The sequence below is a fragment of the Ricinus communis genome, chromosome 10, assembly GCF_019578655.1.
Source record: "Ricinus communis isolate WT05 ecotype wild-type chromosome 10, ASM1957865v1, whole genome shotgun sequence".
Taxonomy (NCBI): Eukaryota; Viridiplantae; Streptophyta; class Magnoliopsida; order Malpighiales; family Euphorbiaceae; genus Ricinus; species Ricinus communis.
Window position 1 is genome coordinate 1,538,666 of NC_063265.1, and position 72,089 is coordinate 1,610,754.

The window sequence follows — 72,089 nt, forward strand, 5'->3', positions numbered from 1 at the left end:
ATTGATTTGTTCTTCATATCTTGTTGAATGATTTTTGAAATTTGAATGATCTTGAGAAAGACGTTTAGGTTTGGATTGTCCTTTACAACCTAGAATTGAATTCACTAGAGATAGGTTTAGTTCTCTGGGATTGAGAGAATTATGACTGATAGTGTTAAATGGTACATAATGCTAATTTGGGTAGTTAGAGTTAGGAAGAGATTTCAACCTAATTAATCTAAGTTAAGATGTTAGTGTCCTTGAGAAAGGCATTAATTGTGTAGAGACTTTCCCATGGAAATTGGATTCAATCAATCAATTCCACCCTTAGTTTCCATTCCTTAGAGACAAGAATTCCCAAAGGGTTATTCTTTTACTTAAATTAATCATTCCCTAGTATACGTAGTTCGATAACAATTAGAGTAACTATTATTTAATTTAGAAATTATTCATCAACACCATTTATGTTCTGTGATTAGATAACAGAGAAGATTGAGTAGATTTAGGTTCACACGTTCTTTAGGGAATACGACACTTGGTACTCGCCGTTAGCTATACTCCACTGATAGGTACACTGCCTTAGGTCATAGTCTTGCTTGACTTAGCACACATCAAGTTTTTGGCGCCGTTGCCGGGGAATGATTTCTGTGAACTAAATTGAAATTTTAATATTTGTTAGTCTAGTCATTTCTTTTTTTGTTCATAATTTATTTTCTGTGTATAGTTTTGTTCTTATCCTGTTTGTTGGTGTTGTTGTTCTTTATTATGCTCAGGTAGTTTATGACCAGGAGCTCTAATCCTAATCTTACAGAGCCTTTATTTGAACCCGAGCGCTCTCTTAGATTGCTAAGGAGGCGTATGCAGGCAGTAGAGGAGGAGATTGAAGCAGAGATTCATGTTCGTGAAACTAGTGAGATGGAGAACCATAATGCAAATGGAGGTAATGATGAAAGGACCATGTCTGAGGTTTGCTAGGCCTCAGCGGGATGCAAGGCGGGATAGTGAGGAGCCTCGTGGCGACCAATAATTTTGAAATAAAGCCGAATGTAATCTAGATGATCCGAATACGGTGCAATTTGGAGGATTGGCGAGCGAAGATCCGAACGAGCATATCGCCAACTTTTTGGAAATATGTGATACCTTTAAGATTAATGGAACAACTGATGATGCCATACGGTTGAGGCTGTTTCCTTTTCCTTGAGGGATAGAGCTGAAAAGATGGCTGCGATCCTTGCCACCGAAAGCGATCACTACGGACTTCTTTGGCTGAAAAGTTTTTGAATAAGTATGTTCCTCCTGCTAAGACCGCTCGAATGCGAAATAACATATCTTCTTTTGTGCGGGGTGAAGGAGAATCGATGTCTGGCTTTGGGGCGCTTGAGGACTTGTTAAGGTGTTGCCCACACCATGGTCTTCCTCTTTGGATGCAAGTGCGGACGTTATAGTGGCATGAATACAACCACTAGACAAATGGTAGATCGGTCTTGGGAGGAGCTATTAGTAAAACACACGAGCAAGCCCAGATTTGATAGAAGAGATGGCCACCAACACTTATCGTTGGCAAATTCCACGGGCTGAGGTCGAGGCAGTTGTATATCGGGCGGCCTGAGTAGAGCTACTTTCCAAAAAGATAGAATAACTTCAGATGTCGGTCCAAGCAGTTTAGCCCGGATGTGAATTCTGTGGTGGACCGCATTACAGTGCCAATTATAATGCGGGAGGTATGTTTGCATTTTCTATGCCTACTAATGTTTCTAACATTGAGCATGTTGATTATGTAGGTAGGCAGCAAAATGATCCCTACAGCAATACATACAACCCAGGGTGGAGGAATCATCCTAATTTTGGATGGAGGAACTCCAATAACCAAGGTCCACCAGGATACCAGAGGTTGCATCAGCAACAACCTATGCAATCTATTCTCCATCAACCAGGAGGTAGTCAAGAGAAGAAACCTAACTTGGAAGAGTTGATGATGAAGTTCATTACAACTTGGAGAGCGATTTATTAAGCGGACCTTTGCCGTTGAATCAACAAGCTTCAATTCAAAACTTAGAAACTCAAATTGGGCAGTTGTCTAGGATGATGGCTGAGAGGCAGCCAGGCACGCTTCCAAGTAACACAGAGTCTAATCTAAGGGAGCATGCCAAAGCAATTACTTTGAGATAAGGTAAGGAACTTATTAGTTCATCTAAGCCTTTCGCTAATAATGATTCTAATGTGCAGGTGGATGAGTCGGAAAAGAAAGACAAGCCTAAAGAGAAAGAAAATGGAGCAGTTGAAGAGAAGGAGGATTCGAAGAAGATTCCCTTGAGGCCATACCAACCTCCCATTCCATATCCTGCAAAACTCAAGCAGGATAAAGTTGATCAGCAATTTGGTAAATTTTTAGATCTTTTTAAACAATTACGGATTAACTTGCCGTTTGTTGAAGCTATTTCGCAGATGCCAAAGTATTCGAAGTTTTTAAAAGAAATCCTAAGCAATAAGAGGAAGTTAGAGGATTTGGGATTGGTGACCTTGAATGCGAGAATGCTCGCAGTTGTTTGAGCAAGATTCGGTCGAGTCAAGAGCCCATGGAGTTTACTATACCTTGTTTGATTGGAGATAAATTGAAATTGCTAGCATTAGCTGATTTGGGAGCTAGCAAATTTGATGCCTAGTTCATTGTTTGAGGAGTTAGGACTAAGCACTTCTAAGCTAACTCCTACCAGGATGAGTATACAACTAGAGGCAGGCGTAATAAGTACAGAAGGGATTGTAGAAAATGTGCTAGTTAAAGTTAACAAATTTATATTTCCTGTGGATTTTATTGTCATGGATATGAATGGTGAGAGTGATGTCCCATTGATCCTAGGTAGACCATTTTTAGCTACATCTAAAGCTTTGATAAATGTTAGTAGCGGAAAATTTGGAACTTAGGGTAGATGATGAGAGCATTACATTTGATTTGACTAAATCCTTGAGATACCCATATGAGCATGATGGTATTGTCTATTCGATTGATTTTATCAATGATATTGTGGAATCTCAATTGCAGGAAATAATGATTGATGATCCTTTACAAGTGGCAATGCAAGAAAATGAGGACAATTTATCTAATGAACAAGTGTTGGAGCGGTAGAGCACTTATTAGGCTGGCGATGTTGATGATGAAAAGACTGATGGTTTTGTTGATCTTGACAGTCGGGGAGTAAAGAAGCCGAAGCCTTCTTTGGAGGAGCCTTTGTTCTTAAATTGAAAGAGTTGCTAGCGCACTTAATATATGCCTACCTAGATGAAGCAAAGCACTTACCGATTATTATTTCCGCTCATCTCACACCCTGAGGAGAGGAGATGGTCTTGTGTATTTAAGAAGGTATGCAAAGGCATTTGTGTATAAGACGGTGACATACCGGGAATAAACCCGAGTTACTGCCTTCATAAGATTTTGATAGAGGATGAGTTCAAGCCGGGTGGTGCAAAAGACCTGGCGGTTGAACCCTCATATGAAAGGTGGTTAAAAAGAGGTAATTAAAGCGCGGTCGAGGTTTAATTTACCTATTTTGCAGCCGATTGGTGAGTCCTGCGAGTGGTTCTAAGAAAGGGGCATGGCGGTGGTGAAAAATGAAAATGAGGAGCGATCCACACGGCGGTAGCAGGCTTTTGGTTTGCATAGACTCACAGCGCTTGATAGCCTTGACAGAAAGGACCACTTTCCCTTCCTTTTATCGATCAAATGCTTGAGAGGCTTTGGGGCCTTAAGTATTCTCGTTTCCTTGACGGTTTTGGTTATTTTTAGATTCCCATAGCACCGGAAGACCAGAGAGAAGACATTCACTTTTCCTTATGGCACATTTGCCTATAGGAGGATGCCGTTTGGCTTGTGTAATGTCGCTGCGACCTTTCAGTGTATGATGGCCATTTTCATGACATGATAGAGGGAGTCGATGGAGGTCTTCATGGATGACTTCTCCGGTAACTCTTTTCCTATTGTTTGCAAAATTTGGAAAGGATGTTAGCTAGGAGTATTGAAGCTAACCTGGTGTTGAATTGGGAAAAATGTCATTTTATGGTCCAAGAGGGTATAGTCTTAGGACATAAAGTGTCACATGCAGGGTTAGAAGTAGATAGAGCTAAAGTGGAAGTTATAAGTAAACTACCTCCCCTACTTGGTTAGGGTACATTTAGAAGTTTCTTAGGGCATGCAGGGTTTTATAGAAGGTTCATTAAGGACTTTTCTAAGATCGCTAGGCCTTTAACTCAATTGCTAGTAAAAGATATACCTTTTGAATTTGATGATGATTGTTTAAGAGCTTTTGAGTTATTAAAGGAAAAACTAACCACGGCTCCCATCATGGTTTCTCCTGATTGGGAGGCTGCCGCCTGAAACTTATGTGCGATGCTAGTGATTTTGCAGTTGGAGCTGTTTTAGGCCAGTGCAAGGAGAAGAAATTTCAACCTATTTACTACGCTAGCAAGACACTTACGGACGCCTAAGAACACTATACAACCATAGAGAAGGAGCTCCTAGCTGTCGTGTCCGCTTTTGACAAATTATGTTCCTACCTTGTGCTGTCAAAGACAATTGTTTACACGGATCATTCTGCTTTAAGGTATTTATTTTTAAAGCATGATTCTAAGCCAAGATTGATTCGTTGGGTTCTTCTATTACAGGAATTTGACTTGGAAATTAAGGACAAACGAGGAGCTGAAAATCTTACAGCAGACCATCTTTCTCGATTAGAGAACCCGCACTTGGAGGAGGTTAATGAGTAAGAGATCGATGACTTCTTTTCGGATGAGCACTTATGCTCAATAGAGGTGGCAAATGATATTCCTTGGTTTTCTGATTATGCAAATTATTTGGCTGCAAGGGTACTCCCAAAGGGTATTACGGGCCAGCAAAAGAAGAAATTCTTTGCTAACTTGAAGTATTACATTTGGGACGACCCCTTCTTGTTTAGAATTTGTGCAGATCAAATTATCAGGAGGTGTGTATATGGGGAGGAGATCATTCAAATTCTCAAGCATTGTTATGAGGGACCGGTTGGTGGACACCAAGCCACAAATCATACGGCTAGGAAGGTTATGGATGCTGGTTTTTATTGGACGACTATCTTCCAGGATGCACGAGCTTATGTCCAGGTTTGTGATGCATGCCAACGGTCAGGTAATATTTCTGCCCGAGATGAAATGCCCCAACATAGTATACAAGTATTGGAAATTTTTTATGTTTGGGGCATTGATTTTATGGGTCCTTTTCCTTCTTCGTATGGATGTAAGTATATAATGGTGGCTGTTGAATATTTTCTAAATGGCCTAAGGCACAAGCCTTGCCTACTAATGATGCTAGGGTAGTTGTGAGGTTCCTTAAGAGATTATTCTCTAGGTTTGGAACACCTCGAGCATTAATTAGTGATAGGGGAACCCATTTCTGTAATTCTCAACTTGAGAAAGTCTTTGAAAAGATATGGAGTATCTCGTGATTCTCACACTTATCACTCCTACAAACGGTGGGCAAGTAGAGGTTACTAATAGGGGACTCAAGCGCATTTTAGAGAGAGCTAGACCGAGCCAAAGAAGAAATATTGGACTACAAAGCTAGATGATGCTTTATGGGCATTTAGAACTGCCTATAGGACTTCTACAGGGTTCACTCCCTTTAGGCTTGTGTATGAAAAATATTGTCATTTACCTGTGGAGCTAGAACATAAAGCATTATGGGCACTTAAATCATGTAACTTTGATTTGGATACATGGTAGACAAAGCGATTGTGAGATAAATGAGCTAGAGTAGTGGCGTCAACAAGCCTATGAAAATTCAACAATCTACAAGGCGAAGACCAAATAATGGCATGACAAGCGATTGGAAAATTGGAAGGAGTTTAACGTAGGAGATAGTGTGCTATTATTTAACTCTCGTCTCCGTTTATTTCCAGAAAAGCTGAAGAGTTGTTGGTCGGGGCCATTTACAGTGACACAAGTCTTCCCTAATGGTGCGGTTGAAGTGCATCATCAAGAAAAGGGAAATTTCAAGGTTAATGGGCAGAGGTTGAAGCATTACCTTGGAGGGTCACTGGATGTGGAGGAGCGGGTGAATTTGGTGCTCCATTTCTGATTCAAAGAAAAGAATAAAGTCCAGCTTATGACTTTAAAGAAGCTTGTTTCTTTTAATTTCGTTTTAATTCTTTAGTTTTCGTTGTGAACTTAGTTTGATTAGATTTTACAGTTTGTTTTTGGTAAGTTTTATTTATGTTGAGTGTATGAGTTGAGGACTTATTGGTTATGCAGGTGAGAAAGAGTGAGAAAGTGCTGGGAATCTCAACTTTTGCATTTTCTGGAGTTCAACACGGGCGTGTTAGAGGGCAGTGTTCGTGCTGATCCGTGTTCTAATTGAAGAAAATCAAATTAAGATGAACACATTTATAGTAGGAAACACGGGCATTTATGCCCGACCGTGTCCATAACACGTTCCCGTGTCCAAGACCGTTTCCGAAACATGGGCGTGTTCTCAGAAGTGGTAAGTCGAGCGTTTTATTAACAACCGAGATATCGCAGTGTTCCTTAACACGTCCACATTGTTAGTGAACACAGCGTGTTTGTACACTGCTGCCTATATATACCACTTCATCTCAAAATCTCCGAAAATTTTATTCTCCCCTTAGTTTTAGCAATTCTCTCATCTCTTACTCTCTTATTTCTTATTTCTCATCTCGAAGGTTTTGGATATTACGTTTTTCAAGTAAGTATCCTCCAACTTTATTTTCCATTATTTTATTTTGATATTAGTTCAAATTTATATTTTCTTTGTGTTCGAATTTGTGTTTCAATTTTTTCTATCTTTTTTAATTTATTTCCTTATTTTATTATATGGTGGATGTATTTACATTCATGTTTGTGCTTGATTTTCTTTTATTTTCTGTAATGTAGTTTATATACTTAACTTGCTCATATTTTCCATTTTTATTTTCCACCATTATTTATGATTGTGATTAATTCCTTATTTTTCTCTTTATTATTATTGTCGGCCATTAGCATGTTGGTTTGCCTTGTGATGGATTATGGCGAAGTAAACTCCATATGGATGAATTGCAAATTTAATTGGTTAGCATTGCTTGGCAGTGTTGTGGATTAAATTTTCTTTGTAGGACATTGAGCAGTTTAATTTTATCGAGTTAAATCGTTTGGTTTGTTCATTTTATGCCATTATGCTGCCAGAATTTTGTTGATCCTTAGTACTAAAAGTTTTCTTTTCAGGTACCATGTCCACCAGACGAGGATCAAGAGTTTACAAGAGGAGGCGGACCGATGGTTCCTCTTCCTCACGATCGTCGAGCCATTGCACTTGAGCTAGTTCAGCCAAATTAGACCACTGCAGTCACCATCGATTCCTACTTTTCCAAGGGCGGCCCACCTTTGAGCGTGAGATATCAATCGATGAGGCACAAAGATTTGGGAAAGGCGTAAGATAGACTAGCCGACCTTGGAGACTATCGGACTTGCAGTGCGATCGCCGATATCTTGAGACGCCCCCATTTCAACATTTTTTTAATATTGTTGAACCAACATATAGGGAGTTGGTTGAGTTTGCAAAGACTTTCTTTCGCAAAGCGGTTCGGGACTTCCAACAACAGGATGCGATCAGTTTTAGACTAGCAAAGCGGACTTTCACGATGAGTGTACAACAATTTGGGGTACAGGCTTATGGTGAGGAGGATCATTTGGAGAGGTTTACGATTGTATACACGCTGGTGTGTCATATTCGCGAGATGTGGGTCGAGATTTCGATGACCTTGAGGGATCTGTGCCGGCCGATCAAGCGTCTAACTTGCTCGAGGCGGTACTTGCATGCATTGTTGGCTAGGACCATCACTGGTAGAGGAGATAGCGGTGGTGTAGTTACCCAGCCAGACCTGTTTATACTTTACAGCATGCACCAGCACCAGTCTGTCGATATAGGGTACTTATTGGCCAGACAGATCAGTGCCTTCTGCAACAACTCAAAGAAGATATTTTTTTATTTTGGGACTTACATTACTCGATTAGCTAGGAGTTTAGGAGTTTTAGAGGAAGCGATACCACATTTGACAGAGCTAGGGGTGATGGAAACGTTGGGACTTCCCCAGATGGTTAGTATGGGGATGGTGACTCGTAGGCAGGGTCTGCTAGGACCGGAGTATAGGCGAGGAATGCTCTTTGGCGGCCTTCGAGAGGAGGCGACTTGAGCCAGCATGGTACCGCAGGATGTCCCACCTTCTTTTGATATTCCGGAGTCTTCCTCCAAACCGTCTACTTCAGCTCCTTCTGGGTCTTCTTCAGCTGTTTTAGGAGTTTCCCCAATTGAGTTTAGAGAGCTGCAACTTAGAGTGGGAGGTTGAAAAGAGAGCGGCAAAGGCGACATTTCATTCGACAAGAGGCTTTTCAACAGGGATCTTTTACAGTCGGGGCTGAGTTTCAGAGCCGGGATGATGGCTCAATTTGAGAGGCAGAGGACTATACTTGAGGCCCACGATTGAAGCGGGGAGGTAGGTTAGAGGCCTCTATGGCCAATGACATGTTTGATGATATTTTGCTACAAACTTTGCACACATCCTGTTGGGTTCGAAACGAGCCATTTTGACATCCTACAGCGGATGATCTGGTGCCTTCTTGTTGAGCACCCTAACCGCAATGACAGGCTGGGACCTCCTATTGGCAGCACTCCTGCTGATCCACGGCTCACCTACTTCCGATCCTTAAAGCAACCACTCCTCCACCACGACCGGCCACGACATACAGTATACCCTTGATGCACCTCTTTTCACTCCTGGAGCCATAATCAGGCGATATTAGTCCTTTTCCTTTTTCTTTTCATATATTTTGTACATTGAGATGATGTGTCCTTCAAGGTGTGGTGGTGATATCAATATATATTTGCTTTCATGTTCTATTATTTTTTTTATATGAAATTCATATCCTTTTCTAGTGTATATATCGCATTTCATTTATTCCATCTCAGTTATTTGTTTATTCTTTATGCAATTTTTTGTAAAATTTTGAAAATTTTTCACTTTGTTTCGATGCTCTTACTGTTGACTTGCTTTTGAAATCCTGTTTATGTCTATGTGATCGGGTAAAACCGATAGTGTTGAGTCTTGTGGAAGAATGTAAGATAATTAGTTTGAGTTTTGCACTAAGTTGCTTTGGTTTATTTAATTCTGTTTTGATGATATTTGTTTGGAACCTACTCAAAAAGCACACTTGTGAGAAATTGAGCCTCAATTGTAAGCATACACTTTATATGCTTGTATTTATTTCTTGTTGAGAGTGTCGATTACTGTCTTTACCTTTAGAACTTGCTCGGTAATGCTTATGAGGGCCACAAGGAGAGTTTAATACTTTGGTATGATAGAGGCACTTAGGTTTTTCATTCTAGCCAAATAGCATTCATTTGTTTATTGATTCTGTAGATAACCCCTTCTTTCACCATTTCTTGTATCATATTCCATTACCACTTAGTTTTATTCTGCTTTGGGTTATGATTTTGCACATGAGTTGTTTTTATTGGGAATTTTTATCTTGGAAATAGTTTTGGAATCTTGTAGCAGCTTACTTCAATCCAAAAAGAAATTCACTCTATTATGTGAATGTTCTTCCCTTATGAAAAAAAAGAAAAAAAAAAGAAAGAAGAAAAATATAGAAATAGAAGAATAAGAGGGAAAGGTGATGAAAAGAAAGAAAGTAAGTGAGCTAAACATTTTAACTTGATTCTTATTTCCCACCTTGGACTACTGTTCATTGTTTATCCCTTATAATTTTTGTGGCTTGTGTGCATGTCATGTATTTCATTGCAGAACACCATAGGTTCAACTCTGACTAAATTTAACTACCCCTACCTAATCCCCATTATAACCCTTATAAAGACCTCTTGACATGGTTGTTGACTCTCCATAAGTGGTAGAAGTAGGATTTAAGAGCAAGCATATAGTAAGTAAGGCAGTAGTTGATGCATTGAGCGATTAAACACTACCCCTTTAAACACTTTGAGTGATTTAGAGTGAATCTGGTGAGGAGTTGGTTCTAAATAATTTTATTGAGATAGTATTTTGTGAATCAATAGCATCTTGGTTGTGATACTTGAATTGATTGCTTCGTTTCTTTCTATTTGACTTACACTTGTTAAGGATATGTGCAGGAGCTTTCTAGTTTGTCTGTCAGTTTAAGTGTTGTCTCTTAATGGTTTATTTTCCTTATTTTACTTTTGATTGCTTGAGGACAAGCAATGAGCTAAGTGTGGGGTTATTTGATGTGCGTAAAATACACACATCTAAATGGGGTTTTTAAGATCAATTTTATGGATATTTGGATGTGAATTGGTACCAACACTCACCCTATGCGTATGTTTGTGTGCATTAGGTCCAAAAGAAGTCAAAGAATGAAAAAGGAAAGAATTGGAGCATAATTGGACGTCAAAGCTGCTGAAACGAGCTAAGTACAAGCATGAGAAAGCTGAACATGGCCGTGTTGGTCTCAAGCCATGTGTTCTCAACTTCCCTGAAACACAGCCGTGTTACCAACACGGGACCAAACACTACCGTGTTGGACATCAAAGAAGAAGTAGATCTTATAGAGCACGGCCGCGAGAGTAACACGGCCAGGGAACACCGAAAATTGTGTCCTTAACACGGACACGGCCGTGTTTGAAGCGATAGGGGTATTAATTAAAAGAACAAAGAGAGGAAAAAAAGGAAGGCGGTAGGGTTAGAACGTCCAAAACTCATCTTTTTCCCTGTCTAAGGGTTTTCTGAGTTGAAACTAAGAGAAAAGGAGACTTGGATCAAGGTTTCACTTGGATTCTCTTCGAAGATCAAAGATTGGCGAGGATTGTCGATTGGTTTCAATCCGAGTAAGAGGAATAAGAATCGATCCAAAATTGGGCACGAGGAATTGGAGCTGTTCACTCTCATCCAAGGGTGTATTCGGGTTCCTCTACCTTTACTCATTTTTTATAATTGAATTCTTATTGGTTGTGATTATGAACATGATTAGCTAAGCTTATTAACCCATTGGGGTTCTTTATCTAGGGATTTTTGTACTTCAATTTTGAATTGAATGTATTGATTGTCAATATTGGTTTGCAATGGAAGTATTTATTGATTTGTTCTTCATATCTTGTTGAATGATTTTTGAAATTTGAATGATCTTGAGAAAGACGTTTAGGTTTGGATTGTCCTTTGCAACCTAGAATTGAATTCACCTAGAGATAGGGTTTTCGTTCTACCGGATTGAGAATTAACAACTCTCAATAGTGTTAAATGGTACATAATGCTAATTTGGGTAATTAGAGTTAGGAAGAGATTTCAACCTAATTAATCTAAGTTAAGATGTTAGTGTCCTTGAGAAAGGCATTAATTGTGTAGAGACTTTCCCATGGAAATTGGATTCAATCAATCAATTCCACCCTTAGTTTCCATTCCTTAGAGACAAGAATTCCCAAAGGGTTATTCTTTTACTTAAATTAATCATTCCCTAGTATACGTAGTTCGACAACAATTAGAGTAGCTATTATTTAATTTAGAAATTATTCATCAACACCATTTATGTTATGTGATTAGATAACAGAGAAGATTGAGTAGATTTAGGTTCACACGTTCTTTAGGGAATACGACACTTGGTACTCGCCGTTAGCTATACTCCACTGATAGGTACACTGCCTTAGGTCATAGTCTTGCTTGACTTAGCACACATCAAAAAGGGTATTTAATTAGCTATTGGTATTAAATTTTAATTGGAGAATATTTAGCAAATTGATTAATTAAATTAATTGTGTATTAGGACTAAATCGAAAATTTATTTTGAAATAAGGACTAAAAGTATAATTTTATTAATATGGGATTTTAATAAAAATTTATATGTTTGGTATTTTTGTAATTAAATATGTCGGCAAGGGCTTTTTGGTAATTTTATATTTGAAAGCAAGGGTATATATGTAATTGTATATTTTCAATAATTCTAATTTGGCCCAAATTAAATAGTTAGGGGCTTAATTGAAAAGCTAAATAAAAGTTTAAGGGTTAACTTGAAATTTTTGCTGGACGAAATTGTTGTAATTAAAAGAGTTGAGGGACTAAATGGTAAGGATGTAAAGTTCAGGGACTAAATGTCGATATGGAGAAGAAGAAAAGAGGAAAGAGATCGGGGAGAGAGAGAAGGTGGGGGGGAGAAGGAAAACGGAGCTGCGATCGTTGGCGGCCGACCACCGGGGCGGGGTGGCTGGCTGAAGCCGGTTGGCGTCGAGAGGTGTAGTGGCGTGACAGCGGCGATGCAGGGCGGGGCGGTGGTAGCACAGGATAGAAGGAAGGCAGCCAAAATTTCGCTACAGCTGTGCGTGCAAGTCCGACGATGGTAGCCGCTAAATTTGGTGGCGATCGACTCCCTTTGGCGAGAGCTTCCTTTTGGCGGCAGCGGCGACGCGAATGGTGGCCAGAGATGAAGTTCGCGGTGGAGAGAGAAAGTTAGGGGTAGCCACGTTTTCTAGCGAGCTCCGGCTGAGGATGGATGATCGAAGGACATATCCGGACTCCTCTCAGCTCAAACTTCACAATGGCACCAGTTTCGTGGTAATCGAACTCCGTTTGTAAATCGACGGCCGAGATCATCCGTAAATCTCTCTGGATGATCGGGGGTCAGATCAGAAGATCGGAAGTGAGGATCATCATCAGCGCGTCGTTTCGAGTTCGTTGGTGTGTTCGGATCATCGATCGGACTCCAGCGGCTGCAGGCGAGTCGATCGAGCGATCAAGCATCTCGGTAATTCTCTGACCCGTTGAGTTTAGAATTCTTTGGTAAAGTTATATGTTTATTGAATTGTGTTAAATATTAGAAAATATTATGTGTTAAGATATTTGTTTGTCAGACTGCCTGCCTTAGGTTGTGTTTTGTGATGTGTGGCGGAGTCGGGAAATTAGTGAAGTCTCGGAGACCCGACTCCCGCTAAAATGAATTGTTAATTATTTGAAGTATTTTCTGGCAGGTCCTGGAGCCGTTTTACGGGGGATAAATGTCCGTATTATAGGGGAGGTTCTACTGAATTTTTAGTAGAATTTACCCGAGTCAAGATTCCTAGACAGTCAGTCCTAGGGATCTAGACCTAGGGTTAATTGTCAATTGTTTCAGCGTTGTTGATAAATTATTTTTCATGATTAGATAAATCCATTAGTTCGGCTCGCTCCATCCGAGGCATCGAAGTAGAGCTAGGAGGTCGTCAAAACTGTGAGTTAAAGTCATATATCTGCTTATGTATGTCATGCTAATATTTTACATGATATCTCTGATTTAATGATTAATATTTTGATTATTCAGTTATGTACTATTTATATATGTTTCATTTTTTCGCATTATGATTTTATCGATTTTGTATTGACTCGGGAAGGGATGGTAGTAAGACATATATTATTTTAATGAGTGCACCGGTATGAATCCGAGAATGATGGAAAAAGGGTAAATTAGTAAATTTAAAAAGGTAAGTTAGGACTTGCCCTGGTCGAGCGTTGCTCCCTAGGCTTAGTAGAGTCCGTTTGCTAGAGTAAAGGTCCCTGGTCTAGCATTGCTCTCTGGGCGCCGGCTTATTTGGAAACCTAAGTGACTTGACTGGAGTTAAGGACCCTAGTCGAGCTTCGCTCTCTGGGCGCCAGTCTTATTGGAGTAAGAGAGCCGAAAGGCTAAGAGTATTAGTGATAATTAGTGGCTGAACTGGATTTAAGGACCCTGGTCGAGCTTCGCTCTTTGGGCGCCAGTTCTGTTAGAATGAGAAAGTCGAGATGTTAGTGTTGAGATTAGTCGAGACATTAGTGTTGAGAGTAGGGTTCTGCTGTGGTACCCCATCCCGTTATATGTGATGGTTATATTCTTACTTTTATTCAAGCATGGCATGACATGAATATTGTTGCATGACTTAATATTTATTTCAAAGTAAATAAATGTGTTGTTGAAGTGTGTGAAATTATTTTTGGAATATATGGTTTTAACTCACTCTCGAGACTGACAGTCTCAATTTTACTGTTTTTCATATCTGTGTTTATTAGTCTTCCCGTGGCTGTTATCAAGCAACCCGACTCCTTCATCATCGTGTGATATGTTTGATTTGGTATGCTGACTTATAAAGATTTGGATTCTCTGCAGTAGAAATAGTAGACTTATCAGTTATAATTTTATGTAGTCTTGGGTGTCGCCTAATTTTTCTGGCAGATCGAATTAAATATGTAAAGTTTAACGATTAAGATAAATTGTGGCATCAATAATATTAGATGAGATTTATTTAAGTCAGTGAGTGTCAGGCTTACTACGGGATTCGATGGCCTTTACACCTACCCATTCCCTAGTGCTGATCACGGGCCCACAGATCGGGTCGTGACATTTGCCTTTGGTAGGCTAGAAAGGGTTTCTCTTTCATTGAAGATCATATCAGAACTTGAATACCTAGAAAGACCATAAAGGCAGTCATTTGCACTTGAAACCAAGGCTGAGTCCAAAATGGCTAATGAATAAGATGTTGAGATACTCAAGAATGCCATCATTAATGACCTGAGGGGTATGATTTGGAAAGAGCTCCAACTCTTGGCTGGGATGGTTGAAAACCAAGCTGCGCCAGCTACTTCTGTTGCCCCTGAATCGCCTAATCCTTTGATTTTTGTGGCTCCTATTATTGATGTTGCTATTGAAACTACTGCTGCCATTACCACTGATAATATTAATGTTGCTAGAAGAGGAAACATATAGATTTCTTGGACTATGATAAGTATCTACTGAATAAGGATAAGAAAGAAACTGCTCTAGCTACGAATGAAGTAGTAAACATCTAAGTGCAAGATTGGACAAGGTGCAAGGAATGCTAGAAGTTAAAGGTTTGGAGCCGACCTATGATTTTGATGAACTAGTTCTGACTGAGGAAGACAAGCGGCCTTCAAAGTTTAGAATACATAAGATGAACAAGTTCAATGGAACTAGGGATCCGAAGATCCACTTGAAGTAGTATGTTGCTATCATGGGAACTACTCAACTGAGTAAGTCCCATATTATGAAATTATTTTGTAGTACCCTTGGAAGGACCTGCTATGAATGGGTGCTATGGCTTAGAGAGATCTACTAAGGCTGAGTGGAGAGATTTGAGTAACTCCTTTGTAAAGCAATATAATAGTAATGGATATCTCAAAGTTTCCAATAAAGATTTTGAATCCACTAAACAAAAGCCTAATGAATTATTTTTTTTACTAGATGGAGGAATAAGGTTGGATTGATGAAAAATAAGTCTTCTGAAAAGGACTAAGTTCATATGATGGTCTGAAATGTGCTTCTGTCTAGGGTTGAGAGGCTTCAGATGATGAATCCTAAGAGTTCATGGATTTCTATGATGATGGGCTACAAGTCAAAGAGTTAGAGAATGATAAGTGAAAGAATGTCAAACCTGGTGGTAAAGGGAATTATCAAGATGGAGGGAATAGGTCTATTAATGTAAACATTGTATAGAAGCCAAGAAGGATCTCTGTTTTTAAATAGCGTCTCTTGAAGATCTTTGAGAGGATGATACAAAATGGCTTGTTGCAGCCCACCACTCCAAAGAACCCACAAATCCAAAGAACCTACCAAACCCTAACTCACTTAGATACAAACCAAACACCTTTTGCAAATACCACCAAGTCTTAGGCCTCCATATTGATAGTTACATCCACCTTAAAAAACCTAATTAGAGTTGGAAAGTTAACCGACCCAGACCAACCAAGTACCAAAAGAAATCCATTACCTAACTACAATAATGCACCAACCTCAAACCATGTCTCCTTGATCAACTTAGGTTTAAGTGAATAAGAGATCATGAATTCCTTCCAAGTACCTACCCTTAAACTAGAGCAAGAATTAGAATCTCACCCAGAACCAAAATGCTAACTTCACTTATACCCATAAAGAACCTATGTTGAACTGGGGGCACTATTATATGTGGTGTTCCAATATTTGGTAAGAAGTAGGAAGTTGATGCCTTTAACACTAGAGCATAGTCTTTCTCCTTACAACGAAGATTGTGAATTCCATCAGATGTTTAAATGCGTAATTGATTAGTGTAATTGTCTGAGGTATGAGATTCAATGCTTAATAGATTAAGGAGAATGGCAAGTAAGGCAATTCTCTTAAAGTACCGTCATGATGATTAATGGAGGGATGATTGAGGACTAAGTGATGGGTTCTTTTGCGAGTGATGAGTGTGAGGATTTACTAAGGCAACCATTTGGAAAATTTAACTACAAGGTCCTCTATTCTAAACCACCTTCGGCTGACATTTGAATTGAGGACATTGTAATAAGAGATTAGGGTTTGGATGATGATGAGCAGCTAATTGGGGATTCTTACATCATGGAAGTATAGAATCAAAGGGAAAGGCAATTAGTCATGGCTATTAATATTTGGTACAGCTCCAGGGATGAGTGTGAGCTTCAAGACTGCCATGCCAAAGATATCTAGAGGATAGTGACTCTAATAAGAGACCAGTCAATGTCCCTAGAACAGTGGTACAAGCCTGCAAGATCTTAAGCAAGTGGAGAAGAATTTAGAAGAAGAGGGTTCAAAAGATGACAAGCTGCTAGAAGAGCTAAAAAAGATCAAGAAAACTACTAACATATAAACTGTTGATGCACTCACCGGATCATAGAAAGGCTTTGATTCAAGCCTTATTGAGCATAAGAATAAGCGCAACAGCTACTCTTAGAGAAATGATCAAGAAGGTAACTAACAAGACTACTAGAATGATCACTTTCTCGGATAAAGACCTACCACTAGAGGGAAGGGATCATAACAAGGCTCTTAGCTGAAATGAAGGGGAAGAGGACTCCTTGTGTGATGGTAGATGATGGATCAACCATCAATGTTTGTCTTTCTCGCGTCCTTTCAAAACTGGGGATGACTGTGAAAGATTTGAAGGCTTCAGACATAGTTAAAAGAGCTTATGATGAGACTAATAGAGATATGGAAGGAACATTCTCAGTTCTGGTGAAAAAGGGTCCTATAGAGTCTTAGGTTGAATTTATAGTTTTAGATATCCCAGTCATCTTTGCATTTTTGTTGGGAAGGCCATAATTCCATGCTTTAGGGAGGAGTACCCTCTTGTGCACCAAAAGGTCAAATTCCCTAAAGAGAGAGAGATAATCACCATTTATGTTAAAGGGTAGTAAAGTTGTTACAGCCATCCAAGAAGTTCCAAAGAACTCGACGCCCCAACGAGGTTCTAAGTGATTTTTCTCTATGTGAGTGCGGCTTTTCAGGGCCCGGTCTAAGCGATATGCAACTAAGTTACTGTGTCGAAGGTTGTGTGATTCGAACTATGCCCATTTCAAAATAGGTCATCCAAAAGGAGGCCTCAAGGGATCAAAACAACCATAGTGATCGCGAATTATCAAAGAAGACTGGGAGTCACAACCCAGGAAAGATAATCGGGACAAATAGAGATTAGCGAAGGATGGCAGCTTAGATTCCTCACAGAGATCCTAACTTTTTCCCTCTCTGAATTAGAGACTTGGGTTTGGAAAGTTAGGTACATGCTAGGAAGGGTTAGGTACCCTAACACGCCTGGATATAAAGTCTGGTCTCCACTAGACTCTAAGGTTTTTGGTTTCCCTAATCATACTAATGCTAGCTTGGTTACTACTCATTTTATTATGAGGATATTTTATTATCTTCATTAAATATGCATGAGTGAGGGAAAGAAGTTGCAAAGCTAGCATGAATCTACCTAAGTGGAAGGCACAATGGTGTTGCTAACTTTAAAGGAGGTACTAATTAGAATTGATATTAAAACATAAGGAAAGGCATAACGGAAGCAAAAGAAAAAAGTTTCAATTCCACCAAGAATCTCGTTAATGTAAAGTAGTCATAACACACAAAATAAAATTAAAAAAAAAAAAGATGAAGAAAGCTTACAGAGGGTGTTTTCAGCCAATCCAAGGAGTGACTTTTGCTTTGTTGATTCTTGATTCTTCAAGGATGATTGATGCACTTTAAAGCTAGTCAAGTGACCAGCCTCTTTTGGTAATCCACACAAACTTCTAAGCAAATATCTCTTAAATAACTTTTAGGAGATTGAGAATAAATGTAGGAGATGAATTCTAGTTCTATGCAAGAAATATAAATCAATTAACAATTATTGATTGATTTACCTAAGGGAATTCTTCTCAAGAAGACTTTTTTCTCTCTAGATGTGCAACCATCTTTTTGCCCCATATGCATCTCTTTCTATATGTGTGGCCTTTAATCAAAGTCCTTAAAAGTTTAGAATTTTTGAAATAAATCCTAACTTACTTTAAGTTGGGCCTTGTTATCCTAAATGAACTTTGATTAATATAAAAACTAATCAATGGATAATAATCTCATCATAGGCCCATTATAAAAGACCTATTAGCTTTTAATTAATTAAACTTTAATTAGGCCCAATATATATGAGCTTAAGCCTAATATGCTTAAAGCTTCATTTTAATCCTCACTTAGAGCCTATTTGTGTATAATCCAAAAGGTTCTTAACATGTTGGCAATGAACATGGATTATGAATTAAATTCCTTTAATTCAGTGTTAATTCTCTAATTTAACTTAATCCATATTCATTAATCAAGATTAGCATTTAGCAATGCATCATAATCATCCAAATGTGTAGGAATGATTAAAGTGCTTTAATCAACTTTTAGAATGAAAAGTCTTACAATGTAATTCAATCCTTCCATTGTACTTTTATCTCAAATGATTCATAGAGTATTGATGCAAATGTGAACTCTATAATTGAACCAACCATATTTATTTTTCATAATTGCATATAATATTTTGAATAAAATCTATGAAGCACTTTTCATAATCTTCATTCAAACAACCTTGGCCAAGAATTTTCATGTTAAAGCACATCAATAATCATTAGGATAAGGTTACATGACATATTACCTTGGGCAATAAATTCTTTATTGGTAACTTATTATCTTCATATGACTCTTATTATACCTAATGAATATCTCTTGAACGCTCCATGAATAGGAGAACATAAGATCGTAACAAAGCATAGTAATCCTCATATAAGATAATATAGTGTTATCTCAAGTCTAAAGATCACATCTTATATGATTGTCATAGGAGTATTGTCTATAGACACTTGGGGTAAATTCCATATGGACTACTTAGTGGGATCATATTCAATAAACTTGTTCTTGTAACAAGAACTTATATGCTTACCTCGGAATCCATATTCTCCAACCTTATGAGACAGATTGTTTACTTCAAAAGTAAGTGATAACACATTATGGTAGTTTCGAGCTTTTGATCAATATCCAACAATCAATATCTAATTCTTTAGAAAACATTGACCATGAATAAAGTTTAGGAACATATGTAATAAGAATCTCATGATTATAAACTCGCTTTATAATTTCTCTTACTTTGTGTTTATATTCCATGGTGGTCATCTCTAACGGTTTGGATTATTCTCTGATAATACCACGAGTACTCATACCATTAACAGTCGAACAATGCTTTCAATATAATTGTATGACATCAATTGTGATGTATAAATTAATATAGATCATATGATAACTCCTTGTCTTTAAGGCATACTCTAACAATCTCCCTATTATACTGAAGCGCAATTAAAGCTAATCATCATGGTATCCAATACCGAACTCTTTCTTATAATGATCATGTTCTTGCTAGGTCAAACGATTTTGTTGGAGGATCGACTTTGCTATCCTTAATAGGTATTTTTTTATCTTAATATTCTATTAATAAGTCATTTATTGGTAATGCTTCAATATAATATTTTGGATCACAAATGAGACCTTAGTTCTTTGAAAATGGGTGTCTATCTGGGTCTTTAAATCAATAATACTTAAGAACCACACCTTATTCTTGAAAAAGAATATTAAAGATCCAAATATCTCTTATATATTACCTCAAATATAATAAGATGTATTGAGCTCAAGTTGTAAGAATGACCCTTTTAGAACTCTTTTCAAAAATCATGCTTTCCTTTTAAAAATGAAATGAATCTATCTTGTGAGTTTATTCTATGTGATTCACAATCAACATCTAGAATAATTATAAAGTCTGGTACATAACATGATATATGTACATAATAAAATCTTATGCTTTCGCAAAAATCATTCTACTAATAATCTCTTTCTCAATGAGTAGTTTTTGTAGATTGAAACCTCATTTTAAAAACTGATATTAATTTCTCCATCATCTCCCCTAAACTAATCCTTCTAGGAGGAGTTTGCTGCTGATTCTACTATTAGAATCCTGGTGGTAGAGTCTTTGCTGATTCTAATTCTCCCAAGAGAAATTTAGATGATTTCTTCGCTCCAAATTATAGGTATTGTTGTAAGGGTTATTCTGTTACCTAGGAGTATTACCCACATAATCAGCTTGCTTCGGCTTTGTAAAAGTATTATCATTTTGGCAATCTTGGTTTTGATGCCCACCCCACACCAATAACAACTAATTACCTGAACTTGTCTTCTAGATGAAGACATAGTCAAAGCATCTATTTTCTTGCTTATGGCCTCTTGTTGTGCATTTACAGCTACCATGGGATCTATTGCATAGATACCACTACTTTTGCCTCGAACCTGCTCTCTTGGATATTTCCACTGATAGTATGTGACTGCTATATCCTCAATAAGATTCATAGCTTGCTCTAGAGTCTTATTAATAAGTAATCCACCTACTGCTGTATTAATAGACTATTTACTTACATAATTCAATCCATTGAAGAATGTCTAGATTTGCAGCCATAGAGGTAGACCATGATGTGGACAACTCCTTGAAACGCTCCCAACAATCATACAAGGTTTCATTTCCTGCTAAAGAAAACTTACTATATCATTCCTCACCTTGGTAATCTTAGAAGCTGGAAAATCAAATTTTTTATGAACCTAGATATTCTTAAAAGTTATATACTAACGAAAGAACCTGAAAAGAATAAAATGCATGAAATCGAGAATCAACCTGTACGTGATATCGAAGCTGAAAAAATATTAACAGAAAAATAATTGTTGAGTTATTAGCCCTAGACGATTACATGAATAAGGTATTAATAACTATATTTGGTTTAAAATTTATATGAAATAATACAATAATAATAATCTTGGATTTACTATTGCTTACGTTAAGACATCAAATCACTTGTAAGGCTATCATAAAGGATGTTGATGCCGCGACTGAATGGTGGTATAAAGCATGTCCACATACAAAAGTAGTGCTAAAATTACAATTCACAGATTTAGTACAATAACTGCGGCAATTAAAAGATCCTCTAGTGTAATGATATGTATCTATATACATATAGAAATGTATTTAATTAATAACTTGATATGCAAGCTCATTTGTAAATAGTGGTATTTACCCTTACAGATAAAAACTCATTACTGTTGTTGAGGATGAAAGTGGATCAACAATATTTTTAATTTTTAGACGGCAACATATCTTATTGATCTAGCTTGTACAAGACTCTAAAGATAAGTTCTCTATTCCTCCATTAATGACAAGAATCTTTGGAGTTGCGAAAACTTTCCAAATTTTGGTTAAAACTAGAATTGAAGATCCTTACATTTTGATGTTTAAAATGACCCATATTTCCAAAGACAGTGATGATGTGTAGTTACCACTTGCCCCTACCGAGAAATATAATCTCAATGGCTCAATACTACTTCAAAGACCAATAAAGATAGAAGGCAAGAGAAATATAAAAAAAACACTTGAAGTTGATGGCAGCTCCTCCCTTGAAACTTCCAGATTTGATTGTGATGATGAAAATCTATCCACAGTTTATCTCTGATAATAAATTTCAATTTGACTTATTTACAGATGATTAGCCAACTAAAAAGAATATGTAAGAAATAAATATTGTAATCCATTTTATATTATAAATAACCGAATACATTATTCTTAATATATATATATATATATATATATATATATATGAGCCCGGCCTCTCAACTGTCATCGACTAGGGAAACATTGTTAGAATATAAACAGTAAGTTTACATGAAACTACTATCTTATATTTAATTATTATTATTTTTAATAATTTTTTCCTTTTTCTTACAAATCGGATTACCATATGAAGACCGTTACTGTTTTTCAATTACATTCTTATGTCTATTTTTAGATTTACCAATTTTCTGTGATTGAATTATCTTGTCATAACATAATTAAATTATTTGTATTAAAATTTATCAACATATACAAATAATATATACGACACCAGCAAAATATACAATCTAACAATTCATTGTGACTTTACATGTTTGACACGGTTGAATTTAGCCGTACGATTATGTTGATCAAGCAGGCCGAGTTTCAAGTTTATTGGATATGGATACCTGTTTAAATTGTTTTCCATATAAATTTAACACAATATTATGTTAGGCTTTAAAGAACTATTTAGATGGTAAACTCTGCACAATGCAGTAAATCTGACAATCATTGTATGAAAAAACAGAAGATTTTTTCTTTTTGTTTTGTTAAACGGATAAGTTAATTTTTTTCTGAATTAATAAAGATAATAAGTTAAATCATATACCAACTATTATGTGTCAAAGCCTAGTTGCTATATATTATATTTAGAACCAGAAGTTGAAACCTCTTTTCAAATGGGATGATTTGTTCAGCACTTTATATCTCCTTGTCCCCATAACACATATATTAAAAAGATGATTACATGAATTAATTTTAAGCCGAAAAAGGCCATTAGAACCATGAGATAGAGCCACAAACACATTGCTAACAGAGAGCAATGAGCCAAAACTTTCTGTGAAAGTACAGTGACTTACAACACTAAAGAACAACAGTAATAAGAGAAATGAAACTAGAATCTAGGAATTTGAAGAAATGTGACAACTGTGTCGCACGAGGTCCTCTAGATGCAAAAGCTCACATCTGACCGGGCTTGCTGGAAAATCTGAATTTAGTCCATTCCCCTGGACTTTCCCCAAGCATCCAAACTTTTCAGTAAAGCTGCATCCCAGGAGGCCAATCATCTGAGCACGAATAAATAATAACAGCCTTCGACAAACAAAAACAATAGTGACCGGCTATTTATTGTCCTATCTCTCAAGTAAAAAGAAAGCTTAACAGGCCATTTTAAGACTTAACACAAAAACGTTTAGATCTTAATAAGATTTAGAACAAAAACACAAGTACGTTTAGATCATAATAACATTTATCTTCAACATTTTAAGACTTAAAAAATTATTATCCTATTACTATTTCATGTATAATACAGTACGAAATTATTTGAAGACACACTGCAATTATATACTTGATTGAACTAAATCGTGGAAGGAATTAGTTGGGAATTGTTTTCAAAATTTCACCCAGTTAAGGGTAATACCTTCGAAAAGTTCCACATGTTATTAAAATTTTTTTATCACTACAAGTCATCCTACACTCTTCTTTTCTCTTGCTCCAACGAGCCATCTTGCATGTGAACTGAGATTCTATTCCTCTAAGGGAACAACTCTCCCCATAGGCCTGGTCTATTTAAAAATAAATTTCTGGAGGACTCCCTAGGAGGATGACAAGAAAGTACCTCTCCTTACCAACTGTATTAACCTCTTGGGTTCTTATGCCCATCTTTCCTCCTATGACTTTAATACTCTTGGCCATATGATCTACTTTTATCAGTACTGTTTCCAATGAATATTTTTCAACCAGTTTTCCAGAACTATCTTACAGACAAAAGTGAGCTCTTTCACAAGATCTTAACTCTGCCAGTAGGATGATGTTAAAGTAAGTTGAAAATAACTCGAGTTGACTTCATTTTGAATGAATATAAAAATGAGCTTGGATTTGGCTCATCAACTTCAATGAGCAAGCGAAATTGAGATTTTATTAAGTTCAATTTTGACCTGATGCGATATGAGAGGATAAGAATCAAATTGATATGTAAAACAAATATTTTCATGAAACTAGTGTAAATTCCTATTCTCAGCCAATTTACAGATGCTGTAGCATACAAAAGAAGCAATTATGTATGTGCAAGTAGGATATGAGAATGGCAGCCATAATAAACATGCATATTGTATCAAGACTGTTAAAAAACTTTTAGCATTCCTGTGAATCATCAGGCAAATCCCATTTCGTGACAGACAACATTAATATCAGGACCACACAAAGGAATATGCAAATGCAGATATGTATACAAAGGGGCATACAGAGGGATAGAAATACCTTAGTTAGCATGTTCTGTTATAACTATCATAGCTGATATGTTTTGTCCCTTGCCGTTAATTGGAAATGCAACAGCGAAAGTAGATGAATTGGATTAGTATCTGTTGGAGAAAATTAAGGTTCTGGATAAAATAATAACAATTTATATGCGCTTAAGAGTGTCCTCATTGACAAGCAGAAAGGGGAAAGTGGCACCAAACATTATTTAAGAAGGATCTTTTTCCATCTACCTAACTGAATAAAACAATGAAAGTATTCCAAAAGGATACAAAAGTATCAAGAAGAACACAACCGCCTGCATCCACCAACCAGGGTAGATTTGGTTTGATTTTTAACCATTCCAAGCTGTTCAGCAGAATGCTAGCCAAAGTAATCAGAAAGGAAAAACAAACAAAATATATGGATCAGAAAATAATAAGTTTATATAATAGCCATATGTTGCTAATAGACAATGTAAACAAATACAAACACCGTGACTTTGATGATGTAAACAATGGTGAAATCGTAGACACCTTGCTACATATGTGGCATTTCCAACCAAGGCAAAGACGAACATTAATGGATTGAGGCCCTGTATACCATAGAAGAAAATGTGCAAGTTAACAAACCCACCTCACTCTATGTCTGCCTCCAACCCCAACATAAATAGAGTTTGCCTTTGCAAGGCATCAGGGAAATAATATGAGCTGAGGTTGGTGGCAAGAAGATGCCAGAAGTGCATTCACCATGTGATAATGTTATTAGAAACTAGAGAGTACTATAGTTTTCAAAGTCATGCGTACCTCAACATTTCCTCTCTTGATCTGCAAAAATTCTAAAAGGATCAAAACTAGGGCACAGTTCTGGAGATCTAAGATAGGGTAATTAAGACAAGTAAACTACAATTATTAGAGCAAGAAGAAGTAGCTTAAGTTTCTAGAACAATTGCACAGAACAATTGCACAGAACATCTTGGCTAAATATCTACTCTGCCTGGATATATATCACTGCCCATGCTGCTCAAGCATTTTTAATCTACCTAGATAGCCCTGTCCATGGTTCCAAACTGTGCCCGCAACCAGAATCGGACCAGAGGCTTCAGTTCCACCTTGGATAGAAACCAAACCGGCCAAAGGCTGGTTGGGTTCCAGTTCTGAACCAGTCCGATTACAGTTCAGGAACTGAATGGTCCCAATTCCTATTCCGACCAGTTCTCTTCCGGTTTATTTTTTAGAAGAATTGTAAGATTTATTATATTTACAGAAATGATTTAAACAAATTATTTTTCAATTATATAAAATGTCTCCTAAAAAACAATTTCACCCTACTATATTATCTATAGAAATTATGCAGTCTAATTAGTTATAATTCATCTTGACTTAGAAATTTATTAGCACAAATTGTTCCTGAGTTATTAATCAGTAGTTTTACAAATTTATCAGCATAAATTGTTCAGCTGAAGCTAACAGTCTAGAAATAAAATCATAAATCAATTTCTTTCTTAAAAAAAGAAAAGAAAGGATTTGATTGTGAAACCAAAATGGTAATCAAAGAAACATGAAAGAAAGAAATAAAGAAAATCAAGAAGAAGAAGAAAGAACTAACCATTATTGCAAGGCTTGAGATAAGAAGAGGCGGCAAATCAAACTTTTCTAACAGAAAAGATCATCTTATCCCACCACCAACCCATTGTATTATCTTTCAATATTAATTGGAAAATATTTCTTTTGATGTGTTTGTTTAAGGGTGTTGCTTTGTTTCTTTTCCTTTTTTGAACATTTTAAGATTTAGTGTCACTCTTAAGACACTAACAGTACATTTGGTACATGGGATTTGCTTAACTAAGCCATAGTATTAGTAAATAACACTATGTTTAGTACATATGATAAATGTTGGACTCAACAATCCCAATAGCTTAGCTAACCTATGAGATAAATTTTATCTAAAACCAAACCTCTCATGTCTTCAGTAATCCATATTCAGTGGATTATTAATCCATATTCAGTGGATTATTAATCCATAATCGATAAAATTTTGATCTCTAAAAAAATCCTTGATCTTTTATTTTATTTCTTTAAAATGACCTTAATTTTTTAATTTATGTCTCAATTGCTTACCCTAGGAAAAAATAAAAAAAATTCTCCCTCATATGAATAAAATGTAGAAAACTACTCTTCGAATTGCTGCAAACATTGGTATGATTCTTGATAACCCATGTGCTTGACTTAAAAAAGAATTAAATGAGCTTCTTTTCTTTTTGTTTATTTTGTATTATATATTACTTTACTCGTTTCATTGAAACCAAAAAATACCTTCTTCTTGCCAGAAATTTAGACTGCTTTTTGTTTCCTTTCTTTTTTGTATAGATTTTAAATTTTGGATGATATCTAATAATATGAGTCGTGATAATAATTAATACAAGGTAATATTCTAAAATTAATTAGAATCTGAGAGCAAAAAATAGTAATTCAAGCTCAAAAGTTGATGTAGACTAGATGAACAGACTCAGAAATGGTTCTAAGAGAAAGAAAAATAATTAGGAGATACAAGTTTTATTTATAGGGACAAAGGGTGTTTAAGTAATTTGATTACCATAACAATTTTTTTATCTAGTTAAACAATTCTACCAAATGTAGGATTACAAAAATAGAATTAATTAATCCAATGGATTAACATATTTGTACCAGACAATGTTTAATATAAGCAATCCTATGGCTTAACTAAACCTAGAATTAAGTCTAAACTTAAAGATTATGAATCCGTGAACCAAACATACTGTAAAAGTCTCACATACGAGTCTAGGTGACATCAATAAATTCTCTTTCATTAAAATAAAATGTACCAGACCAAAGTTGGGCCAGTGGTTCCAGCCCAATTCTAGTTCAGGTTCTTTAAAGGGGGAATTAGGACCGGACCGATCCCCCCTACGAGTTGGAAATGGAACCAAAACCAGATTGCTAGTTCCGGTCTGGTTTATGACCATTCTAGGTCATTCGACTCTGGTTCTTGACCAGCTCACAGTTAGGGCTATACCTAAATGTCTTGCAGTAACCTATATAGCTGCCCATATCAGTAACTGGGCATTGATTACAGCACATGATATGAATTTTCTGTCCAACACTGAAAACATATTACTGCAAAAACCACATTTATAGAAAACTCACATTTAGCAAAATTTGAGGGAGTCTTCCACCCATGTAAATGGCTGCCATTGCCCAACCAAGAAATGTTCCAATCCCTGTGCTACCTTCGGCACCACTTTCATGCACCATTCCTCCACTCACCTGAAATCCCAAACTAAATTCATGATTTGCGCTCATTTTGCCAAAAGCTTTCATCCTTGAAATGATGGCAGCAAACTCTTAAAAATAGGAGAAACTTTTGAACTGAATCTTATAGAGAAAAGTTAAAGAAACTAACATGTAAAAGACAATTCCTAGTTTTAGATTCATGGCTTTTGCGCTCATGCCTGATATACAATCCATCTTGTATCATCATTCATGATGCAAAAGAGTTGTCAATATTTTAACTATTCCACATCAACAAATTGGATGACAAACTCAAGATATAGAGAAAGTGGAAGAACTCATGTGAAGAATTATCAGAAACAGGTTAGGATGCAAACAAAGAAAAGAAAGTTAAGGAATTTTTCTATTTAATATTTAATTTTAATCAACTTGGTCTTTTTGCCCCTAAATGTTTGTTATCCTCAATATAGGAAACATAAATGTGGGAGAAACAAACATATATTAAGAATTTAGCAGCGTATATAAATATTAAACATATATGTAAATGTTAGTTTTGTATTTAATATTTAAGAAGATATTAATTCAGATAAATATTAGAATCAACCAATATTCAACTATCAAATCATTCAAAATAAGAGATTAAGGATAATAAACAATAAATTAAGTATGCAAATCAAGATTCCACCATCAAAGCATACAAAAAAGAATAGTACTAAAAATAATAAACAACAAACGAAGTCTCCCATGAAAAAACAAAAAAGAAAGAAGAAGAGGGTAGGGAAAGGGAAATAAGTGCCTACAAGTTTCTTAATATATTGGTTTTCCAAATAACTACTATGAAAGATGAAATAAATAACGTCTAATATACAAGTAATGACAGTTATTTGAAGTTTCTTTCAACAAGCAAAATTCTTATCAGCAAAAAGAAAAAGAAAATCTTGAAACAGACTTGAAACAACGAAAACCCTTAATTTTGACAAAAGAGTAGTTTCAGGTTAAAGTAAAGTATATATTACAGGCTTTGAACTCCGAAGAATCCATTGTAGTGAAAAAAGAGGTTAAGGAAAGCACTAATAGTGCATGAGTAGCTAATGGAATTACAAAAGAGGTATTATGCATATCGCTCTATACATCATCATCAATTTGAACAAAAAGATTGAAATAAAATATGTGCTAGTGTTAGGAACAGGATGGAAAAGAAGCAAGACTAAGGAATTCTTCAGATAGGAGCAGTATTGTTTTTCAGTTAGGCAGTAGCTCTAGCCAGTTTTCTCTTTTAGTATTGACTTTGTAGTTATTTTGTATGTGCTCTATCAGTTAGGATTGGTTTCACAATTTGATATCTAATTTCTATGAAAATACGATCATGTCCTGCTTTTCACAACTTGACATCTAGTTTCCACAACTGAGGTTAAATGATGCAGGATGTTATGGTCCTGCATTTGGGATCAAGTTATGAGTCTATGATTCATCAAAGGATCCAAAGAAGGTCAAGAGTGTTTGCTGGAATTTCTTCCTTTTCGACTTATGTTGAATTATAGTTAAGGGCTCATTAGAGACAACCCTATGATCTCTGAACTTTAGGAGTTCACAACCTTGAACAAATTTCTGCTTATCTTATTCCATAAGAAAATGACGTTTAAGTAGTTACAAGAGAGGGTAGGCTAGCCTCTAACCCTTAAACCCTAATTAAGAACAACTAAGGAAAGCTTATATAGGGAAGATACTAAGATTTACCTATAATAATTGTTACAGCATGTATATAGGATAAGATTGTAAACCCTAAATAGGAGTCCACCTTGTATAATATTTCTAGCATGTTTAGGAGTCCTCCTACTTGTGTGTGTGTGTATATATATATATATATATGTATCATTAGTGTGAATAAAGTATTCGTTTTTATTCCCTCAAGTCTGTGATTACATGGTAGCAGAGCAGGGAATAAACCCTAGAAATTAAAATTGGGGATTTGGGAAATTGCTCTTGGTTTAGCAATAGGGTGTGCTAGTTTCGGGTCATCTCTTTAGAGGTTTAGTCTTTAGTCACTGCTTGCACCAAGAGGAGCGCCGCCCATCGATCATCTGATCTGGAAAGTCCGTCGCTCGAACCCTAGCACATGAGTCTCACGCGCCCAAACAAGTTTCTGCACATTTGTTCACGCGTCGGCGCGTGGTTCACTGAACTTTTGTCCGGTCAACTTCGCCAAGCTTGCCTCATCCTCTACGGTCCATACTTGTGGTTGGTTTTGTGAAAATACAAATGGCTGAAGGGGTTTCTTTGATACAGGTTCTGATTTCTTTTATTTTTGCTGTGTTTAGTCAACTTTTGTCTCAATTATTTGAAGTATGGCCGATATGAAGTCAGTAATTCTGCCTGAGATTGTTCCTATAGGAACAAAAATAACTGAACATAAACTTATTGATTCTAACTATTTTAATTGGAGTAAATCTATACGTCTTTATTTGTGAAGCATTGATATGGATCACCATTTGACTGATGATCCATCGAAAGATGAATCTAAACAAACTTGGCTACGTGAAGATGCTCGTTTATTTTTACAAATTAAGAACTCTATTGACAGTGAAATTGTGGGTCTGATTAACTATTGTGCATTTGTAAAGGATTTACTAGAGTACTTAGAGTTTGTTTACTCTAAGAAGGGGAATATTAATCACATGTATGATGTGTGTAAAGCTTTTTATCGAGCTGAAAAACAAGACAAGTCTCTCACGAGCTATTTCATGAATTTCAAGAAGACATATGAGGAGCTTAACATGTTATTACCATTTAGCCGGATGTGAAAGTTCAACAAGCCCAAAGGGAAAAGATGTTGTCATGAGTTTTCTAGATGGGCTTCCCTCTGAATTTGAGACTGCCAAATCTCGGATTCTTTCTAGTCCAGAGATTACTTTTCTTCAAGAGGCCTTTTGTAGAGTACTTTGCACAAAAAATTCCAACCTACTCAACCCAATAGTGCTCTTATTGGACGGAGTAACATGGATGGTAAAAGTAGTAGAGAAAAGGGATCAAGTAATGCATCAAGCGATGCTGTTAGTAATATTGACATTGAGAAATAGGATTCAAGTGGAATTCGGACGCAGGATTCGAGTGGGATTATGTCACTGCTGTCATAAGCCAAGTCATCTGAAACATGATTGCAGGAGATTATTGAATAAGAGGAATTAGTCTACACAAATTGCATCTACTCGTTATACATCTGAGAAGTCTGTTCTTATATCTATGGATGAATTTGCCAAATTCCAGCAATACCAAGAATCATTGAACTCTTCATCTACTCCTATCACTGCTATCGCCGAGTCAGGTAAAACAAACACATGTCTTATTTTCTCATCCTCTAACTGGGTCATAGATTTTGGTGCTACAGATCATATGACACGTAATTCTAGCCTATTTTCCACCTTTAAACCCTATATATCATCTTCTAAAGTTACTTTAGCAGATGGGTCAACATCTTCTGTACTTGGTTCTGACACAGTGAACCCTACTCCATCACTTTCTTTGACATTTATTTTGAGTCTACCTCAGTTTTCTTTTAATTTGATATCTGTCAGCAAACTTACTCGTAATCTTAATTATCGTGTCTCATTTTATCCTGATTATTGCTTTTTTCAAGATCTTATGACAAAGAAGATTATTGGTAAGGGACATGAATCTGAAGGTCTTTACATCCTTGATAATCAAGTGTCAAAGTCTATAGCGTGCTCTGGAGTAGTAACCCCACTTGAAGAACATTGTCGGTTGAGTCATCCTTCTCTTCCTTTGTTAAAGAAAATGTGTCCTCAGTTTCACAATTTATCTTCCTTAGAATGTGAGTCTTGTCAGTATGTGAAACATCATCGTCTTAATTTTAGTTCTAGAATCAATAAACATGCTAGTGTTCCTTTTGACTTAGTTTATTCAGATGTTTGGGGTCCTTGTCCAGTTGTGTCCAAAGCTGGAATTAAATACTTTGTTACTTTTGTTGATAACTATTCTCGTTTGACCTAGTTATATTTAATGAAAAGTCGTTCTGAATTATTTACTCATTTTTGTGTTTTTTATGTTGAAGTCAAAACTCAATTTAATGCTTCTGTCCACATACTAAGAAGTGATAATGCTAAAGAATATTTACCAGAATCTTTTCAGTCTTACATGACTAAACAAGGAATTCTTCATCAAACTTCGTGTGTGGATACACCATCACAAAATGGGGTAGCAGAAAGAAAAAATAGACACCTTCTTGAAACTGCAAGAGCCTAATTATTTCAAATGAATATTGCAAAACACTGGTCGGTGATGGGTCAATGCAACCGCTTTCGATTAACATGCGTTCTACTACTTGATGGTGAGACTCCTTATCATACTCTTCCTTCAAATAAATCATTGTTTCCAATTGAACCTAGGATATTTGCTGTACTTGTTTTGCTCGTGATATTCGTCCTCAAATCACGAAACTTGATCCTAAGTCTTTAAAGTGAATCTTTATTGGCTATTCTCGTGGTCAGAAAAGGTATAGATATCTAGTGTCAACTGATGTCACTTCTTAGAAGATACGTTATTCTTCCCGTCTTCTACTATATCACATAAAGGGGAGGTTGATGATGATGTGTTGGTCTATACTATCACACATCCTGTTTCTGTTCCTCGGCCACCAATCACTCAGATCTACTCATGACGGCAGACTTCTTCTGATACATGTCCTGAACCAGATCCTTCACCATCAGATCCGATGTCAAGTGATGATCTTCCCATTGCCCTTCGCAAAGGTAAACGTCAATGCACTTATCCTGTTTCTTCATTTTTTTCTTACAACCATTTGTCACCTGCTACTTGTTCCTTAATTTCATTTCTCGATTCTATCTCTATTCCTAAACTTGTTCAAGAAGCTCTAGCCCATCCTGGATGGCATAATGCTATAACAAAGGAGACGGATGCTTTAGATGGTAATGGTACTTGGAACTTAGTAAATTTACCTACAAGAAGAAGGCTATTGGGTGTAAATGGGTTTTTGTAGTGAAAGTGAATCCTGATGGGTCAGTTGCTTGTTTGAAAGCTCGTCTTGTGGCAAAGAGATATGCCCAAATTTATGGAGTTGACTATTCTGATACTTTTTCACCTATTGCTAAGTTGACTTCTGTCAGGTTATTCATATCTATAGCAGCCATTCACAATTGACCTGTCCATCAATTAGACACTAAGAATGTTTTTTTTCATGGAGATCTTGAAAAGGAGGTGTATATGGAGCAACCTCTTGGTTTTGTTGCTCAGGGGGAGTATGGGAAAGTCTGTCGTCTTCAAAAGTCTCTATATGGCTTGAAGCAGAGTCCACGTGCCTAGTTTGGCAAGTTCAGTCAAGTAATTGAGCAATTTGGAATGAAGAAAAGCAAATCTGACCATTCTGTTTTCTACAAACAATTTAGAGGGTGGCATTATTTTGCTAGTTGTGTATGTGGATGACATTGTGATTACTAGAAGTGATGTTTCAAGAATTTCATCTTTTAAGTCCTTTCTTCACAGTCAGTTTCACACAAAAGATTTAGGGATGTTAAAGTACTTCTTGGGAGTCGAGGTAATAAGGAGTAAGAAAGGAATTATGTTATCTCAATGGAAATGTGTACTTGACTTGTTATCTGAAACAGGTAAGTTAAGGACTAAACCATGTAGTACCTTGATGGTGCCTAATTTGCAACTCACAAGAGATGGTAAATTGTTTCAAGACCTTAAGAGATATAGAAGATTAGTTGGGAAGTTAAATTATTTAACAGTGAGTCGTACAGACATAGCATATTCCGTCAGTGTGGTAAGCCAATACATGTCTTGCCTAACGGTTGATCATTGGAAAGCAGTAGAACAACTTTTATGCTATTTAAAGGGGGCTCCAAGACTAGGTATCACATATAAAGATCATGGGCATTCTAGAATTGAGTGTTTTTCAGATACTGATTGGGCAAGATCTAAAGAAGATCGAAGATCTACTTCAGTGTATTGTGTCTTTGTTGGAGGAAATCTAGTTTCATGGAGGAGTAAGAAGCTACGTGTAGTCTTGCGTTCTAGTGCAAAATCAAAATATCGAGCTATGGCTCAGTCTACATATGAAATAACATGGATTTATCAGCTTCTGCCTTAACTCGGTTTTAAGGTTACAATACCAATAAAGCTATGGTGTGATAATCAAGCACCTCTTCATATCGCTTCGAATCCGGTATTTCATGAACGAACTAAGCACATTGAAGTTGATTGTCATTTTATTCGTGAGAAGATACAACAAGGACTAGTTTCCATAGGATACATGAAAACTGGAGAGCAATTAGGAGACATTTTCACTAAAGCTCTAAACGGAGCTCAAGTTGATTATCTGTGTAACAAACTGGACATGATTAACATCTATGCTCCAGTTTGAGGGGGAGTGTTACAACATGTATATAGGATAAGATTGTAAACCCTAAATAGGAGTCCACCTTGTATAATATTCTTATAATATTTAGGAGTCTTCCTACTTGTGTGTGTGTGTGTATATATATATATATATGTGTGTGTTATTAGTATGAATAAAGTATTCGCTTTTATTCCCTCAAATCTGTGATTAAAATAACAAAATAGGAAACTGACTAGCAAAATTAAGAAAGACAATTAAGGAAAATGTAATGATTACAAGAATCACCTATAATAGCTAAATAGGAAATTAATTTGTAAAAGATTGGAATACTGTAACACAGGAATAGAAAATTAGGATTTACCCCCGCATTTTATCACTATCGATAGTAGTATTTAGATATTCTTGTACTTTTACTTATTAAGAGTTTATTTAAAAATTTTATGGACTTAATGAGGAGAATATTAAGTTTTCAGAACTTGGTTCTCTTTGCTTCCACTGATTGATTTGCTGGTTTAGCATCATGTAGATTTTTCTTTGTTCTAAAAACAAATGCAGAAAAATATATATATGATGGAAAATACCCTTTCTTGTTAGAGATTTAAAATTCATCCAACAGTATCAGTATAAGGAGACTGAGTTTCAGCTTGGGTTACCTTCAAGATTTTTCGTCCTACTCGCAATACAAATGCCTGATTTTGATTTTCAAATGGAAAAGTGGGACTTCTTGTTGATTCGTGAAGATTGAATATGCCAAGGAATACCACTGCAAAGACCTGAAAGCAGAAATTTCAATGATAATGCGCTGTAAATAGAATAGCAGTTTGTAATATGATTAGACTGTTCAGTGAATGTCATTGTACGGTCAATATATGAGGCTGACCACACATAGCATAGTCTTGGGTTTCAGATTTGGTGCAGAACGTGTGGAGATATCTCCACCATTCAAATTTGGTGCAGACTGTGTGGAACTATCTCCATCAAGCAAGGCCTCCTCAATGGAACTCCTAATAGGATATGATGCAGGGTGTGCCAGATAGGATCCTGCTATGGGAGTATGACTACTTGAAAGAGATCTTGCTGACCTGACAAATTCATCATAAATTGAGAAAATGAATTGCAAAAATTAAATTCTTAAGTTGAACCATATTAAGTTGATTCAAGTTTTCATTTTGATACTGTGACAAAGCAGTTTTAGAAAATGCACTAAATGGCCAAGTACTGATCTTAGTCAGTTATACATGATAAATATAGGTGTTAGATCAGAATTGATAAAAGATAGGAAAGAGAGAAAGGATTTCCATAACAAAGCACTACTAATTTATTATTATTATTCAATAACTGACTGGGCTTAATGCTCTTGCAGTTCGGAACCACAGCCGAACCATACCCCCCACCCAGCCCCACCCCTGACGAACCAGCCTGGGAAAGGGAACCAGTAAAGGGAATTGGCTCAGGTCTCAGTCCCCCATGCCACAGGACCACAACCAGCCCTATTGAATATGGTTATTTACCTATGTCTTCTTGATAATTCGTAATGTCATGAGATCAAGGTTCAATCAAACCCAGGTCATTTGAATATAATCAAGAACAGAAATTTACATATAGTATAGTTCCCTTCCAGAGGAATTGTTGTGAGGAAATGCAGGAAGAGGAATAGGTGAGCTCAAAATATTTCCTTTGTCCAAAATTCTGGATCCATTTCTCCATTTCTCTGTATTGTTGATTTGTTTTAATCCACCATTTTTAACCCCTTGTGTAAGTTTCACTGCTTCTTCAGTTTGGTTGAGGATTGGACCCTGCATTGCAGCACTAAGAGAAAGTTATGTGCATATAAAACACAAATCATACAAGCATATCATAATTTAAGTGGAGGGAAAATGATTTCATGACATGCTGGCACCATATACAGGAGTGGTTCAGTTTAAACAGCAGTAATAGCTACAAGAATGTTATTCCTCATCATGCCATAAGAAATGCGACATTTCATCTAAGAAAGCTAATCATTAAGTTATCTGATAAGGCAGGAAGGACATCACAATAATTTGACCAAAAGTAAAAGGACACATGCGACCTTTCTGTTTGTAGTCACGTTACATCCTTGAAGAGCCTTTCTGATATCTAAGATGATATATTTGTTGGAAAGTCAGAGATAACATAAACATAAGTGGTGAATGTCATTTAGATTTATTCATCAGCCTGATGCAGATCGGTGAGCCTTATCATGGACGTAAGGTTGCTCCAACAAGACAAGGAGGTTATGGTTTAGGTAGCCAGATGGTTATCAGTTCAATGACGCACTGGTATCCTTGCTTTTTCAGGGTAAAAAGGGGTAAATTAGAGTTTATATCCACCTCCTAATATAATGTTACAACTTCTTCCACTAGTCTAAGAGAAATTTGAATCTTCACATAATTAAGTACAAGCTAATCTGTAAAAATGCTGCTATTCAATCATAAGAAGAGAATAAACATAGCAAAACAATTAAATAAATTCTTGCCTCTTTGTGCCATCTATTGCATTTCATTCGAGGGTAGATATGACCATAGTATATGGTTTGTGCTGCAAGAATAATCGTGATGAATGTATACAGCTGCATAAAAACGTAAGAGAGAGAAAGCATGTAACCATTAACCACACAAAAAATTAATAAATAAAATTTTTGCCAACTTGACTGTATGGAGTTTCTTACTATGGCCATATAGTATTGGGTTGGAAGCTGCAAAAGAAAGTAGAAAATTTCAATAATGTATAACAACAAGATTATACGAGTTAAGATATGCCTATGATAAAAGGAGAAACTTATGTAAGTTTCTCTAGAACAATAGTAGATTATGCACGTAATTTTCAAATTCGAGTTTTGCTAAGCATGAACATAGTTGTTGAACTTGTAACATGAATATTATGAGAAAAGCAATTTTGTGATTGCTTTTAAAAGGGAAAACATGGATATTGCTAGAATATTGGTAACAGTACTACAGTTATTTTATGTTGAAAGTTGTTTTTTTTTTTTGTATTTTTTGTTGGTAAATAATTCTCTTAGTTTGGGATATTGAGTCAAGTAGGACCAGAAAGTCTTTAGAAGTCTCCACAAATATCTAAATAACCTAGTTTTTTTTTGGCTTTGAATAGCGAATTATGAGTTCAGCATGCGTGTTTTGGAAGGCTTATGGCCTAGTATCATCAGCATCTAATATTTCTCGTTTCTTCCTTCTTCTCCTTGCTGCTACAGTAACACAATTCACTCTTCACGGGGTTATACCAAGCTTCTTTTTTAAGTGCATGTTTTCTAATGCAAAGAAAAGGGAGAAGAGGAAAGAAGATGTAACAGAGAAATTGAGATATAAGAAAAAGCACATACAGTAGCTGGTTCCAGCAAGCAGCCAAAAAGGTTGAAAAGGTCCCTGAGAAATATATACAAATTAATTTAGCAGCAAAAAATGGAACCATAAACAATAAACTCAGATGCCTAAGTACTAAAAGACAGTGAGGAGATGTAATAAGAAGAGATTTCCTACACATAAGCATCAACTTGAAAAAGTGAAGATCTAAAGTGAAACTATAATAATTTGACTCCAAAGTGCTTTTAGACTGGGCATCTAAGCAAGTATTTATTATGGCATATGATTAACTTCAATTTCTTCTTTTTATAATTTATTTAACTGGATTTGTTTTTCTGAACATAGAATGAATGAGTCATTAAATAATTATAAGATCATCAATTTGGTTGTTAAGGTAATGACCCAAATTCAAACAGCCAACTTGTGTCACTGATATACTGTAAGCAATCAACTAATTAAGATATTTTTCTTTTTTTACTTTTTCATCAAATGGACCTTTAAGATCTCAATGCATGAACAAAATACATAATGAAAAAGAAAAGGCTCCATTTATATCATGGAGATCAACTTGTCAGTGGAAAATGCTTCCTGAGAAAATGCATTGTTTTCTACTCTTTGATATAACACCAATAGTCAAGTAAAGTTATTTTATCACGTTTGGTAAATATTTGGGAAAATACATCTCTTTCAATGAATAGAACCACAGAGAATACTGTATCCCCCAAAAAAAGTGATAATCTGGGGTGATCGCAGTGGCCTAAATCAACTGAAAACAGCCAATAACTGATGGCAGTCAGCATACTAGGGAGCATGTTAAAATTCTTTTGTCAGTCTCTTCTTTTTACAAGTTTCCAGAAATACACAAAGTGGCCTCCTAACTTAGTTCCACTTGACTAGAAGAAATTTTCAATTGTCCAATTTTTCTATAAGTGGCAAACATCAGAAAAATTGTAGAAATTATTTTTCAGAAATATATAGAGCCCCTATCCCCCTGTTGGAGCATGGACATTCTCCAAAATTGATTCAATACATTTTCAATCACTTACATCATCTAACACCATCCACCTGTTGAAGTATGAAGCATTCTCAGAAATCAATTAAATACATCTTTGGGCAATATATCATTGAATCGAACCCAAGCATGTCTTCATTGTCCACACCACTCATCATATGTCTCCTCTTGAAAGCCCTCTCCTACTCATTAAGAACCCCAACCCCCATACATCTCATATGGATTAGCCCCAACATTCTATATTCATCAAGGCTTCATAAGAGTTATTACCAATTTCCATACGACAACAAAGTACATAATTCTTATGTTTACTGCATCAGATGCAGTACCTTTTGCCGTATTGCAACTATTGTTGATAAAAGCATAGAACTTTCTTTTAATTTAAAAAAAAAAAAAAAAAAAATTGTTTTCTGTGCATTTTGACTAAAAAATAAAGTTGATAAAATATCAAAAACATTGTTTAATTGGCTTTTGGAAAAACACCTGACTGGGTAGCTCTTTGCAAAGCAATACTTAAACCCTCTCAAACTGAATTAATTGATCCAGAACTAGCCATATATGAATAGAGGTATTCTAGATCAAGTTTTCAAATAAAAGAATTCAACAGTAAAGAGAAATCATGCTACAAGAATAATTGTAATAAAGTATTAAATTTCCCTAAAGAAGTTGTTGGAAGCACCAAGAGAGAGACAACAGTAGAGACAACATGAGCAACAATAGTGGGAGCAATATTAGTACCACAAAGAAGGATAACAAAGGAATGCAAAGAAATCAATATTAGCAATGCAAGAAGAAAGAAACTATAGTCGAAATGGCTTACCCAATAATCCAAGTGGTCAAGAAAGCAATAGAGAGGCCTTGAGAAGATTTCTCCTTGTAGTTGGTCACAATCTGAGGAATCTCAGCAACACTCCAACTGATAACACTTAACAGTCCAACACTTAATGAAATCCCATCTTTCACACTGCAAAGACAATAGTTTATGTAAATTCTAGCCCATTCTGAGCATTGCTTTGTTCTTGGGCACATACCCTGTGCCATTGCTGATGCCTTCAATCTGGGAAAGACACAAAAATATTATTCAGAGATTTGATTTAAGAAGATAAATATAATTATACAGCAGCGAAAGAGCAGTTGGTCGTGTTTACAATAGTGGGCATTTAGAAATAATCTGAAAAAGGACAGGATCAATCACGTGATAATCCAACTCCACATTTTCTATCATTAAGCACATGAAAACATACCCAAAACAGAAAAAGACAAATGATTGCATGTTTCTTCTTTTTTCCCTTTTTCGCAAATAAAGAAAAGGATAGACGAAAGATTACTCATAAGATTTGGTAAAAACCTGTCAAAATCAAGAGAGGTGGACAAAGGCTTCTGTTTTTTGTTTTACTATCAATTCTTCAACTGTTGTGCGTAAGAAAGGAAAAGTTCAGACGTCAACACACAGACAATCTTGTAGTTTGCTATGTAAATGAGCTTTTAGGGTCTTGGGTGGTGTAATTTTCGTGCCACGATAGCTAGATATTACAGTCGCTCAAAGCTGGTTTCTTTAAATTGGAACCTCCAAACATACTCGCAATTATTCCTGATGGTTCACTTGTTGCCTTGTAAATTTACTTTTCTTAACAGGGAGAAAGGGTAATGAGTAAATTATTATTTGGGAAAAAGATCCATAGTATGGTTTGGTCGATGGTAGCCAACCAATAGAACAGTTACTTCTAGGGAAAAGGTTCAAATATGACCCTAAGATTTACCTGTTTTATCACATTGGAACTTCATGTATTTTTTGAGCCAAATATGACCTTAAATCATAAAATTTGAAGTAAAACCCCTCAGTTAACTTCGAATTTAACACGGTTAGATATTGATGAGGTGAAAAAATAAGATCCATCACTTAGTAAATAAAATAATATAACCAGCACTAAAATAACAAATTTACTCTATCAGGTCATCATCATCACAATACCTCTGCTATAAATACAGCTACACGGCTACCATCAATAAGTTCGAATAATATTAACTAAAGTAAAGCCAAACTTTTTAAGTAAAGCTAAAACTTTTTACATCCAAGACAAAAAGGAATAAAAAAATTATGGGGATAAAAGCTAAAAATACTAACCGCAGTGAATCAATTTAGATAATACTAATACATTAGTTGGACAAGAACGAAAAATAATAACATATTGTGAGATTTATTTATTAAACATGTAAAAGAGGGTTTATAAATACCATTTTTTATAATTGGGGTCATCTTTGGTATAAAAAAAATCAAGTTATAATGTGACCAAATGGGTATACATTAAGGTCACATTGGAGCCTTATCCCTTACTTGTAATACTATTTCAATATTTAATTTAAGTGATAATGAGTATGCAAAATTTACATATTTATTTATATATATATATATATATATTATATATATATATATTAATTTTTAAAACCTAAAATTTTTTAACATGTAGAATTTTTATATTGACATGTGTACTATTTTTTATACATAGAATTTAAGCTTATATATACCTTTATAGTTTTTTTATTAATTTATTAATTAATAAGTTATATTTCTAATTAAACATTTACTCTAATTTTAATAAATAGCATATTAATTATATTTTAATACTATATTAACTAAGAAATAGTTTTCTCATTAGATAATATACTAATTCTATCTTAAAAATAGCATATCAATTATAATTTAATATTATTTTTTTATTTTTTTATTAATTTATTGATTAATAAGTTACATTCCTAATTAAACACCAACTCTAATTTTAAGAAATAATATGTTAATTATATTTTAATATTATATTAATCAATAAATAGTTTCCTAATAAGATAATAATACTAATTCTATTCTAAAAATAGCATGTTAATTATATTTAATATTATATTAACTAATAAACTAATTTTTTAATTAGATAGTAATTCTAATTCTAGAAAATAACATCTTAAATTATATTTTTAATTTTATATTTAATAATAAATTAATTTACTAATTATATAATAAAATTTTAATTCTAAAAATAGTATTATCAATTATAGTATTGAGTTTTATAATACTAAAATTAATTAATAAATATTTTTAAGATGATTTTTATATTATTGCACTAATAATTAGAATTTAAAAAATTAAGGACATTTAAAGATAGTTAATTTGCTATTTTTTTTAAATATTATAAATTAATATTAAATTTTAAGTTTTTTATTAAGTTATATTTATCAATTTAATTTTATAATTAAAATAATAATAACAGTCGTGCAATGCATAGGTAAACGACTAATTCTTCCAGTTTCAGACTCGTGATAATTTGTTGTATAATTTTATTTATATGTCTTTACTAATGTTTATATATCTAAGTAAGAAATAATAAGGTGAAGATAATATAAAAATATCTTATTAAAATATCAAAATTCGCTAGTTTTTATGAGATAAAATAATGACATCAAAACTTATTATTTTGTCTTGTAAAATACAATGATTTTAATGTTTTATTATAAGAAAAATGTTATTTGGCTCAACTAGAGACATAATATATAAATTATGCTAAATTTAATTATGTGATAGATTAAAATTACTGGTTTGAAATGTTTAACTTCTCACTTTACATTGGAAGCTCTTCACAGTAATTGTAGTTGTATTTATCTTGAGAATATTACTGCATTTATTTGTGAAGGATCTTTCAAGAAGTATATATATATATATGTTAAAATTTTCTATAAAATTTCATGTGATAGAATTTTATAAAACATGTTATATTATCTTTTAATGAGAATAATATATTCATAGAAATTTTAATTATAAATATTTATAAAATAATTTAATTTAATTTTAAATATTAATAATAAATACACAAAAATCTATGGCTTATTCAAATATAAGACTATTATATTATTAAAAATATTATAATAAGTATAATAATTATTATAGCTATACATATTAGTAATAAATCTTATTATTTTTATGATAAAATATATATTATATTTATATAAGTAAAAATAATAATATAAAAATAATAATAAAAAATAGTAAAATATAAAAATATTAAATTTGAAATACAAAAATAGTTAATAAAAATTTTTGACATGTTGAATAATTTATTGGTACATAGAAAAAAATTCAGTATATATATGTGATATTAAAAAATAATAATAATAAATAAATAGTAAGAACTCTACAAATTTAATTTATAAAAAATAATTATTATATATGAGAATTTATTAATGCAAGAAATAGATAAAAGATTAAAGTTGAAAAATATATATACTTCTCATATATATTTATTTTAATATATAATAAATAAAAAATAAAAAAATATATAATATATAAATATTATATAAATATAAATATAAATATTATTAAAATATCTTTTGACGAACCAATTATTTAAAAATTAGATTTAATTTCTTCATTTTATGCCATTTCTTGAGAAATAAATTAATACTTATTTATTAAAATTAATTAATATAAAATCAAAAATTACCATGGATTTAAAACGATAACCAACAAATATTTTTTTATCAATTTGTTAGGAAGAATTAAAAAATGAAAGGAAAAAGAGAGCCCACTAGAAATTCGAAATACTTGTCAAAATCTTAGAAAGATATATAATTTAAAAACCAGCTTAACTTGTCAAAATTTATCATGTTAAGCTCATTAAAAAGTTATAGAATTTAAAATTCAGTTAAATTTGAAATATTACAATTTATAATGTTAAGTTTGTGAAGACACTTTACATATCAATTTCTTGTTTTGTTTTTTACAGCATGAAATTAATTGTTTAAAGTTTTTCCTTGAACAGGGTATTCATGGATGATAATGATTCAGTGACCTAGGAAATGTGTATTACTATATACGATTTGCTTGGAGAAAAAAGAACCTTATATTGAATGTTATGAGCTGAATTCACATGCCACCTCTAAAACAATTAATTAAATAATTATAAAACAAAACAATTATAACAATTCTTTTGGTGCTTGTAAAATTTGAAATTAATATTACAACATAACAGTAAACTTTTTTTTTTATTGGCTAATACATAAATGGGTCTATAGGCATTTCGTATTTTTATAATTGAATCTCTAAATTTAATTTTAACTCTTAACTGTACGGATTGTATATTTTAAATTTGTGACAGACAAACGTTATACGCATTGAAATCATGACATTTAAAAAATACGTAAATTAAACTAACACACAAAATTAAAGATATATTAACGATAACTAAAAAAAGAATTGAAAGGAGTTTCTTCTATTGATTTGGGACCAAAACTATCAGACCCAAGATTTTCTTTTTAATTTCTGCTTCTTTCCACTTCCGACTTAGAACTAAAATTCCTCACTAAATCTAAGTAGGTTCCTCACAATAAAATTTAAAAAACAAAAAAAAAAAAGAAAGAAACCCAAATAAATAAGATAGAACACCGACAGCTGGAGTTGTCCCAAATGATAGCAACTCCAGCTATAACATGGTTTGCCTTCTGCAACAACAGCAAGCGCAACAGTTATTGATTTTTCTTTATTTTTTTTTTTTGTCGTTGGTGTTTTCGTCTTCTCTAAGATAAAAAAATTATTCAATTATTCATTCTTAAGGTTTGTTCAATTATTCTTTTTCCTAGTTTATATATTATTTTGATGGAAGAGGTTATATCAGATTTTGAGTTGTTGAGATATGCTATGTTAGGAATGTGTTTGAATTGCACAGAAGTGGCAATTTTTCTTTTAAATCTTTGTTAGGCCAATAGAATTTAAGTTCTTCTAACTGGGCATGAGTTTGGATTCTTGTAATTAGACAGGAGTTTGAAAGATGGAAAAGAAAAAAAGAAAGTGAAACGATAATAATGATAATTAGGGTGGTGAAAGTGGAGTGAATTGAATTTGTAGATTTTAATTTTGAGCGGATGTTTGGTTGCTAGGAAAGTGACGAAAAGTAGTAGAAATACTAACATTTTATTTTTTTTATTATTATAGTTAACGGTATTATTGGAAATGTTATTATCATTATTTTATTTTCAATGTAAATAAAGGTTTAAAAATAATAAAACTGAAAATTGAAATATTTAATTGAATTGAAGTTGAGTTTAAGGATTCAATTACAAAAACACCATAAATTTTGAAATTCAAATATGTATTTAGCCTTTTTTTATTTATAACAGTAAACATCTATAATATAAAATATATAAATATAAAAAATGCTAAATTTTTTTTACAAAGCTTCACGTGACAGAAGTTTATGAAACCATATTATGCTATTTTTTAATGAGAAAATAGTATGTGGCATATCCATAAAAATAGTAATTATAAATAATTATAAGAAAAATTAAACGCGATCTTAAATGCTAATAATAAATATGATAAAATTTTATGATTTATTTAAATATTTGTTTATATAGTTAGAAAAAAAAGTATAACTAACTGAAAGCGCCTATGAATTAGTTTCAAGAAAGCGGCCGTTCACGTCAGGAATAGAAGTTGTTGATGTAGTTGCCTTGCTTGTACTTTCATAACAAGCGTGCGATACAAAGCATCAACCTACGGAAAAACGAATTGATTGACTATTGAGTGCAACCCCGTAACTAGAAAAATTAAACGTGATCTTAAATGTTAATAATAAATACGATAAAATTTTATGATTTATTTAAATATAAGACTGTTATATTATTAAAAATATTATAATAAATATTTTAAATTATTAATAATAAATTTTATTATTTCTATGATAAAATATATATTTATATTCATATATGTAAAAATAAATAATAATAATAATAATAAAATAATAATAATAATAGAAAAAATATTAAATTTAGAGTATAAAAATTAATAAAAAATTTTGACATGTTAAAAAATTTATTGATACAATATAATGAAAAAAAAAATCAATATATATATATATCCATGTGTGAGATATCAAAACTAATAATAAAAAAATAAATAGTAAAAATTCTAACAAAATGATTTATTAAAAATAATTATTACATATAAAAATCTATTAGTGCAAAAAATAGATAAAAAACTAAAATTGATAAATCTATATACTTTTCATGTATACTTATTTTAATATAGTAAATACAGAAATTTCATAAGAATATTAATATAAATGCAAAATAAAAATATTATAAAATAAAAATAAAACTTATTTTTATATTAATATAATTAAACATTAAATTATATATAATATTATAGAATAATATTTTTAAATATAAAATAAATAATAATATGAACAAATTGCTACAGCTTCTTTTTAAGCAAAATAAGACTGTAACATGAAATCAAAAACAAAAGGCCTGTACGGGGAAGAATTACATGTAAATAAATATGTTTAGAATGTTTTTAGATGTACCGCATCAGTTTTGCAGATGAAAAGAGAAGGCCTGTACTTGCAAATCTACATAATGCTTCTCAAAACAAGTTTCTAAGCATCATTTAGAACCCAGAAAGACACTTCCTATAAATCATCTAATATTAACTAAAACACCCCAGCTAATGAGTTATAGATCAATTGATAAAGTTTATCTCCTAACAGCATTTTTACAGCATTCCGAACAATACTTTTTATATATCTTCCTATTAAATTATAAATATTTTATTTTTATTAACTAAAACACTCCAACTCAATAATATTCTTTGTTTTATTTCATAATTAATTTTTAATTAATAAAATAAAAAAAATAAAAAAAGAGAATCTGATTCTTAAAAAAAAAAAAAATATATATATATATATAATCATAACATACAGAAAAACGTAAAAAGAAAATGACAGACATATTTACTAAAATGACTTTATTATTTTTTAGTTAATTAAATTATTTATTAATTAATTTTATTAATAAAACTATTAATAATTTACCAAATATAAGTCTAACTCTAAAAGCCCAACTCTATTAGAATTTTAACTTCAAAATAATTTTAATCATAAAAAATAATATTTTTAAATTTTCAAATTATTAGTATGTAATCGAGAACGTGAATGATGATTTACAAGTTGAGGATAACGAGAAGTGACTCAATTTAAACCTTAAGCCTAACTGAATTTTTGTGAATGTTGTTTATCATCTAGAGGTATATTTAAATGCTTACATTTTTCAGATTTGTACATTCATAAACATATACATATTATACTTATCATAAATCATTATTATAATATATATAAAAGTGCGAAGAGAGAAAAGACGTGCAAATTTACTCAAATATGTTATTAATTTTTAATTAACTAATTGGGTTAATTATTTTATTTATTAACTAATTTTATTAAAATAGAAATACTAATAATTTATTAAATATAAGTTTAAATTATAGAAGTCCAACTTTATAAGGATTTCAATATTAGTTGTCCAATTCTATTAAGATTTCAATGTTAGTTGTGAAATAGAGTTTTTAAATAATATTAAGTAAAACATACTCAATAACAATTAGGATTTAAATGTATAATTATATGGAATGCTATAATCAATTACTATTTAAGTACTTTTAATTTGATCTTTGTCAAAAAATGAAATTAATATTGAATTAGATAATTCTATAATTATAAGTCCATATAAATTAATAAAGAAATTTTAAATACTATATATTAAGTGTGAACATGTTTAGGAATTTATAAAACCCACTATATACATCTAATCTATTTTAAGAATTGTGTCTGACTCTTAAAAAGAATATTCTTTCCAAATGCTCAATACAAAAAACATTAAGTAAGTTTGTAATGTATTACTGGTCACATATCTCAATATAAAAAACATTAAATGAACGGCGGTTTCGGACGCACACCTAAGCATCTCTAGCGACTATGGCATTGCAAGGGCTTTTAATCTAAAAGAAACACGCTAACTAATCACAGAGACTAACGCGAAGATTGAGTCGCCACCAGGTGATTTTTCAGAACACTTTTACTAGTTGAGTGTTGTACTAGATTCCATAAGGAAACTTCGTCATATCTAGAAATGAATTCAAAAGCCAACTTCTTTATTTGTGTATATTAGTCTTTGATTTTATTATTTAACGGGCTATTCCCTATAAATGCAACAGTTTATACTTTACAAGCATCCATTACAGCATGTGAGGTTCGTTTAAGTCTAGCCCATTTCAATTAATCCCAACTCATATTTGATTTGTTAGCCTATTTAACTAATTAATTATGTACAAGGCTCACCTAATCTAGCCCAATTATAAATATTTGGTATCCATCCAACATAAAATAAAAAATAAAGTGCAAGAAATTAAATCTAACTATTACAACCCACCTACAACTAAAAACTGAAAGGAAAACGTATAAAACTAAGTTACAGTACATAAATCGCCAAAGTTCAATAAAATATGAAAATTAGGATAAAATGGTGTAAAGCCAATCCGCTAAGAGCATGGAGCCGATTGGCTCTAGGGCTTGGAATGGTTCATTTTTGCGATTTTCCTTCAAGTTTAGTGCATAGGAGCCGATTATGAACAGAAGACAAAAAATTAATCAAAACATGAACAAATAAAGTAACCCTAAATATGTAATGGAAACTCTAGAAATCAAGACTGTAGTAACAAATAACGCATTTTTATGGCAGATTCTAGGTTCCCATCATGTAATCCTAATAATCTAATTCAATTAGATACTATAAGGAAAATACAAATCAATCATGTTACCCTAATCATTTAACTAATCATATTTAAAATACAATGAAAAACATATTATCATATTCAAAACCCTATATATTCATATTATCATATTTAAAACCCAACATATTGGAAACCCTAAATTAATCATGCAAGTCATACAAAACAATAAAAAGCAAACATCTTAATCATGTTTCTAGAATCATAAAAATAAATAACCAGTAAAAATGGGAAGGGATGCTGATGATGCTAAATGTGGGGGAATACTCAGGTTGTCACTGTAGATAGTTGTTCTGCAAGTCTCTAGAGATGATGAGGCTATTGAATTAGGAATCAGTTGAGAATCTAGTGTTGCTTTTTAGGAAATCTTCTGCCGTTCTAAAAAAAATTCCTAATCTAGGGTTCTTTCTTAGTGACTTACTCTTTAGTTACTAGAAAGAAACTCTTTGTTTTTGGAGATAGATTTTCTCTTTAACTCAGGATCACTTTTAATTGCTAAAAAATTATGAGAATCTGTAACCCCTAAAACTAAGATGTAATGATGCTTATATAGGGCTAGGGTTTGGAAACCCCAAAGGAGTAGCACAATAAGCTTCAATCATTTTCTTTTGCTTTAAAAAAAGATTTTCTTTTATCGGTTAGTAATATCCAATAAAAATATTTTAAAAAATCTTAATAATTATCATACAAACTTTCCAAAAACTTATTTTCTTATTTTTTAGTGTTGTAAAGTTAAAATACGCACAAAACGACATCAGATTTTGAAAATTAGCCAATCGAGACTACATAGAGTCGATCGACTCTATGCTAAGCTGATTAGCTCGGTTTAGAGCTGATTGGCTCCAAGGGTGAAAAGTTCTAAAATTTTAACAATTTAGTCCCTGGACTTGTAAAAACTATTGTTTTACCCCTCAAAGTTAATTTTCTAACAATTGAGTCCAAATTAATTCTAGAAAGGTAATTTTGACCTAATTAGTCTCAACCCTAAATTGGATGCACTCGTTCTCAATCCTCTGAGACTTTAAAAAAGTAGTAATTTTCATCATAGCGTTTTTCATAATTTTCTCAATTTCTAAATCTGAAAAATGGATGCTGACAGCTGCCCTCGGTTTGTTAAAATTTATAAACACTAAATAAATTGAGAGAAATTATAATATCAAGGATATGTTAAAAGTTTATATTGATGACTACAATTGCTTGAAATTTTGAGGACTTCACCTGCTTTTAATTTTTGAATTTTTGCTCGACTTACCCTCTTTTAAGTACTCATTTTGACATTTTAGTTGAAAATCCCATCTTTGGGATGTAGTTGACTTTACAAAGGTCTTCTAGAAATTGCATTAGTCATTGGCCCATATGGAAACTAAAGTGTTATTTTAATAATGAAGGACCAAATAGATTTTTTTTTCTAAAAATTCCCACATCGGGATTTAATCGACTTGACAGATGTCTTCTAGATACTATATTGGTAACTGGCCCTTCCGGGGACTAAGATGCAATTTTGGAAGGTCAGGGACCAAAACATTATTTTTATCTTCTCTTTATGGCATAGATGTATATATACATATATCCACTTTTAACTCACTTTTATCCATTTCTCCTTATTTTTCTCTCAAACCATTCTATGCTTTTCTTTCTCTGCTTTTTCTTTGATTTGTGACTTATTTATCAACCAAATTCTATAAAATCAATCTTGAAATGGTTGGCTCTTCATCTAGATTGACTAGGCGTACCCTAGTAGCTCCAGATTAAAAGTTTTCACCGCTAATTTTTCACCAGAATGGTCTTGGACTTGTCAAATGGGAGGAAATATTTATTTTGGCAAAATTAAACACTCATCAGGCGTCTTCAGCCGTCAAAGAGGTATTTTCTTGAATTAAATCTTATTTTTTTATTTATATACTAGATATACACGTTATCTACTCAAAATGCATGAAAAAATATTGAAAAAGTCAAAGAAATTGTGTGACCTAACCCACAGAGCATATTTGACTACGCGTAGTCGATCGGCTCTACATAGTCTGAATCAACAGTGCACGGGAAAATTAGTTTTTAGAGCATTTTGACATAAAACAATAATAAATAAACAATATACTTACTTGTTTCGATTCTCGGTGTGTATTGTGTTTTTAATACCTATTTTTGCATTTTTCAGAGCGATGTTGTATCGATCTAGTTCGTGAAAATTTTTACGGGGCATGCGAATGGTTTGATGAGTTACCGAGTCTTATGCAGGCTAGGATCGGCAACACTAGATTTCGCTGAGTTTTTGCTATATTGCCATATATTACCGAAAGGACTGACCATACCTCGGTTCACGCTCTGATAGAGAGGTCGATGGACACCGCCCAAACATTTCATACACTAGTCTCCGCCCCCTTACCTTGATGTGGTATTCTCAGGGGCCGAAGTGCAATGTCCCATCGACTGCTTCTGGGAGCCGAATCGGTTGGTGCTTTGCCGGCCCGGAAAAGCGGATTCTCGATTACCGCTTTTTTAGCATAGGAGGGTGGTCGTAGATCAAGAAGCAAGTCTGACACTCATATTGGAAGGGACTGAATTCCGCAACTTATTAGGAGTAGGGACTTACGGTCCATGCATTAAAGCGCTTTTTTTTTGTTTGAAAAAGTGATTGTTTTAACACCGATTTGATAAGATTACAAAATGATTCTCTTTCTTGTATGCTCCCATCTGATCTACGAGGAGTTGACTCTATCTCCACTATCCTTTGCCGCCATCACTAAGATTGACTTCACAAGTATGCTTGTACCTTTTGACGATGCCATCCACGACCAGTGCTCCGAAGTTCGGGAGCATTATATTACTAATTTGCTAGGTTTCTTGTCAGCGTGCAAGAACACTCGGTGCTTGGCTTACTAGAGAATTCCCTTCCATTATATGGGCTTGTGCCTCAGAATGCTCATGAGGTAGATTAAATGGCTTAAGCCTTATTTGTGTATCACTTCGGGAATACATTGTTTAGTAACTCATAAAACTCATTGCACTTCTATTATTTGGCCTCGTTGAGGAATTTAGACTAGGTCTCCTCTTTAAAATGGGGATCTATGGCTCTTGCTTACATGTACCATCGGATGGACATTACTGTTCGTAGGAGCAAAAGGATATGCGACTTTTGGCATGCGATACACATAAGTTCTACTGCTATAATTTCTTCCTTTTCTACTTTCTTGTATTGACGTGGTAGCTACTCACTCTTAATTTGTAGGTTTGGGCCTTAGATATTGGCCTTCTGGTGGGCTCTCATCCTATTAGCATGTCTTGAGCTTTCCCGCATTTGAGCTACTGGGGCTTAAGCAAGAGCATCCATCTAGAGTGGGCACAGGTCCATGTGCATCGCATGTGGATCAACTCCTTGACTTGGAATAAGGTAAAAAGAAAATTAATTAGTCATGTTTATATTTTACAAGTTTCAGTTACTTACTTTTTCAATATGCAGATTTATAGCGACTAGCTTAGTGAGTGCCGTCACTGGGATCCCTATATATGGACCTTAATCACAGGAGGCTCCTCTTGGCTGGCCCTACTTGTCGGGTCTGGTTCTTAGGCAAAAGGATCTACAACTAGGAGAGGGGGCCTAGTAGACACCGGGTTCCTTTATCTTCCCCGCTCTCTATGTTTTGGACGGTGGACCTTGTCGGCGAGGAGCTAGCAAGGAGTCTGGAGGGATAATGATGAATTTGAGGATCTCACCATTTGGTCTCGGAAGATGGACTACACCTCCTTCATCCCTCAGCTACTAGGGCCCGTGCCCTTAATAATGATACTATGGCTTAGGTTTGTTCTTGACTTTATCAAGTTTTCACTTTCTTTTTTTCTCTTTACTTGGTTACCCATTTAGCTGCTTTACTATAGTTCATTTGTTGTGCGCCTCTGGCTCTTAGGCCGATAGAGGAGCGGTTTGGTTGCTGTTCCAAGCCCTCCCATATCTTAAGCTCCTCTATGGGTGCTACATTTGAGGCACCTCCTACGATGATTTTAGACATGGTGCCTGGGACCGTCCCGTTTCTTTCAGACCCGATGATATCCTACTAGAGTCCTGCTGGAACCATAGAGCATAAGCTTACTCCGAACACTTGTAGACACGTTATTCTTTTTGGTACTTTATCTCTTTTTTTTTCTTGAAGTGTTAGCAATATACATAATCATATAGGTTGAGAGAGATCAGTTCGAGCACATACATAGACTAGTCGGTGCCATGAGGAGATCTTCATCCTTGGCAAGGACTAACGGGTAAGGAAATTGTCACACCTCATCTCGCGTAGCCCAAGATGGATATTTAAAACAAAACGCTCACTAACGTCCTTTTAGTTTAGTTGAATTATAGCATACTTATATATATATATATATATATATGTAATAATGTATTTGAAATCATAATTATAAAAAATAGATAATTTTTTTAAAATGATGTTTCATTATAATGACTATAACTAGAAATGCATTTATTAAACATTATTAAACTAATTAATATACAAAGTCTCTCTTTAAACATTAACTTTATAATATAGCCTTTTACATGTACATAACCACCATGGTATGAAACAATTATGAACATTTATCTACAAGTTACAATGAGTATGTATATGACTCCTTATACGAGAAATATTGGCCAACCTTACTCTTGCCTTTAATCACACTTACTAGCTCAACCACCCACTATCAAGCCCTGCTTCCTGAATAAAATTTATGAAAAGAGTAGAATGAGTATAAAAATACTTAGTGAATAGATATACAAGCAAAAAATAATTTAGATAACTGTAAGCAGAAAAAAACTACATAATTATACGAAATATATAACGTTGTGAATCAAATTCTTAAGGCAATTAATCTTTGTCAAGCAAGAAAAAACCACTACAGAAACTGTTCTAACACTCATACAAAATAGCAATACTAGTTATCAACATCATGTACTTTAAATGGTATAAAAAGTCTCATAGATTTTAACCACGCTCACAATAATTATCACCAATCAATCATCATTCAAAATCCCACTCTAGAAACACTTGATGGCTAACCCTTCCTCTGCATTAGCACGGTCCAACCTTCTTCCTTCACCGGCTTGCGATCAAGTGTCCCATTCTATAATGTGCATTAACAACTACAAACAAATCACATGTGCATATATCAATCTCAGCACATTTCAAACACATCACTGTGAGGAAGCATTCTTGAAAACAAAGTACACTTTCACTTTCTCAAAAGACATTGGATGAATTCTCTTTTTAACATTAAAATGAAACTATATCAGACTGCCCTATAATTATGAAATATAAGTAATATGAAATCGATGCAATTAAGGCTATCATTGTTTATGCTCATCAAAGAAAAGCCAAGATCTTCAATTAACATTATATATTGATTAATTAGGCGAATCAAAAGCTGAAATATTCTTGTTGTTGAATTGTAAAATCATCACATGTAAAATCCAATACAAATAACCTACTTTTGTTAATTATACTTTAAATTTGTAAAACCAATAGAATATATTTTGAAATAAGTACCAATATGAAATTTAATAAGCTTAAAATAACAACTTTAAGTTTCTTTTTTTCTAAGTTCAATATTCAACTTTCAAATCAAAGAAATCAACTTTGCAAGGGCTTGATATCTACTCATCAAAAGTGGCCTTTAGTCATACCCAACCAGCTCCATAAAATATCTACCTTGCACTTACACTTTTCTTGCCTTTTTCAATATCTAATTCATAAATTTCACTTACAATTCAATAAAATAATAAGCCTTTATGCTCTCTTATCATGCAGCCCCTAAATGGTATGTAAATTATGCTTTTAAACTCAATCTTACATTCCTATCTCAAAAACCATGATGTGGCAGATTTTAGGGCCAATTTTGAAAAATTATTGGGAGTTACATATGAGGTATTTGAGGCTCATATCTTTTATACTTCTAGGTATTAAAGTCTATAGTATTTAGAAAAAGTTTCACTTTAATTAGATAACTATAGAAGGAGTTAAGCATAATTCAACATGACCAGCTCAAACTATCTTAATAGAATGAGCAATAAACTGTTTGGTCCGATTTTACAAAGATAAAGAAATAGTATAAATTTAAAACTACAAAGTCATAGAGGACTGTCTAAATTTCCTATGCATTAAGCCACATGAGAATACAGCTCACCAATCCTATCTCAAATCAATCAAAACTCTTATAATACTTACCAAATAAACCTTTAAAGCCTTTATAGATGAAGATTATGGCAAAAAAAATGCTTAAACCTTGAAATTCCTCTTAGCAAAAAATTAGACCAGGTTGTTTATTGAAGAAACTCTCTTAATTCCTCTTTTTTCTTTTTCTTATATTAAGTGTGTGTGTGTGTGAATATATATGTATATGGAGACTTATGAGTAGAGAGTGAATGATTCTAGCCATAGTTTAGGATAAGATTAATTGTAAATTAACCTTTTAGATCCTTAATAAATTGTTCATATTACTTATGAACCCTCTAACTTTTATTCTTTCATCCTAATTCAATCTGCCATCTTTCTTTCATTTCAATTAAGTCCCGCTACTATTTATTATTAAACACACTTAAGTACTACCTTAAATAATTTAAGATACTATATGAAAATGCAATGCTAAAAGGATGAATACATAATTAGAGTACGAGTGTGACAAAAATAAATTATGAAGTGTAAAATGTTTGCATGTATGCATATATGAAATATAATAGCTAACTCCTTTAGCATGCAAGGGTAAGTGGATGATAGCCAATGCGAGGTCGAGATCTAATAGCGCAGGATCAACACTCTGACATTCTGGCGTTCCACTTTACGAACTCAAAGAATGAATACTGACTCTGATTATGGAATGGAGGATTTGGGAGATAGCCCTAACTTTTGATCTTGCTGCCATCTTTTTTTTTTGACTTTTTGCTGTTTTTTTATAAAACTTGAACTTCTTGAGATATAAAATTCTGCACTTTGATGCTTAAATCTATGCTTTGTCATTAATTTCTTCTCCATATTGTATATTTTGGACTTACACACGACCGGGGCCTAAGAAAAAAATGCTTAAAAAGCCAAAACCACACGATGACATCACATAGCCGATTTAGCTCTACAATTTCAGAGTCCAAAGTAAACTCTATTTTTGGACCTTTAAATATATGTGCACCCCTTACACTTCCCCATACACAATTCACACTTCGTAATTGAAAAACAATGACTCAAAAAAGTGCCAAAACCCTTCAAACTCTTCTCAAAATCCTAATTGGTGATGAATAGATCAAATTTGGAAAAAATTCTACCTTTCCTCCTTCAAAGCCATGCAACATATCGAACTTAATTATGGATTTTTTCATTTTTCCGTCAACTTATGGTGTCCAAGAGACCATGTTTTCTAATTCAACGAGCAAGAACTATGGCCCATGGTTGAAGAGTTCTCTGGTATTCTTAGAGGTCCCATGGATTCTACTCATCTGATTACTTTATCAAGGCTTGATGATCCTTTTCCTGAAAAATTAGTAGAGTTATTCAACATGCCCCCTGCTGAGGTACTTTCCCATTGTTAGTGAGTACATTACCCTAATTTCATTGATCTCTTAGTGTGAGAAAAAGGAAAAGGGTACACCTGCTTGGGTTAGGATGCTGAGCTTTTGCCTCTACGTCTAATTTTTATTAATTTCTCCTCAAGGAGGGGAAGATATCATAATTGCTGGTATCATTGATCAAATGGAGCATTGAGCAAATCTAGTTCCAGTCATCTTGGCTGAAACCATCATTGGGTTGAACATGTACAAAATTCATTAATGGTTTGCTGGTATCCTTGTCCTCTTACAGGTATACCATAAAATCTCTTTTTTTTTAATATTATTTTTGCCTTAATTTTTGCCTAAGCTACCCTTTTGAATTTTCAATTTAGCACGCTAATGTCTTAACTTTTTCCTAAACCGCCGTTTCAGGTTTTCAGCTTAGCATACTTTAATTTTGCCTAAGCCATCCTTTTGAATTTTCAACTTAGTTTCTTTTTCTTTTTCTTTCTTTTTTTCTTGCAGATTTGGTTGCCTGAGAAGCTTCAAACACTGACCATCCAGATGGACATTGACAAAAATGAGCCGAAGCATGTGGATGTCCAATCCATTACTACCCCATGAGACCATGATGGTTGGATTTCTTAGATGAAGGGCCTTCCAGACTCACTTATCCTATGGACTTGCCTTGGTATAGGATCAAACATGTCATGCTCATGGTGTACGATGATTGCGAACCTTTACCTAGATTACAGGTATCCAGTTTCTACACACCTTTGAGACTTTGCTGCTAGTATGGGCAAAAGCAACAGATTCTGGAATTTCCTCCCGAATTCAAAGACTTCCCATTGAGACAACACTTTATGGATAAGATCAAGAGACTTTAGCTCCATCGAGATATAACCTTGATTCTAAAGGTTATTTGACCACGGATGACAACTTCAAAGCTTGAATCGAACTTCAGATTACCACTTCTCCTGGATTTACAAGATTTAAGAGGACTCGAGAGCTAGCTGCTGAATTTAGGAATGCATATGTAAAAAGAAGGAGAAAATAAGAACATGCTTCTTTTTTTATCTCATTTTATTTTGCTTAGAATTTTAGCTTAGTTTTCTTTTAAAATTAGTGTGTAGAGTAATAAACATACATATGTATGTTTGTAAAAATCCTAAACAATTTATTCATTTATTATAGTCTAGATGGGTACATTTTGATTTCTTATGAACAACTCTTATCATCAGTTAGTCTTTTCAGATTTTTCAACTAATTATTTTCTCTTATTATCCTGATTTTTGCTTGACCAACCTTTTTAGGTTTTCTGATCAGTATGCTATTTTTTCTATTATTATTTTTACACATAGTATTTCTTGAGACGATCTAGGTTAATTGGCTCATACAATTTGTTTCCTTCTATGTTTGAGATCTTAGCGGCACTCTTAGGCAAAATTTTCTTCATCAAGTACAGGCCTTCCTAGTTAAGCCTGAACTTCCCTCTTGGACTGAATACAATAGGTCTCGTGTGTTTTAGCACAAAATCACTAGATCCAATTTTCCTTGGCTTTACCTTCTTATTGAATGCCCTAGCTATCTATTTCTAATACAACTGCATGTGGTAAGGGCTTTCATCCTCTTTTCCTTGTCAACGTATGCTCTATTTTTCGATATTCCCAAAGTGTAAAGGGTAACCAAAATGACCAATCCTTATAATTCCATACCATCTTCGGGAGTATTTTCTTTAAGTTCTTAGTAGCTGCTTCTACCGCTCCATTCACCTGAGGTCTATATAGAGAAGACTTATGATGTTCAATCTTATATTCTACTAACAGGTCTACTGTTTCACCCATGAACTATATGCTGTTATCTGTCACAACGTGATGTGAGACCCCATATATCGGTAGATCAGGTTTCTCCCTATAAATCTAGCCATCTGCCTTACGCCCACAATAGTGAATGACTTGGCTTCAGCCTATTTAGAGAAGTAGTCGATTGCCACGATTATGTATATGCGATCATTCAAATGAGGTTTTATCTCTTTGATGATGTCGATTCCCTAGGCTGTAAAAGGCCATAGAGATGCCAAGTTGTGAAGTTAGGTCGGGAGAATGTGAGTCAACTTATTATAAAGCTAACATTCATGATATTTTCTTACCAAATCTATACAATCCTTTTCCATTGTTAACTAATAATAACCTTAACGTATAATCTTTCTGGTTAACGCTATATTGTTTATGTGAGGCCTGCATATACCCCTTTATCTATCTCATCCATGACAACCTACGCTTATGCTTTAGTAACACATCGAAGCTGGACACCTTAAGTCATCGTTCTGTATAGTAGTCCTTCATGGCTAATGTAGTTCGCTTCCTCCAAATATTTTTTGTCTTCTACAAATCACTTTAGATCAGAAACCAAGACTTCTCTTCTGGTCCTATCTGAACTTGCATTATCTGGTCTCCTTGATAACAAGGTGCATGTGATCTTATAATCATCAATGGCTTTATAGGAAGCTGCAAGGGGTTGCCCACATCAACGATAGGGTAGCCAATGTATCTGCCATCTGGTTCTCATCTCGTGACAAGTGTATAAATAAATACTTAGAGGAGTTACAAACCAAAATCTTGAGATAGTTTCCATATGGTTTTAACCTCTCTTCTTTTATTTTCCACTTTTCAATGGATTGTTGCATTACCAACATGGAGTCCCTATAGACCATCAGGTGCTTTTCTCTTGCTACCACGACCGCTTCTAATCTAAATAAACATGCTTTATACCCCGCCATATTATTTGTCACTTTAAAATCTAATCTCTTGGCTATTTGGCAGCACTTCTCCTTTTGGCATGATTAGAACTACTCCCAACCATGCACCTCTTGCATTCAATGCTCCATCGAAGTACATCTTCTATTCTTGTATCTCGATTGCCTCTAGATTTTCATCAAGAAACTCTAGATCCCAAGGGTCATCTCCCTCGATTGCATTATGTGCCAAGAATTCTGCTATAGCCCTACCCTTGACTACATTCTTAGTGATATACTCGATGTTGAACTCTGTTAGGAGCACTAACCATCTAGCTAGCTTCCCTGTAAGAGTCGAAGCTTTGAACAAATATTTCAATAGGTCTATTTTTGAAATTAGTTGGCACCTTGTAAGACCAGAAATAGTATCTCAATTTTCTCAAAGTCTTTATCATAGCAAAAATATTTTCTCCATCAGGTTATACTTTGACTCATCAGGAAATAACTTCTAACTAAGATAGACTGCATGCTCTACGTCATTAGGCTTACACTATGCCACCATCGCCCCATGGCTTTTTCTTCCAAGGCCAATTATAGAATCAACGGCTTACCATCTTTCGGCGGCTTCATCAGATACTCTTTAAATCTGTCAAAGGCTTTCTGACATTACTCATCCCATACAACGGTTTGATGTTTCCTCAAAAGCTCAAAGATGGGATCCTAAAGCATTGTGAGCATGAACATGAACCTGTTGATGTGTTGCAAACATCTTAGAAATCCTTTGATTTCTTTCTCTATTTTCAATGTCAGCATCTCCTGAATAGCCTTTACGTTGTCCGCATCGATTTCTATTTTCCACTGGCTCATTATAAGTCTTAGCAGCTTCCATGACGTTACTCTAGATATGCTCTTCTTTAAATTAAGCCTTAAGTTATACATTTCCATTCATCCGAAAAAACTTATTAAGAGCTTGAAAATGTCCTTCCCTTATTCCAAACTTTACCATCATGTCATCCACATACACCTCCATCTCCTTGTGCATCATGTCATGAAACAAGGTAGTGGCTGCTCTCTAATAAATTACCCTTGCATTCTTTAGTCCAAAAGGCATAACCTTATAGTAGTACGTGCCCCATTCGTTGATGAATGCCATCTTCAGCTTATCTACTACTGCTTATATATGGAAAACCCATTAGTGAAAGAGTACATCACACTTGAAGCAACACTATCAACTATGGAATCTATGTGAGAATGGGAAAATCATCCTTAGGGCATGCCTTATTCAAGTCCCGATAATCTACACACATCCTTACTTTTCTATCCTTCTTCGAGACTTGGACGATTTTTGCCAACCATTCAGGATAGTCGACTACATCAAGGAAATTTACTTTTACCTACTTCGCGACTTCCTTTTAGATCCTCTCTGCCCATTCGGCCTTAGTCTTCTCATCTTCTGCTTGACTGGCTTGATGTGAGAATAAGTAGAGATGTGGTGCTCTGTTATTTTCCTATCTAATATTGGCATGTCGTTATAAGACCAAGCAAATACTAATTTTTTCTATTATTCTTTCAAATTCTCTCCTCTCGTTAGGAGTTATATCATGAGCTATCTAAATGTTCCTGGATTTTTCATCTGTGCGTAGACTAAATGAATCAATTTGGATGAAATTTATGTCAAATATGCACAGTTCATGATTATTATAATGCCAGTACCATTAGAAAAACACTGTACAAGTAAGCAAAATTAGAGTTTATATCATTGATAGTGGAAATAAAAGAAACATCATCTTTATAAAGATCGAAAGTTATGACATCATCATAAAATACATCAATGATATGCTCCTTTATCAGAGCAGCTAGCTTCTATTGACTCACCTTTTCAAGCAAGGAGATGAACTTTTCTAGTTTCAGCTCTTCTACCTTGGTGGTGACTTTCTCATGGACTTCCTTAATGCTCGACTTGACCATCCTGTCAATGACTAGATTCTTGAATATCTTGAATCCTAGCACCTCAATCCCAACTACTATAACAAGTTCGAGCTCTCTAGAGTAGGGCTTTTACTCTTGGACAAATATGTCTTTTAAAGTCTTTTCTTTTGATTTGCCTTCATCTTTATCCTTGCGGTAACCCAACCCATTTTCTAACCTTTAAAGTCTGACAACTTTGCAATACCTTGTTGGTTCTTTCCCAACCCCATTCCAGGCATGAAGTCCATTTTCTTAAATATGCTAGCTACTTTAGGATCCATATAGTCCTCGTGGAGAACAACAACTTAGAATCCAGTAGAGGCTTCCAGCTCCTTGACAACTTTTTGAATGGTTGAGACAACTTTACCACTTTTGGCATTAATGGCACTATCTCACTTTTATGAAGGAACTTGACCTTCTAGTGTATAATGGAAGGGAATTCTTCTAGGGCGTGAAACCATGGCTACCTAATAATGATGCAAAGTTTACTAGGATGCCCAGGATATTGAATTCCACCTAGGTTTTGATGGGACCCATTTTGACCAGTGCTGACAACGTCCCTTCCATGTCTCTTTTTGTCTCTTCGTAGGCCTTTATAACCATATTTGATGTTTTTTAGGTTTTTCACAGTCATCTCCAGCTTATGGAGTATGCAAGAGGGACATATATTGATGGTTGACCTGCAGTCCACCATTATACATCGGTTCCTTTCCCTTTGACCTCTACTACAATGTAGAGAGCCTGATTGTGGTGTATTCCTTCTAGTGGTAATCTTTATCCAAGAAAGTGATCATCCTGCTGGTTTTATCCATTACCGTTTTGATAATTTCCTCGGGGATAGCTATTGTGTTGATAGTAATACTAGATAAGGCTAGGGGAAAGCCTTTTTGTGATCCAATGAGTGCATCAACGACTCCTAAATATCAGATGTCTTCTTATCCTTTTTTAGTTGCTTTAACAACCCTTTGTCCCCTTCTTCAGGCGCTTTCTCGACTTGCTTTAGCTCTTGTACCCTCATATCTTCACCCTTACCCACTAGCTTGGCTTCTTTATCGGAGTCGCTATCTACCCAGATATCCTTTACCCTATTGTCTTGAACTTCACACTAATCCTCAGAGCTGTACTAGATGTCTATGGCCATAATCGATTTTTTCTTACCCTATTTCCATACCTCTAAAAGAAAAGGCTCACAAGTTGCTTGATCATCATCAGATCCCCAACCACTTCGTCCAATATCCTCAAATGTCGACCGAAGGAGGCCTCGAATATCGGACTTTGAAGTCAAACTTGCTCAAGGGCTTCCCTAGTAGGTTCTCATATTCATACCGAGAAAGCTTCTCCACTTGCCATTCCCCATAATCTATTAAGTCCTGAATTTCATTCTTGAGATGATTACATTGATCCATCATATGCCCGAAAGCCTAGTGATACTCACAATATTGGTCATTGTAAGGACTAGAACTGTTTCTTGGCGACTGGGGCTTGAGTCTTTCGTTGCCTTTTAGATGTTAGAATACCATAATAATGGTGCCCCCAGCTCAATGAAAGTTCTTTGTGGGCTTTTTGGCTTTGGCTTTGGCTCAGGTTGGGATATGTCTTGGAACCAGTTCGTGCCCTCCTCTTTACTGAAGATAGAGGTAATCATGGAAACTTAGTTTAAGGGTGGTGTATTATTGTAGTTTGGTAGGGGGTTTCTTTGGTATTGGGTTGGTCTAGGTCATTGATGAGGCTTGAATTTCTTGTTTAAGCCGGATACAGTTATCTGTGTGGTGGCTAGGTGCTTGATGTAATTTACAATAGGCGTTGGATTTATAACCAGGTGCATTAGGGTTAGGTAGGTTCTTGAGGGTGGTCGGCTGGCACATGCCATTTTGTACTAACCTCTAAAACATCTTCGAGAGAGGTTGCTTGAAGTTAGAGAACTTACTTCGGTTACTGGATAGTATTCACATCCAAGGTCCTGCTCCCTTTAGGTTGATAATTCGGCCTTCCACCACTTCATATAGTCTTTCTCTTATCATTCTCTATTTCTTCGACTTGAAACCCGTCAAAATGTAGGTCCATAAAAGTCTTTGGGTTCATCATATAAAGCCTTCTGACCCATCCTAGAAGAATATTTTGGACTACCATACAAATCTAGTTCTTTTCAAAGGACTTATTCTTCATCAAACTAGCCTTATTCCTCCACCTAGTCAAGAAATCAGAGAAGGACTCATTTGGCTTTTGCTTGGTGGACTCGAGGTCCCTGATTGACACTGAGTGATATAGTCATATTTCTTGACAAAAGAATTACATAGATTATGCCATTCAGCTTTGGCAGATTTCTCTAGACCATGATACCAGTTTACAGCGGGTCCTTCTATAGACAATATAAATAACTTAACAATTTGTGTCCTACTTAGCAGAGTAGTTCCCATGATGGTGATATACTGATTTAAATGAATTATTGAATTACTAGTCCTGCTGAACTTGTTTGTCTCAAGCATCTTAAACTTCGCAGGCAGCTTGTCTTCGCCCATCAAAATCAAATCTTTGAAATCATAGGTCGGTGTCCAACCTTTTTGATTTCTAACATTCCTTGCATCTTGTCAAGCCTAGCGCTCAAGCAACTTACAGCTTCATTAGCGGCAAGGACGGTCTCCCTTGACCCCCCTTTTGGCCTGGTCAATCACAAACTCATCAAAGTCCTAAAGATTCTGGGGCATTCTTTTCCTAGCATGGCCTTTAGCATTGGCATTGGCAGCAGCTACGATAGCAGCATCAGTTTCTGTAGCAATTACAGCCAGATCAGCAAGAACAAGAGGGTTAGCTATCGGGGGAACTAGAGCAATTGGGGCGATATGCGAGGCTTGAACTATAATCATTCCAGCCAAAAGTTATTGGAGCTCCTCCCGGATCACACCTCTTAACATCATCAATGACAACATTTTTAAGGATCTCAACATACTGTTTAGTAGCTCTTTCGTTGGCGACTTTAGATATAGCTTTGTTCTCAGCAGTAGAAGCTTAATGTCTTGGTCTTTTAAAAAGCTCTAGCATGGTTCAAATTCTTGGTGAGATCGTTATTCGCTCGAGCCTTCCACTGTCTTGCCTTTTTCAATTCAAGGGAGAGTCTATATGACTAAAAAATAAGGTGTTAGTCTGATGCATGCGATACATGAGATATATGATGCGCGTGATATGCACAAAGACAAGGAAAAGAAAGGGTTAAAAAACACAAAGTTCTTATACCTTCCGACCTTATTTCTCAAGCACACAGTTCATGGTAAGTCTTTCTTCCCTAGAATTTGGGGTCTAGGCCTTTTATAACATAAGATAGTAGGCCCAATGCACATGAAATAAGCTCTTAAAGCATATTCAAAACAAACAATGTGATATTTTTTTATATAAGTATAAAGCCTAAGCATTTTGGGCATGTGGCTTATTCCACATGTTTTTAGGCCAAGGCTTTTCAAAATGTCAGCTTAAGTACTTATAAGGAAAGGCATTTCAGATAGCAAGCAATAGGATTCCTAAGGGAGATGCTACTATCATTATCATGAGCTGAGTCTTAGGTAAGGAAAAGAAGATTCCCATAGATAAAAAGTGTTCTTTCTTGGCTCGTCTCCCTACTCAACCATCCATACGACGAAGAAAACTCACTCATTACTTATGAGTGATGGTTAGCCAATGTCGTAATTCTAAAGTTCGAGTGAAACTAAGAAACCACTAATCGACGCCATCGGGGCTATTGGAACAAAAAAGGAAACCATGCAAATGATGCAAGAAGCACTCATTAAATTATAAAATTAAAAACAAAGATACACTGGAATCAACTTCTTTTATCTCTAGTTGAGTCACCACTCTAGGCGGCGGTTTCAGAAATGCACCCAAGTGTCTCTAGTGACTATGATACTGCAAGGCTTTTCAACTTAAAAGGAACACGGTAACTAATCATAGAGACTAGTATGGAGATGGAGTCTCCACCTAGATAATTCTCTGGGACACTTTTACTAGTTGAGTGGCACACTAGATTCTATAAAGAAGCTTCGCCACATCCAAAGATGGATTCAGAAGTCAACTTCCTTATTTGTTTGTCTCAGTCTTTGATTTTATTGTTTAACGGGCTATTCCCTATAAATACGACAGTTTATACTTTACATGCATCCATTACAACATGTGAGGTTCACATAAGTCTAGCCCATTTTTTATTAAGCTCTGCCAACATTTGATTTGTTAGCCTATTTAACTAATTAATTATGTATAATGCTCATCTAGTCTAGCCGAATTACAAGTTATGCTTTAATTCCAACCTTTAAGCCTAAAATGGACTACCTTTTATGCTGAGGCCCAATTGAGTGATCTTAAATTTAATGTAGCCCAACTAATCCAATTAAAGCACGCCAAAACCCACTAGGTTTGTATTGATTTTAAATTTAGGTCCATTTACTATCCTTTAACCTAATGGAATAATTTTTCATGTTAAGGTCCAAATTTAATATAAAGTCTATATGTCCAGTTTTAATTTAATAGTCACATTGTAAATATTTGGCATCCATCCAACATAAAATGAAAAATAAAGTGTAGGAAATTAAATCCAACTATTACAACCCATCTACAACAAAAAGAATGAAAGGAGAATGCCTAAAACTAAGTTACAATACATAAAATATTGCCAAAATCTAATAAAATCCAAAAATTAGGACAAAAGGGTGCAAAGTCGATCAACTAATGGCATAGAGCTAATCGGGTCAGTATAGAGCTGAATCAGCTCTGGGGCTCGGAACGGTCCGTTTTGTGATTTTCCTTCAAGTCTCATGCCCAAGAGTCGATTTCACATGCATAAAAGATAAAAAAACAATTAAAATATGAACAAATGAAATAAATGTCATAAAAACACCAAATTAAGCCAGAAAACCTAAAAATTACGCAAACCCTAAAAATCAAGACTAACAATAAAATATAAAGCATTTTATGGTAGATTTTAGGTTCTAATCATGTAACCTTAAAAATATAATTCAATTACATAACTATAAGGAACACATAAATCAATCATGTTACCCTATCATTTAACTAATCAAATTCAAAATTCAATGAAAAGATATCATCAGATTCAAAACCCAACATATTAGAAACATATTAATTCATAAAAAAACCCTAATTTAATCATGCAAATCATATAAAATAATAAAAAATAAACATCCTAATCATGTTTCTAGAATTATAAAGATAAAAAAACCAATAAAAAGGAAAAGGGAAGTTGATGATGCTGAATGTAGAGAAACCCTCAGGTTGTCACCTTATATTATTGTACTACATCTTTGGAGATGATGAAGCTGTTGAATTATGGATCAGTTGAGAATCTAATGATACTTAGATTTTAGAAAATCTTCTGTTGTTCTAAAAAAAACTTTACCAATGACTTACTCTGTAATTACCAAAAAGAAACTCTCTATTTTTGAATGTAGGTTTTCTTTTTAACTCAGGATCTGTAATCCCCAAAACTAGGCTATAATGATGCTTATATAGAGCTAGGATTTGGAAACCCTAAAGGAGTAAAATGATAAGCTTCAATCATTTTGTTTTGATTTTTAAAAGAAAAATCATTTTCTTTTATTGGTCAGTAATATTCAATAAAAATCTTATAAAAAATCTTAATTATTATCACAAAAAACTTTCTAGAAACTAATTTTCTTATTTTCAGACATTTTAAAGTTAAAATACGCATAAAATGGCATCAGATTTTGAAAATCAATCAATCAAAACTATAGAGCTGGTAGGCTCTATTTTAAGCCGATCGGCTATGTGGAGAGCTGACTCGGCTGTATGTAGAGCCGATTGGCTCTAAGGGAGAAAAGTTTTGAAAATTTTAACGATTAAGTCCCTAAACTTGCAAAAATTATCGTTTTACCGCTCAAAGTTATTTTTTTGACAATTGAGTTCAAATTGATTCTAGAAAGGTAATTTTTGTCTAATTAATCTCAACCCTAACTTGAATTTGCTTGTCCTTAATCTTGAGATAAAATGGTACCCTACTCGCAAATACTATTTTTCAAGTGGTGTCTTATCATTGTAAAACAATGAAACAACAAATAATTTTGTATTTAGAAGACCTTTTAGGACTGCTAGTCTTTATGAATTTCTTAATTATTTATTAATGTAGTCTCATAATGGAGGAGTAAATAGAATGTGGAAGATTTATATTACATAGTAGGTCAATCAACTATGGTAATGAATCATGTGAAGCTCCCTTCACATGTTAGGGAGATATAAACAATAGAGATTTATTTTTTATTTGAAGAGCAATTTATAAAAAGAGCTATATATCATCAATAATATGTGATGTTAAATGGTAGAAACATTAAATATCATATGTGGAGACTAGATGGCAACATGAGGTTGATTTCAATCAACATAAATTAAGTAAATGCTGCACTTGCAAGATGATTTCAGAGGTGGGAATTCTTTGCTGCCATTGTTTGTGTATATTAGATGTTCAATGTATTGAAACTATCCCAAAGAAACATATAATTAGGAGATGGAGGAAAGGAGTTAATGAAAGCAAAGATAGAGATATTCTTATGACTTTATATTCATCAGATGAATCTGGTGTAGCTGCTTCACTTTAGAGAATTCAATGGCTAGAAAATTTCAGAAACTGATTTCAATTAGTGAACATAATATCAAAGCTTGAGAACAGTGTGAGTTAGCTTTTTAGAATACGAAAAGTAACATTGTGAGTGAGGTTGATTCAATATCTGTGGAAGATTGTGATGAAACTTCAGGTGAAAAAATTTAAAATCCTCCTAGTCGTAAAGTAAAAGGTCAGTGTAATCAAAGGGTTAAGAGTATTATATAGAAAAAATATAATCAAGCAAAAGGGCATAGGAGAAACACTCCAAGAGTTGTATTGCAAATAAAAATGCCAGTTCATAATTCAATTCAGGTACTTTATTCATTGAATTTTTTTTTTTTATCTTAGCTTATATTTTGATTCATGAAGCAGTTGGAGAGGAATATCTTGCACACCCAAGTTTTGGCAGGTCATAATTAATAAATGTTATACCAAATTCGGATTCGAGAAGTTATACTTCAATGATACATTCTTCGAATGTTGATGAGAACTGTTACTTTTGTAATTTGTTTACTTTTTTGTGATTGTTAATAAAATGAGAATTGTTTTTTCTTTTAAAGAATTATTATGATGTTCCAAGTTCAATAGTTTAACCACATGATTTCGTCAATATTTAATAGTATCATAGTGAATATTTATTTAAAGAGGAATGAACATAAAATTTTCATCTAATTCATATGAGTAAGAATGTTAATGTGCATGCTATTGAATGATTATGAACATTTTAACATATTGTAATGAATATTAGTAGTTTATTCAGTATTTAATTAAAGATTATTCATGAAAAAATCTTATTCATGTACATTACTATGAACATTTGATTATCAATAAAATAAACACTAAAAAAATATAATAACAATTTTATAAAAATATATGTCCATTGTTAAGAAGATATTAAGATTTTTTTAGAAAATGAAATATGTACCTAAATAATTAAATATATGAAAAATAAAATATGTCCATTGTTTGCATTATTTTTCTCCCATTCAATGAACTTCTTCTTTGCTGCTTTCAAAACTTCATTATTGAAGATGTTGGAATTTGACATTAGAATAGTGGAACAGTATTTTGCTCTAAGTACTTTTAATTCATCAAACTGCAAATAACATATTAACAATAAACAAAATTAATATCTGTAATAGTTATAGTAATTATAAGAATTAATGTGTTTTTCTCGTGGCCCATGCAATACACCCCACAATCAACATGGGTTTTGGATGATTCCATGGAAAAATCAAGAAATATCCTCATAAGCTCTTCACATTTTCACCTATTTTTCAATCTTTTTTCCTATATAGTTTTGAAATGTTGTATACTAAAAATACATAAACCAGTATATAATTAGATTTAGTTAGATGATATGATATGATATGAATATAATTTAAGAAATTAAAATACGTAAATATTAATCTTACTTTTGATCAATCTCTATAAATGCATTTTCTAATATTAAGTTCTTCCTTACTATGACTTCTGTCAATTTTTTATTGTATTTTGCCTAAAAGGAGACCTCAACTTGAATGAAGGCATTTGTATTTTCTTACTTGTCTCATTCTTTTGTTTACATCCTTGAGTTCTGATTCTGACTCTTCATTTATTCTAGATAATATACCGAAAAACATCAATTAAAAAAAGTAAAAGAACATTTACACAGAGTTAATGAACATTTAAAAATAATAATAAACACTTAACATATAAGTAATGAATATTCATGACAGAGTTGATGAATATTAACGAAATGATAAATAAACATTCAAGATAATTATTATGAATTGTCAATCAATATAAGGATTATAGTGAATATTGATTAACATATCATATATAGATTAAAAATATTTGAATACATAAATTTTTTATAATCCACACATTGAACATAAAGAACATATAAATCATATAAATTTTTAAAAGTTAATGAGCATACTCATCAAATGTTGGTTCATCTTCAGCAGCTTGATTTTTAACAGTTGGTATTTGTGGTTCATTCTCTTTTGTATTTGGATTTTGATAAGCTTTCTTTGTTTCTTGCTTGCTATTGTTTTTAGACTGCTACAGTTGGTTCTTATGTTGGTTCTGGAATATCAGAAAATGTTGCATTATTGAACATTTTAATCTCTTCTTCATTCTCTTAATACTTTCCACTCATCATCTGGTGTAAGCCTCAATGACAATATAGGTTGGTCAACAACTTTTGTTTGTTTCAAAATTGCATTTTCAAGCTTTGCTACTGCTTCAAGAAATTTTGGATCACTGAAGAAATCATCATATTGATCTAGATTTCTTAAAGTAGTTGGTTTGTCTTTCTAGAAGCTTGTCAAGTTGTTGTACATTTCTCAAACAGAATTAAAAGTCTTTTTGAGAATATCATTTTCTAGTTCCACATTTCCTATTTCTGTAATAGCTTCTCCAAACTCTATACTGCACTTGTTATTTTCTTTAATACAGCAACAACTTTGTCCACAGACTTCTTTAAAATGAAATATTTATTATTAATGAATATTTATTCTAATAAGAATGAGCACTATTATATCTAATTAATAAACATTTACCTTTCTGATATTAGTTGTAGTTTTTGTTGATTCTACAACAATGTTGTCATCAGTAGCAATATTATCTTCCTTCTTTTTCTTTTTTCTGAAGATTTCTTTAAGGCTCTTACAACCTTTCCTTTTTCAAAATAGCCTTCTTCTATTTTCTTTTTCACTATTTTTGAAATATCTTTTTATCCTAATTCAACAATATTGATAATTTTCTATCAATATATCTTCCTTTAAATTTTACTTTATCTAGGTGAGACAGTTCTTTGTTGAAAAATAATATACAAAAAATTTATTATAATAATAATGAACACTTAACATATGAGTAATGTGATATAAATATTCTTTTAATAGATAAATAAACATAGAAAGACAGTGTGTATGCATATTTAAAACATATTAATGAACATTGATGGAGGTCTTAGTAAACATGCAAGAATTATAAAGATAAATATCATTAATACATACAGTAAGAATATAAACTATTGAACCTTATCATTTATAGTACTTAATATTTTAACTTTTGATAATAAATAATATTAATATAAATGATTTTTACACCATCAACAACTTGGTCCATTTGTAGAGGCGGAAGAAAAATCAAACATCTTTCTTTTGCGGACTATCACTTTTTACCAGTAAAAAAGTGATAGGTCCGCAAAAGAAAGATGTTTGATTTTTCTTCCAGTCTTCTACAAAATGGACCAAGTTGTTGATGGTGTAACGGTACCAAATTATCTCTTTTATTTTCTAGATTTTGATAAGAGAGTAGATAATCTTAAAGTTGTGTTGTCTGTTCTAGAATTCATTTATCATAGAAGAGACTATGAAAATAACAATGTCTTGTTTGAATTTATCTCCATAATCCCCTCTATTTATGATTTCTTCTGGCATCTTACTTATAAGAGGACCTCCAGTTATTACATTCCATCTTAATCTCCAATTTTCTAACAACTGATTATAATTTTTATCTTTTACCTTCTTGCTTGCTTCAAGAATAGTTATATTTCCATAAGGAAGATTCATTGTAAACACATCATCTTTTTTGTTCAATGCAAGCTCATCTCCTTGTAATTTTATTGCATATCTGCAATGGTTGAAATTTTAAATTTAGTTAATTTCCCATCATATTCATATGGTTTCATATCAAGCAAACTTCCAGATCCATTTTATAGAACAGCCTCTTTATGTTTTGTGGACAGTCTTTGAATCAATTTCATCAAACCAGGTGGTGATATTCTTGTAATGAAATCTAGTTTGGTGTACTCTTTCTTCTTCTTCTTTTATTTTTCAGCAACAACATCATCTTTGCGGCTATTTTCATTTGAAGAGTTATTCTCTTGTTGTTCATATTGTTCTTCTTTTTATGGAGTTGTAGGATTACACTTATTCATATATTTTAAAAGTGGTTTATTCGATATAGCACTAGTTTTCAATTGGTGTAGCTTTTCTTTGCTTTTTTGCACGTGATATATGCTCTGCTTCTCTAGCTTTTCTTTTTGTTTTGTTTTGGTGTAGAAGTATGTTTTGTTTGTATCTTTTTTGTCATGATTTGCATCATTATCATTTAGAATAAAAATCAAACAGGAAAGTGTTTATTCAACGTATAATAATCATTATGTTATACTATAATATTCAATATTTAGAATACAAATGTTCATTATAAATTTTCTATTACGATAAATTTGCATTGGATAATTATAAAATGTTCATGACCAATAACAGTAATGTTCATTAAACATGTATATAATGTTCATTAGAAATTATATTTATACATATATAATTTTTTTCCTAATCATGTTCAAATTAATCTTTAGAAATCCTAATTCAAAGTTTTATCTTTGTAAACCCTAACCTGATTCAACATATGAAATTTTTATTGAAATATATGAATGAATATAAAAATGTTTAATGATCATAATTATTAGAATTCTAAATTACATAATTAAAACCCAAATAGCATAGTCATAATGATTACATTCGTATATGAATGAACATTAGTGATTCAGAAGATGAGATTTCCATTGCGATATAAAACATAAAAAATATGAAACTTACTTATTAGCTGTTATTGAATAACAATAATAGACTTCCCTGAGTATTAAATTTTGATGAACACAACAACTCTTGAGCTGGTAGAGAATTTTATAGTGTTATATAAGTAAAGGATTTGAATCAATTACCATTAATTGAGAGAAAAGTGAATTTAAGTATCAATAAAATAAAGATAAACGTTTGAGAAGATCATGCTTTCTATTATGAAAGACAAAATTCTACATTTTTATCTAATAAAAAGGCAAATATAAAGATAAGTGAGATATTATTTTTTTGGATGGAAATATGGGACTACTTTTTTTCCTATCTTCTTTTTTCAAAAGGCAGCATATGCTTGTGTTTGTTTGTTTTTTAATTAATGAAATGCACTTCTTGCTCTTCCCGCACCACACCTGATTTATGGACAATTGGCGTCCATGTTATAACAATTGCCTTCCTGCACCCGAAATTGTTGAGCAAACATTAGCCTGAGCAATGGGACGAGCAGTGTCAAATTATCTTTGACAAAATTAAGGACCATCTGACCAATCCCCCCATTGGAGGCAATATTGGCCCAAGAGAATGGTGAGAAGGTTCACAGATACACTACCCGAGCAAGAAGCTGGCCAAGGGAGAGCAGAAGTATGAAGTGGTTGCTAATGTGTTTGACCATAATTTTGGAGATAAGAATATTATGCCATTACTTCATGTCTTATTGTAATACCTGTGAAGTTTGGGTTTCCTGGATCATGTGCTCCGTGCCGAGCTGCTGGAGATACTATAAGTGATTTTATAGAAAGATCTCTAATAATTTAAATCTTCAGCTCATTTGAAATATTTGTAGTGTTTGATGAATAAACAAATTAAAAGCATACAAGTAAATATGAATAATTTCCAAACTAAACCTTAATCAAAGAAATATATGCGCATATTTTAGGTATTATGTAATACA

At 33.7% G+C, this 72,089-nt stretch overlaps 3 protein-coding genes, 2 long non-coding RNA genes and 1 pseudogene across 13 annotated transcripts in view; 4 read left to right on the forward strand and 2 right to left on the reverse strand.

Moving 5' to 3' along the window:
• Positions 1 to 20,758: 20,758 nt before the first annotated feature.
• LOC112535101 lies at positions 20,759 to 20,853 on the forward strand (annotated as a pseudogene).
• A 1,810-nt stretch (positions 20,854 to 22,663) lies between these two features.
• Positions 22,664 to 39,741, reverse strand: LOC8270529. 7 transcript variants are annotated; one of them, XM_015720086.3, is made up of 14 exons: positions 39,492 to 39,741; positions 38,964 to 39,200; positions 37,152 to 37,194; positions 36,483 to 36,509; positions 36,291 to 36,383; positions 35,393 to 35,589; positions 34,674 to 34,875; positions 34,447 to 34,566; positions 27,334 to 27,453; positions 24,973 to 24,993; positions 24,703 to 24,761; positions 24,460 to 24,550; positions 24,191 to 24,291; positions 22,664 to 22,975 (listed from the first exon to the last, which is right to left on the reverse strand). In XM_015720086.3, the coding sequence occupies exons 2-13, from the start codon at positions 39,182 to 39,184 to the stop codon at positions 24,247 to 24,249; spliced, it is 1,239 nt and encodes a 412-aa protein (XP_015575572.1). In that variant the 5' UTR covers positions 39,185 to 39,200; positions 39,492 to 39,741; the 3' UTR covers positions 22,664 to 22,975; positions 24,191 to 24,246. The 7 variants fall into 7 exon arrangements, with proteins under 7 accessions (XP_015575572.1, XP_015575573.2, XP_015575574.3 ...); XM_015720087.3 differs by lacking the exon at positions 39,492 to 39,741 and adding an exon at positions 39,388 to 39,431; XM_015720088.3 differs by lacking the exon at positions 39,492 to 39,741 and adding an exon at positions 39,292 to 39,388.
• On the forward strand, positions 29,274 to 35,563 carry LOC125368622. 2 transcript variants are annotated; one of them, XR_007214270.1, is made up of 2 exons: positions 29,274 to 29,703; positions 35,157 to 35,563. It is a non-coding gene; the product is annotated as an uncharacterized LOC125368622 (long non-coding RNA). The 2 variants fall into 2 exon arrangements; XR_007214269.1 differs by lacking the exon at positions 35,157 to 35,563 and adding an exon at positions 34,388 to 34,642.
• LOC112535097 (uncharacterized mitochondrial protein AtMg00300-like) lies at positions 29,701 to 31,697 on the forward strand. Its single transcript, XM_048369653.1, has 2 exons — positions 29,701 to 30,739; positions 31,052 to 31,697. Exons 1-2 carry the CDS (start codon positions 30,658 to 30,660, stop codon positions 31,423 to 31,425), a joined length of 456 nt encoding a protein of 151 aa, XP_048225610.1. The 5' UTR covers positions 29,701 to 30,657; the 3' UTR covers positions 31,426 to 31,697.
• A 10,501-nt stretch (positions 39,742 to 50,242) lies between the features above and the next one.
• Positions 50,243 to 52,083, forward strand: LOC125368661. The gene is made up of 3 exons (XR_007214369.1): positions 50,243 to 50,671; positions 50,971 to 51,132; positions 51,202 to 52,083. It is a non-coding gene; the product is annotated as an uncharacterized LOC125368661 (long non-coding RNA).
• Positions 52,084 to 71,940: 19,857 nt separating this feature from the next.
• Positions 71,941 to 72,089, reverse strand: part of LOC8270530 (carnosine N-methyltransferase) — an 11,710-nt gene continuing 11,561 nt past the window's right edge. For both annotated transcript variants that reach the window (XM_048369559.1, XM_048369558.1), the window contains one exon: positions 71,941 to 72,089. This exon is cut by the window's right edge and continues 83 nt beyond it. The gene's annotated coding sequence lies outside the window, so the exon portion shown is untranslated.

What these genes read in the sequence shown, in the direction of transcription:
- LOC112535097 (XM_048369653.1), top strand. Translation starts at nt 30,658, where the DNA reads ATGGATGAATTTGCCAAATTCCAGCAATACCAAGAATCATTGAACTCT. An exon ending in CACTGCTATCGCCGAGTCAG is followed by an intron (nt 30,740 to 31,051) that starts GTAAAACAAACA and finishes GCTTTTTTCAAG; the next exon opens with ATCTTATGACAAAGAAGATT.
- LOC8270529 (XM_015720088.3), bottom strand. Translation starts at nt 39,377, where the DNA reads ATGTGCTTAATGATAGAAAATGTGGAGTTGGATTATCACGTGATTGAT. An exon ending in GCTTGCTGGAACCAGCTACT is followed by an intron (nt 36,510 to 37,151) that starts GTATGTGCTTTT and finishes TTTCTTTTGCAG; the next exon opens with CTTCCAACCCAATACTATAT. An exon ending in TCAAGAGAGGAAATGTTGAG is followed by an intron (nt 24,762 to 24,972) that starts GTACGCATGACT and finishes TATGGTATACAG; the next exon opens with GGCCTCAATCCATTAATGTT.